General features: G+C 45.4%; 1 protein-coding gene across 5 annotated transcripts; it reads right to left on the reverse strand.

Moving 5' to 3' along the window:
- Window positions 1–8748: 8748 nt before the first annotated feature.
- LOC142902278 (multivesicular body subunit 12B-like) lies at window positions 8749–51666 on the reverse strand. 5 transcript variants are annotated; one of them, XM_076047196.1, is made up of 11 exons: window positions 51443–51658; window positions 50382–50512; window positions 45291–45396; window positions 40150–40245; window positions 38175–38265; window positions 37007–37136; window positions 36786–36887; window positions 26568–26635; window positions 14398–14453; window positions 13744–13803; window positions 8749–8937 (listed from the first exon to the last, which is right to left on the reverse strand). In XM_076047196.1, the coding sequence occupies exons 1-11, from the start codon at window positions 51491–51493 to the stop codon at window positions 8896–8898; spliced, it is 933 nt and encodes a 310-aa protein (XP_075903311.1). In that variant the 5' UTR covers window positions 51494–51658; the 3' UTR covers window positions 8749–8895. The 5 variants fall into 5 exon arrangements, with proteins under 5 accessions (XP_075903311.1, XP_075903314.1, XP_075903316.1 ...); XM_076047199.1 differs by lacking the exon at window positions 40150–40245 and having other exon boundaries at window positions 51443–51663; XM_076047201.1 differs by lacking the exon at window positions 50382–50512 and having other exon boundaries at window positions 51443–51585.
- Between the last annotated feature and the right edge of the window lie 20423 nt (window positions 51667–72089).

Genomic DNA, 72089 nt, shown 5'->3' on the forward strand with positions numbered 1-72089 from the left:
AGAGAGAGCAAGCAGCGAGCGCTCTCACTACATGACAGATCATTTTATTTATTTAATAGTTTGGATGTTCTGTCCCCGGGAATGATGGCATTTTTAACACTTTAGACGCTCCAAACTATTATTGGGTGTTTTTTTTTTTTGTAAATTAGTTGAAAAACTTCTGATATTTTCAGGGGGGTTTGTGGATTCATATGTATTTGTATGGTTTTGTGTTAATAGCTTAAGTAAAAAAAACCAAAAAAACCCTTGAAATTATAAACCAACTAATCTATAGACAATAAGAACATTTGACTAAAATACACATTCATTTAATTTAATCAATCTATTTAGTGCGCAAAAAAAAAAAATCACATTTTTAGTTTTCAATTTCCAAATCTTATAATTCCTTCACAACCTGGCCCAGTAACATTCATGCTGACCCATTTTTGACTTTAGTTACAATTCATTATTATTTCCACCCCATTCTATCCCGAGGTTTCCTCCGCTGCCTCTTTTTGTTGAGTCACGGAAACTGAAACGTTATTTAAATCTTTTGTGTTACACACTAATGAAACAAAAACACAAAACGTCCCATTAAAACCCGATGGATGTGTCTTTTTTTTACACACCATTATCCCTGAAACATTTAGAAAAGTGTTTCAAACTTGGCGCACAAACGGTAACAGATGACACATTATGAACTCCGGCGAAAAACAAAATCTTTTTAGTCCGTAATGCCGGTCTCTGCCCTTCCCTTCTGTTTTCCTTCACACACAGGCGCGGGCCAAACAAGTTGCTGAGAGCCGGAGCTGTTCCGACACATGAGGAACGACTTACTGCTTGGTCATTTTTAACTAAATGAAACCCCGGCCTCCTAAATGTCTTCAGGAGACACACACACACACACACACACACACACACACACACACACACACACACCCACGTGTGTTTGTGACTTTTTGCTGATGGGTTTCCTTGAAGAATAACTCACCAACAACGGCCATTTAAAGGTGCAGTGTGTGTGATATTTGGTCTGATTGATGATTTTATATTGGAAAAAAGCTCAACATACCGCCCATAAATACATTAATAAAAGTGTATACTCGCAGTACGGCAGCAATTTGGTTAGCCTTAGAATGCCTTAGAACGGTATACATATATATGTATATATATATGTATATATATATATATATATATATATATATATGTATATATATATATATATATATATATATATATATATATATATATATATATATATATATGTATACATAGAGAGAGAGAGAGAGAGAGAGAGAGAGAGAGAGAGAGAAATTTTTAATAAGGGTTGCTTGCTTCCAGTTAGCTAGCTAGTTAAGCTAACTAGGCCTAGGAAGCCCTCCTAACAGTGCACTAATTACAAAAAGCTCAATCAGTTGAGCTTCCTCAACAATTTTTCCCACTGGACCTTTAGAGACAAAGGGAAACAAAGTGTAGACAAACTCTTTGCGCACAAGCAGGTAAAAGACGTGTGACGGCGTCTCATGTTGACCCCCCCCCCCCGCCACATTTTAACCACGTAAGCAAGTGCCTCCCCCCCCCCTCCCCATTTGCAGCACAGTTCATCAGATGTTCGCCGTCACTCGGCGGACTTGTCTCTGCAAAAAAATAATATTTCCTTTGAATGGAGCGCACGCAGAGGGGGGAGGCCGCAGGAGGCCACGAGCATAATTTTAGGACCTGCGCCATTAACAACAAGCGTAAGCCCTCTGCTACCCGCGCGCTCACCAGAAACACATAAATTTTGTGCTTCCCATATAAGCTGCCCGCGCTGGAGAACTCTGCGGCTTAAGCATCGAAAGATATTCCAAATAAATCTACCAAAACCCGGCTCTGACGCTATCGCCCGGGACTGCGGATAGGCAGCCATGAGAACGATCCCTCACTGGCATCAGCCCGTCTTCCACAGGCGGCAGCTTGACAGGGTAGAAAAAAAAACCTAAAAAAACCAAAAGGCAGACGTTCTAAGCTATCCCTGCAATCAAACATCTGCGCAGGTGTGATTCTTCTTCTCCCCCCCCCCCGTCTGAGCGAAATTCTGCCTGCTCGTCCTGATCACCCGCCTATATGATTGTCATTAATAGGCTGCACTTCAGAGAGGAAGGTAAGGAAAAAAAAAAAAAAAAAAAAAATCCAGCAGATGTTTTGCAGCTGCTGGGATCTGACGGTGAGGAGCATCTGTCACGGGTGAACATTTCTAATCTGTCCTGAACATTAGGCAGAGAGCACTAAAAAACCCATCACAGGCCGCATGCGCCGCTCAGTTCACGGTGAGCTAACCACGAGGCTCTGCGTTTCCAAATCCACCCTCCCTCTCGCCCCCCCCCCTCCCCCCTTCCATCCTCAGGAGAGAGAGAGAGAGAGAGAGACAGACAGAGAGAGAGAGCAATATTTATCAAGCTGAGCCAAAAAGGAGCCTCTGCACTTTTCCTCCCTGGCTGGCCTCCTCTGGAACCCCTGCTCCTCGGAGCAGGGCAGAGCCCAGCCTTGGCCCGCTAAAGAAAGCAAAAAGAGCTAAAGGGTTAACTGAAGTTATTAGGGCAGAGTGCCTGAGGGCTAAAGACCGGGCCGCTTTGAACTCCAGGTCCAGCAAGAGCTTAGCGAGGTCAGGATCTGACAGCGAGCAGAGCTAGCTAGCATCACGGACATTCTCTTCAAAGAAGCTTAGCATTAGCATTCGGAAGAAACAACATGAGAGCCGCACGCTTTAAAGAATTCAACTCGTCAGTGTTGGTTGCGTTTCATTGGCGTAGAGTTCCCACTGGCGCTGCGTTCGACCGCTTTGCCAGAGCAGCCCGCAGGCCAGGCGGCTACACTTTGGAACTCCAAAAAGCTAGCAGGGCCGCGCTCGCAGGAGCAGGAACTGTGGGAATAGCTCCGAGCTGAACCTAGATGGTCTCATGATATTCCTCTTCCTGGGTTCACGCGGCCAGTTACCAGTCGGTCAACCTCGCGCCCCGGTGAACTGACCCTGTCCTCCCTCGGAGGTTTGAAAGGAAAAGAAAGGCGATCCTCCGGGGAGCGCCGGGGCTAACAAGAAAACTGCTGGCCTGGATCTCTCAGAAGTACTGTGTTTTCCCACTGGACCACTTTCAGCTTAATAAACATCTTAACTAGCCAGCGGTCTCGTGGGAGCTGCAGGGAAATCCTCTGGGCAGCCAGAGCTCAGGAGCGAGGCCTTTATTGCATCCAGGTGGCTGTTAAAAAAAAAAAAAAAAAAAAAAAAAAAATGCTGGCCGCCTCTAAATGTCCAATAAAATGCAAGTGGCACCTACAGGGGTGGACAGGGTCAGTGCACCTGTCTGTGGACCAAAGCTGCACTCGCTCCCCCTCCACCAGCCAGCTTAATGTTTTTTTTTTTTTTGCCTCGACCGACCAGTGTCAAAACACACTGCGGCTGAGTGGGGAGAGCAAGACAAAGGCCAGAGCCGAGAAGACCACCAAGAGACACCCAGGAGGCGTGAAGGAGGTACAGTATGAAGAACAGCGCCCCCCCCCCACGGAAAAGAAGCACAGAATGAAGGTGGAGAAGCAACACAACCGTGTCTGACTGTGACGATGTGCAAAACAACATTAAATAAATGAATAATAATAATGATAATAACACTGAAACAAAAGCAAAGGCAACACGTCAACCTGTGGCTGAAACATACCAAAAGTTTGGGGTCACTGATTGATTTCTGCATTGAACTCCATTATAAACCACTTCAATGAAACAATCTACTGGAATGCTCCGACAACATCACGAGTGCAAGAAAATCATGTCGCACAGAAAACTGCGACAATGCGGCCGTCATCATAGAAGTTGAACGTTTTGTTAATTACTTAAAAAAAAATTAAAAAATAAAAAGTCTTTCTAGAACAAAGCTTTGCATTAGAATCGCATTCAGCTGGGTGGGCGAAACCATAAACTAGCAAACAAAGCATTGCGGTTTATATTTTAGGCTCTTTATAACTACTCTACTTTCAGTGTGTTTTGCACTGTTGGACACTTGCAAGCATCTCAATCGAGGGGAGATCATCAGTTGTGTATTTTAGTCTCTTTTAATGAATTTTATTTATTATGCTGCCTTCTTTTATGATCCAGTATGTCAGTGCACTGAATTTTGTTGTATTTTATACAATGACAATAAATCTCTAATCTAATCACTGTAAACTAGACATTGGAAATGGATTTTCATCAAACACTGAAATATTCCACACCTTGACTGATTTCCGTGCGCTCAACGCGATCGCACGGCATTCATTCGTTCATTACTTCATAAAACTGGAGTTCAAACGCAGAATTGAGTCAGTGAGCCCAAACTTTTGAATGCTCGGGCACGCCATCATCGTCATCATCATCATCGTCGCCCCCTTTCGTTGCTCCGCTCAGCCAACCCAGCAACCCTAAAGGGGGCAAACTGAGGCCGGACGCACGTCGGAATCCCGTCGAATCACTGCGCCCCAGAGTTTGTTTACGGCCGCTTGACGCGCGTGTCTGCGCCAGCAGCGGTAGCAGCTGGCCTTCCTCCGTGCCGGCCGGGCGGCCGGCCGGGAGGACAGGATGCTTGTCCACTAATGGCCCAACAGGCTTTCCCTTCAGTGGGACCTGGACGGTGTATCGGCCCTTTGATCTGACTTGAAAGGAGTTAATTGATTTCTGTGTTCGGGGGGGGAGGGAGGGAGGAAGGGGAGGAAAATAAAAAGAGATGCTAGCCGGTCATTTGGCAACATGTGCAGGGAGGAGACGGGATGGAGAGAGAGAGAGTGAAGGAGTGAGAGAGAGAGAGAGAGAGAGAGAGATCACCTCACACCCGGCTCCATCCCTCCTCAATTACAGTAATTTGACTCACATGGGCCGGCCGCCGTGCCAGAGAGCGCGGAGAGCTGCTGCCGTGCGGGGGAGTGGAGGGGATCCCTGGCCGGGCGAGGGGAGATCACTCATCCTGCCTCTGGGCCGAGGCACCACGGGACAGGTTTGATGTGTGGCTCCCCTCGGAGCACAGCCCCGAGGTCTTGTTAAGGTGGCTGGCGCAAACGGAGGAAGACCACACGGCCGCCCCCCCTAAATCTGCGACGGCCCCCGGACGTCAGGGCGCTGGCGCTGCTACCTGTGACACCACCGCTCGCATCAATTGAAAGAAGGTCAGAAAGTGTTGTTTGGGGCTCTTTCAGCATCCAGCACGCCCGCAGATTCCCAGCTCTCCCGGAGGTTTGTTCTCCCAAAAAGCACAAAAAAAGAAAAAAAGGAGCTTACATCCCCTGTCAGTTTGATTTGCTGCATCACCTGCCTGTGAGCCTGTGAGCCTGTTCAGAGTGGGCCGGGGGTTCTGGTCTGGACCTGCTCCGACAGGCTTCCTGCCTTTCAGTCTGCTCACCTCTCCCCCGGCTCTGGTCAGCGGCGCTCGGGGGGGAAGCGGGGCTGTCAGGAGGGAGAGTGGCGGGCTAAGCCTGTCTTAACACAGCACCTCAAACCACCTCATAAATACAGGCTTCCTTTTCCAATTTCCAAGGCAGCCCCGTCCACCCTCTGTCTACACGCTCGCACGCCGCTCCGTGTCATGCGCCCGGGGGTGTGAGTTTAAAAATGACCGCGGGACATCTGGCAAAGGCTCGCCGAGGGGTGGGGCTTTGATGTTCTCGCAAGTTCGACCCCCGAGTGGAGAGCGGAGAGGCCGAGTTCCACGGACGCGGGCGGTGGCGGTGACTGAGGAGGCCCGGGTGCGTCGGGCCCGGTCGGGTCAGAGATAACAAAGATGCCTTGAAACAGAGCCACCATGTGTGGAATAATTAGACACGTGACCTGAGCTGCTGTAGCCTTTAAACGGCCCCCGCTCCAAGACGTGGAGGAGGAGGTGGGGGTGGAGGAAGAGGAGGAGGAGGAGGAGGAGGGGGGGGTGCGGGGGGGGAAGAAAAAAAAAGTCGAGTTGTTTCCGTTTTAATTTCAAAATGTGGTTTATGAAAATCATCATTATTTTCCGTAGCATAAAGTGGAGTGAAAGGAAAAGTGAAACCATGTGAGGCAGCTTTTTGATGGGCGATGCTGGGGCAGGGCGCGTGTGGGACTTGTGGTTGTGATTGCTCTGTGCCCATCTGGAGAGTTTGGCTGCGCCGCCGCTGCTGCTGCTGCCGCTGCCGCCGCTACCGCTGCTGCCGCTGCTGCTGCCGCTGCTGCTGCTGCTGCCGCCGCCTTCCCTCAACTTTAGTGGACGCAAAGCTGCTTCTTTGGTAACGCTCACGTGTGACCCGCTGGGTCGACCTGCTGCCCAGCTAGCACAACAACAACAACAACAAGGACTTATGAAAGCAAGGAGGAGTGGAGGGGTTGGGGATAGTTGGCTTTTTTTTTCTTCTTCTTTTTGTTTGTTATTTAACTATTAGATGCTTCCATTAAAAACAAACAAACAAACAAACAAACGAAAAAAAAAGCTAAGAAGAGAGCATAGTGTGTTTCCTGGGGTCACTTCCTGTTGCACTGGTGATGACTCAAATATCACTGTGGCTTTTTGTCCACGAGGAGCAAATAAAACCATGGTACTAAGAAATACACAGATGTCTTTTTTTTTTTTTTTTTATCTTATTTTTATTTTAAATAGAGCTTGTAATCCTGCTCTGTACTTTGCTCAACACGACCGACTCTAGTGTATTTCTTTGAAGAGTAAAATTGTTTTAACCTCTGTCTGTACAACGCTACATGAACTTTGGTCTCTCGAGTTCTGTTTTTTATGTTTTAAGAAACTAGTTTTTTTTTCTTCCCAAACTCTCGCATACAGAACTTAACTTTTCTACGGCTTGAGTTCTTGTCATCTCCAGGGCTTTGACTACTTGTGTGTGTGTGTGTGTGTGTGTGTGTGTGTGTGTGCCTTCAGTGCTCTCTCCTGGAAAGCTGAAAACAAACTGAAGTGGAGCATGACATTGCAGAGAAGATGTGTTCTTAAGTTTTTTAGCATAACAGGGACATACTTTAGTTGGTGTTCCGACTGAATAATAATCACTGCTGTGAAGTCAAGCTGCCTCTTGTAAGTTTGTTAAGACGAAGATAATACTAATAATATAACTTTCATTATCAATTTGGTCATCTTGGTAGCAAAATTTCATATACATAAATGTAAATTTACTAGGAAAAAAAACCCTCTTTCTCTGCTCTGCCATGATCTCCATCAGGTTTTCGAGAAACAAAAAAGCAAACAAGACCCTGAACGTTTGTGACTATTTGTGATCTAAACATTTTTTTTTGTAAACTCTCATGATTATGTAAATATTGCACTTCTCTCCCTTTCTTTTTCTTTTTTCTTGTAAACTCTTTATGTACCCCCTGGCGTAATTCTCTTTGTACTCCGAATTAAAGTTTTGAATAAAATTTCATGGAAAAAAAAAAGACGAAGATGAATCCGTCAGTCAATGCTAACAATAAAACAATTCTATTTCACAACACGGCGCCTGCCTTTATCTGTGTGGAAGCAAAAAAAACAAAAACAAAAAAACAGCTCAACCGTGGTTTCATTCCTTCGCACTGCTAAATGTACCTTCTCCATAACAAAACCCCCTTGAAACGCTAAATTATTAATTAGCATGACGGCGAATTAGCGCCTGTTTCTTCTCACGGCTCGCGCGAGAGGTATCGAAGAGAGAGAGAGAGAGAAAAAAAGACGACGCCCCGTTGTCGCAGCAGCAGCAGCACCACCTCGTGCGGTGTCCATGTGGCGTGCTGTCGACGTGCACTCTGTGCGCACCGGAGGAGGAGGAGGAGGAGGAGGAGCTCCGCTGCTGCGGCAGAACCGCCGCTGTGCTCCAGGGCACCGCTGACACGAGCGTCACCTTCCTGGAGGAGCGTGAAAGCGGTTCCCTCTGCGCGGGATTCTCCAGGCCGTCGCTCTGATTCCGGCAGCAGAACAGAGGAGTTAACCCAAAAGACCCGGAGACTGTTGTCATCTGCCGAACGCTCCATTTGACACCTGTGAATTCCAAGAGCCGTGGGAGCTTCGGTCAGGGAGAAGTGTACAACATGCACGTGTGTATAAATACATATACATATATAGATTAAAACGACAACAGACAATCAACTCACAGCGGTGCGTGTTAGCCGAGTGTGTTCAACCTCACACTCAACGGGGTGACAGTGATAATTCACCACAATCCTTTGATTGGTCTCCAGTAACAGGAACAAGTGTGTGTGATGTGTGATGTGTGATCATGGGATTAATCAGTCATGCACACACACGTGAGCATCTTTGTTTTGTTTGGCAGCTGCTTGCTAGCAGGATGTTCTTTTTCAAGACCTTATGAAATACATGGGACTCCTTTCGGTTGGAGTGAGACGACGGATTCAGTCCCTCCTAAAAGTTTGTTGCAGGTAGTTGAAATGCAAAGACATTATTCCCCCCCCCCCCCTCCCTTGCTCCACTCTGGTCTCGAAGGCCGCGTGGGAAGTGGCAGCTGATGTGGGTGGGTGGGTGTCTAGGGGGTCTTGGCGTTCCGCTCGCTCTTGTTGCTCATGACAAACCCTGTGACGAACAAACACTTGGGCGAGCCAGTAACGGGGCTGCTCTCCTGTTTGCTTTTCCCGTGAGCACCACCGGCTGTCGGTATAAGCCCTTGGTGACGACGTGAGTCGCGGCCCTCACACGACAGCGAGCGCCACGCGTGAGACAACATCAACTCCTTCTGTGACGTGACCCGGGACATTGACCTGAGTTAAAAGGGAAAAAAAAATAAATAAATAAAAAAAAAAAATCGACATAAAGACGGTTGAATGGTTACATAGGGAATTTATTGTGCTTTCATTTCATTTACAACAATAAGTAGTAAATGATAGTACTTTTTGACAAAAAAGTGATAAAAGTGAACACGTGACCAGAAGTGAGGTCAGCATGTGGAGCCTGGCTGGCTGGATGGTCACCCGACAATGCTCAGCTCTGTGCCGAAGTTGTAGCAAAACTGAAAATGGAAGACAGAACGACATACAGATGAGTTTTTTTTTTTTTTTTTTTTAAAGCACACAGCACAAAATAATCAAATGTGTACAGACTGCATATACATGTTTAAGTAGTTACAATGAAACGCAGATTGCCCTAATGCCTTTAACAACTCTCTGGATGTTGTAGTCTGATTTAAATTGAAGTAGAGATAAAGATTCAAAACTTACTAAGCCTGTAATGACCAACTGGTGGCCCGAGGGCCACATCTGGCCCAGTAAAGCTTCCTGTCCGGCCCTTGAAATATTAATCAGCTCACTGAACACACGCACTCACGTTAAGTCGCTGCAGAAGGTCATCCGTCAGACGTGCATGGGTTTGTTTGGGTCCATTTGAACCGGATCAAATGTTTTTATTAGCCATTTATGTTTAAAGAACAAGTTCTGTTTTGTAATCCTGGAATATATCTTAAAAATACATATATTACCAGCGACTATTAAAGGAATCCTGAGGCGTTGTGGATGGTGACCCCTACTGTAGAAAGGCACGACATGCAGCCTGAAGTGAAGAGTGGCCGGACAAACACTGCCCCCCTCTGGTCAAAAAGGCGTATAACACTTTTGAGCCAGCGAGTTCATAGTAGGCAGTTCTAGTGTCGAAAATGCCTATTTTACTTTAAACTTTGCAACTCATTTCAATTATTGATATATGATGTCAGAGTTTGATTTTTAATCTAGCCAAACGTAAATAGCAAAAACTAATTTTCATTACACTTTTTGGGCAAATACTGATAAAATGTAACACATTCTCATTGTTTTTTTTCTTCTTTTTTTCAGTTCTGCTGCCACATGCTTAATAGATGAACATTATTCCTATTAAAACAACAATATCACAGTTATTCTAGCAATAACCTTAGTTGAAGAAAAAACATTTTAAAATCAAGTATTATTATTATTATTATTATTATTACTATTATTATTTATTTTTTTTATTATGTTGCCAACTTTCAAAGATTATAACGTAGTTTTGATCATATGTTGAAATGAGGTTCATACATGTAATTATATACATAGTTTAAAATAAAGTATGAAAGTATATCATATCGTATCACGGACAAACTGCAACAACAGACAGTTGCACTACTGCCGTGCACCACTAAGGGGTGCTGTGCGATCACTGTAGCAGGGTTTCCGCCTCCTCGACGAGGCCCTCTCACCATCAAACTAGCAGTTTCCCTGATTCTCATCTAGTTGAGGGGAAGCTGCAACTTATGCAAAACCTGTCACATATCACAAGCCTGTTGTTAGTTTGTGTAGAAGCTCACAGTAGCGACCCACACACCCACACCCACACCCACACACACACACACACACTCACTCAGACACACAAAATAATAATACAAAAAAAAAAATCTGGCAACATCTGGCAAAGTAAATAAATAAGCGCGTGTGTGTGAGTGTGTGTGGATGATGGATGGGAGAATGGGCTGTTATCAGGGAGAGCATGTATCAATGTCTGCCAGTTTTACACACAAGGCTGACAGGACAGTGACACACTGGAACATGGGCGGCAGTCACCTAGACGGGCCCGGCTTCATTTCCTGTCCCCTGCTCCACTGCCAAAAATATGTGACATGTTGTCTTCATTAATTCCACCTCTATTTGCAGCTCTCTCTCTCTCTCTCTCTCTCACACACACACACACACACACACACACACACACACACACACACACCCCTGTACACTTATGTATCTGCATACAGTCACGTGGCAACACACACACACACACACACGCAGATGCGCGCTCACACCCACGCAACACACCTTGCGGATAAGTTTCGACAAACACCGCGAAGCCGTCACACGTAGGTGCTAATGAAAATCATGTCATGCGTTCATACGCACTTCCTCTCCTCCGCCTCGGAAAAATCATTAGCCAGCCGCCAACAACATTTTTCAGCGGAGCAAACTACATAAAGATGTCACTTTAAATCGCTTACTAATTAACACTTAAAAAGACACAAATTAGATATGCGTGGCTAAAAGCAATTATAATATCCACAAGTTTTGTGAGTCATTTGGGAAATGAAAAGAATGCCTAATTGCTGGAACCGGCATGATCGGAGACGCGGCTTAAGTGATGCCTGTTAGGAAATGGTCTTATCTGCAACTGCGGCTGTGATTACAACAGTTTTCCTCAATTACACATGCGCATGTGTGCGATTGCAGGGAGTACATCTCTCTCACAAATCTATATTCTTCTAATGGCTTTTTGGAAATTAAGCAATTACGTTCCTCACAGGGGAGCGCCTCTTGTTTTCCCCGACGCAAAAAAACGGTGAAGAGGAAGAGAACCTGCAAGCGGCAGACAGTGACCCCCTCTGGACAGAGGGGTGCAGGGAAACATTTAAGTCGGCCAACACTGATGTGTGACTCTGACCAGGTGGTGAGAGGAGTCCGGCGCTTATTTCCTTTGGCTTTTTCCACTTTTCAGTCAGAGAGAGGAGAGAGGTGCTTCTCCCAGGTCATAGGCCTTTGCCTGGGCAAACTACGGCCCCGGGGGCCATACGCGGCCCCGTTAAGCTTTTTAATCCGGCCGGCCAAACTTGGAAGAAATCATATTACTAGTCAGTAAGTCATAAAATAGCTGTATTTCATCTGCTTTTTCAGTGTTTGAAGAGTCATGGGGGGGGGGGGGGGCGTCAAAGACACTGAGGTTGTGGTAACTTTGCTTTTCCTCAGTTTCAATTGACATTAAAACACATTCTCTACATATCCCGTGATATATTCCTTCCTGGGGAGTCACCGAAACGCTCCATCCGTCTGCTGCTGCTCCGGCCCCCTCTGTCAAAATTTAGAACTCATTTTGGCCCCACGAGTCCAAAAGTTCGCCCACCCCCGTTATAGACGGCACCCCTGGCCAGGTGTTGGTCTCGACCCCTAGCACCACCTTGCTGCTGCCTTGTTTTTGCCACCTGCAAAATGTGGATGGTCCAACAAAGAATCACTTTTAACCTCAAATTAGTGTTGTTGTTTTTTATTAGAGGCTGTGAACAGAGGGATAAATGTGCAGTTTTTATTAATCCATAGATCCGTAAAGTAATTATTTCTTTGCCTGTGTTGTTACCATGTTATTGTTTAATTATTAGTTTTAATAATTCATCAATTTATTTTTGCTGCACTGCAGTCTGGGTTTATGAATAAAGAACTGAGAGATTGTAAGATATGGAATCTTTTAAAAACAGACTAGATTTTCTAAATGATTTTGTGTTTGTGCGTGTGGAATAATCGGTTACATCTGAGGCAGCCAGGGCGACTGAAAGAGAGATTGCCTAAAGCAAATAACAGATGCGGCGGCGGCGGCGGCGGCGGAGGAAAAAAAAAAAAAAAACCCTCTCACTTTCTGAAAGAAACACTTCCGCTGTCCGCAACAAATCACCGGCAGCCTCATTTCGCTGCCTTGTTCTGCTCACATCACGGCGGCGCTAATAACAAGGGGGAAGAGAAGTAAAAATAACACAATGGGGAGGGATGTTTCCACGTGGAAACTAATTATCAAGCTAAGCTGTGACTTCATCCTCATCAGCCTGGCCCCCGCCATTAATCTTGTGCTGTCGTCCACTTCACTAAATCCTGTGTGTTACACTATCTCACATTTACTTCATCAGCTCCGGCGCGGCTGTAATTAATGATTTCTCATGCCCCCCCAAACCCTCCCCCCCCTTTTTTTTTTCCCTCCCTTCGCCGGCTCAGCTCACCATGTGTCCTTCTGCTAATCACACTCTCGGAGAGGGAGAGGAGGAGCGGGCGAGCGAGCGGAGGAGAGGGAAGAAGGGAACAAGACAGGAGCACGCGGGGAGGAGCAGCCAGCCTGTCTCCACTCCGGTGGAAAAAAAAAAAGAAAAAGAAAGAAGAAAAAAACACCACACACACACACACACACACACACACACACACACACACACACACACACACACACACACACACACACACACACACACACACACACACACACATACGCGTACAGTACGTTGCCATTAATGCCTGGGCTGACAATGAGCCTCATTCAGATGACCATATGACAAGATGGCGCCTGGGTGTGATTTGGATCGTACGTGACAGAAGACAGAGGCAGAGTGCAGAACAGACACCCGGTTTGATGAGGGAGTGTTTGCTCTGTAACACATCTCAAACCCAACAGCACCTGTTCTTTTACAGTGCTCTGTCACTTCCTGGCAGTTCCGATACCGAGATACCGTGCTAATGAGAGAGAAGGGGGGTTGTCACTCTCTTTAAAGCGTTGCCGAAACGCCACACACACACACGCACACACACACACTCTCCCACAAACACCGGCTCCAAAGTGGAAGCTGCACTTTTTTCTTTTCTTTTCTTTTTTTTTACTGGGTGTCGTCAGAAACGGGGACGAGTCGCTGGCGCTCGTATCCGCTGGCGCTCGTATTCGCCCCGGCGCGATCCCTCCAACTTTCTGAACCGACCCGCCGGCTCCGACTGGGGGAACCGAAGTTAAACATGTCGAACGTGAGCTTCCGAGGACGTGCGGCGCTTGCGCGACACGCAGAGATTGAGCTGTTTGAGGGGAGAGTCGGCGGAAATAGAAGTCGAGTGTCTCTGGAAACCCGCGGCGTTTAAAAGAGAGAATGGCTGCCGAGCCGGGGCCGTGTTTTTTTCTTATTCAGCCGGGGCTTAGCGCAGCCAACAGGGCCTCGCTGTCTCACACACTTAATTACAACCCCGAGAACCCGTTTTGCTTTGCATTCCGGGCCAGCGGCGTCGGCGTCAGCCGAGCGTTGCAGCCCCCTACTCACTTCCTCCTCGATCTCTGCCAGGGATTTGATCGTAATGCCCATTAAATTGACTTGCTGCATCTGAAATCAAAAGCAGAGAGAGACGGAGTGAGAGAGGAGTGGAGGGGTTGGGGGTGGTAGGGGAGCAGAAAAACATACACAAGTAACATGGCGGTTAGGCTCATGGCTAAGTAAGCACGCTTAAAATCTTTAATCCTCTCCCTCTCCCCGGTGTCAATGCGCACGGGGGGGGGGCACAGTGACAACCGCAAGCAGCCAACCAAACGGGCCGCATTGAGCCGGCGCTGCCTGACTGCACACATTCATCACTCCGTCCGGAGAGAAGGAAGGAGGAGAGAAGGGATGGGAAGGGAAGGACTGCGAAGAAAGGGAAGGAAATGAAGCACAGGGAGGGAAGGGAAAGTGAGGGAAAGGACGGAAAGGAGAGGAACAGAGAGGGAAGATGGAATATGAAAGGAAAACTAAAGAAGTAAAAAAAAAGAAGAAGGAAGGAATTGATAGAATGAAAGAAAGGAAGGGACCAAAGTCGTACCGGCAGGAGACTGCGGCCCCTGATTTGTCCGAGAGCAGACAACAGGTTGGCAGATTGTCACGGCTCAGATCCACCACCGCTTGGGCGGCACTCAGTCAGCAGCTGATCAAAGAGGCTTTTACCTTGTGCCTGCTCTGAATGAACGTCTCAGAGATCACGAAGGGCACGTCATCCAGCGCTGCGGAGAGAAAGCAAAGTTTCAGGACCACTTGTTCTCCATCTTCGGCGCCGCAGCGCGAGACTCAACGCTATCAACAGCTATCAGACGCACCCCCCTCACGTCGACGGAGGGGGAGATGAAAGGCTTTTTTTTTTTTTTTTTTTGTTTTGTTGTGTTTTTTTTTCTCTAATTCTCCGCTGCGTTGGCGCACCTCCGCTCTCTCCTCCAGCCCGGCCCTCCAAGCCGCCTCGAGTTTAATTACTCTTGATTATTCCCGACTCCGTCTTGTCTGAGGGATGTTCACCTCCGAGACAAAGGCGACGCTCGGCGCGGAAGAGGCGGAAGGCGGCGAGACAAAAACATTCGGCAGATATCAAATTTGCATGAAAATAAGCCCGCACTGTTCAGCTGGCAAAAAAAAGTGGACTGAAATGAGGACTTGCCAAGAGCGTGGTGGTATAATTAGCATTTGACCAAACAAACGAGCTTCAACAGAGCTATAATTAAGCAGGCCTGTAATTAAGTGTATGCCCTTTATCATAATGATCGTGGTTAAAATGGTGTGATGGCTGCCAGTTGATTATTAATGTTGTAACCCCGTACTGCCTGCATCCTGCACTGGAATCAAGGTGTCACGACTGTCAGGCTAGAGAGCAGCCCTTTGTTTATAAAATACATTAGGGCCCAAATTAACACAGGGTGACAGGGGACACAAAGCCTCTCCCTTCCAGACTGAAGGGAAAACTGCAGCTGTTTGGCTTCATTAAAAAAGGGAAAAAAAAAAAAAGGGAGAAGAAAGAAAAACACCACCGCCAACCTTCAAGATCAAGAGGCGGAAAAGTTGCTGGAGTGGGGGGGCAGGGGGTGGGCGCTCGGCATGTCGAGAGGGCCCCGCCTCTGACTGGCGTTCTTTTACCCACTAGGGTTCCATCAGGAGCGCCGGCACAGGAAGTGGGACTCGTAAAGGCCCCGTTGGTTCAACAGTCGTTGTTTTCCTCTCCAAATATGTGCCACTCTGACATTTAACGCGTCTCGCTTTCACCGCTTGTTTTGCAGATGCAGATGCACAGTGTTGGTGTAGTGCAGCTGCGATCGAAAACATGACCTTCGACTTTGTGGCCACTGGAAAACTCATTCAGTTCCCCTGGTGCCAGGCGCCTCCCTCTGCAAAGAGGCGACGGCAATAGGAGGCCACAGAATGCAGTGTGCAGACTGTGTTTCAAGCTACTATCAGTAAGCTAAATTAAATGTGTGTTTGAATATTAATTGTGTACGATGTTAGCTTAAGGTGCTGTTCTCAAGGACACGTTAATACTTTGTCAATAAAGACTGAATCATACACTAAACATCAGTTAAGAAACAAGACAGACAGACCTGAACAAGGACAGACAATAATGAGTAATCATGAATTATGCTTAGTTTAATCAGGGTTCAAATTACAGAAGAATAAATCAACTGGAAGCGAAGCGGAAGTTAGAGAAACCAATCCAAAAGCAAAAACGTCTTCAAACAACATACTGACAAGTTTGCCTATTGCCATAATCCCTCTCGTCATATGAGTGGGAACATTCCCTTTAATTACCAGTGCCTGTTGTTTTGAGCCAATTATGCTGGGTTAATGACCCGTCGTGAGTCTCAACAGAAAGTTTGGGAAACACTGCTTTACGTGGACTTGATTTTTAGCGCCACCAATAATAGGCACATTTTACAGGGGCTTGATTAGACACTAGGTGCGTTTACATGGTTGCGTTTTGGTTTGATGGAATTGTTTTGAATTGAGAGATCAGACTTTATAACCCGTTCACATGAACACTAACTAGCTTGATTTATGTTATTAAGAGTTTTACTATATGTATATGCGTTAACGTGGCGGGCATGCACACAAAAGCTCAGCTCAGCAACGGGAAGCCATCCAATAATGCCATCTACGCGGACGCCACCTCTTCCCATCCGACTGAAAGTTCAATCGGCTCTGCCCAGTAGAGTGCGCTCATGGTGCAATTCCAAACCGGACGCGGTTTAATCCCAGTTCTTTCCGGTCCATCAAACCGCACCCAGTGTCACGTAAGCACCTTGTTTTATACTTGGAATGATCGCAGCCCTGACAATGCAGTGTAGGAGCGGTTGGGGTAGGTAGTTGCTATCTATGGTCTTGCTGGCCTGCGAAGCGGCCAGCCAGCGAGCTAAGAGGGCTGGTCGGCTTCACGACTTGCTTAAGATCATGAAAAAAAAAATAATAAAAGATGAGTGAATAAACACGCAGTACTGTGTCGCTTGGAGCGCCAACATCAGCCAGAGATAAGCCAGGCCAATGCATTTGAATCAATATACAGAAACGGGAAGGCGAGATTGTAGCCGCTGATGGATCTGCGAGGCGCGGACAGAATGAATGCGCGGCGGCTGAAGGCCGGAGAGTTTCTCCATTGTGCAGGGATTACATCGAGGACCAGATCTCACTTTGTATTCCTCCACCATCTGTACTGGAGGAGCCGTCGCACGGCCAGACAAATGGAGGGGGCCGGGAGACGACGTTAAGAAATGGACGCCGCCGAGAAACACAAAAGGTGCAAAAGGGCAAAAATAATGTAAATCCAATCTTCTGGCCAGGAAAGCCGCCAGCGTAGCATGTTGTAGGCCGGGGCTACACTCCATTACCTCGGCAGCGCGTGACGACGGGGCGGTTATTTGGCGTTTTCGTGGGGTGGAGGAGGGAAGGACGCGAGCGCAGCCGGATCGAAAACATCTGGCCCCCGGAATTTTTTTGGCATGGCGACGGCGACGGCAGTGAGGACGACGGCGGCCAGCGGCCGGGGTGCCGTTAAGTAAGGAGGACCCCGTGGCTTGAGCGATTGTAGCGTGAACAAACCCCTGCCCCCCCCCCCCTCCCACCCAAAAAAAAAAAAAAAAAAAAAAAAACTGGAGTCAGCACCGGGGGCCCGCGTGGATCATCGCCTTATTAATGGCTCCGTCAGGTGCGATGAGCAATGGCCGCATTGTCATCTTCAGCCCCTGGGTGCAGATGAATGGCTGTTTGAGGGCGGGAAGGGCTCCCTCGTACCGCTGGGCTGAGCACTAATCCCTCACTCTTCCATTGTTGGATGCACTGTCACCCGGGACCTCAGCGGGCGCCATACATCGCACTTCCCGAGCGTCGCTAACCGACGCGCGCGCATGCACGCCGCGGCCTGCCCGACACTGACTGATGGGGAAACACGCGTGGTTGATCGAGCGTACCCCATATTACCTGAACCGCGGCCGAACGGGGGGGGAGACACTTTTGGAATGCTGATGAACTTTTATTTTACACTTCACTAATCCGGCAGAGTCGTATTGATCTCTGTCTGCCGCGATTACCCCGGCGAATCCGTTTTTGCACTCGAATGAAGGGGGAGAGTTGAGAGCCGGGGGGGGGGGGGGGGGGCTTCGGTTTCGGGGCCACGGAAACTGTACGCGACAGGAGAGGCGGCCGCTTAAACTCAACTTTATTTTAGAGGCTGCTGCATTTCCCATCCCGCGCACAGCGAACAAGCGGCCCCTCCTCCGCTCGCGTAGCCGCGGCCAGACGCCGCCGCGCTCACCTCCCTGTCGGCGCGCGTCCTCAATTTGAGGCGGATTCCTTATGCGGACCACGGAGGATGCTATTCTGGTTGCGCGCTCTCTGTCACCAGGGTGGATAATGGTGAAGCGGGCGAACAGCGGCGCTCGGAGGAGGACCCCCCTCTTGCCCACTCACAGCCCTTAGCCCCTCTCTGACATGAGAAATAGTGCCCAGGCCTGACAGCATCTCGGAGACATATTGTAGTTTATTTTGTCGCCCGGGCACGCCATCTGTGCCATTCCAATAGAGGGTGTGTGTGTTCAGGCTGCCGCCGCCAGAGAGGGGGGCGCGAGGCTCCGGGTCCCTCAGTAGCTCTGCGGCGGCGGCAGGTCATTAGTCAAATTGCCTAATGAGAGAGAATACAAATGGCCCCCTACCCTGACAGGAGGAATTTTGGAGGTGTCAGAGCTCCTGACCCGTGCTATGAGAACAGATGATAGCGAGTTGCTATTTTCAGATTCTTTTAATGACTACGGCTCCATGAAGCCCATTCTTTTCCTTTTATCTTTCTCCTGCTTTTTCAAGCCTTCTAGACAGACGGGCGGAAAGGGGGGGCGGGGGGGGGGGGGAGGAGGAGGAGGAAGAAAAAAAAAAAAAAAACTTTTCCATGTATTAAAATAATCTCACTTGCCGAAGTAGGAGTGTAACTTTTGAATTATTTAACTGTTTACTGCGTAGTCAATTAACATTCGGAAAAAGCATTGATACTAAAATAGATTGCGCCATAAAATGATGTTGAGTGTTTCTGATGATCTATTTTTATTTGTTTCTGCCGGCTGTGCACAGCTTGTTTCCCCCGGTCTGGCTGTAATGTGCGTGCAAGCTGCTGCTGCCGCAATCCTCCTGACAGCGAGTCAGTTAGTTTATACTAAAATATTAATTTCGTCTCATCCAAGAGTTCAAAAATGTAAACAAATATAAATGTTTCTTAATGGCAAAAAGTGGCATGCATTTACATAGCGCTGGCTGAGGCTGCGGAGGGAAAAACAAGGGAGGCACCAACAGATAAACAAGGGTGTTGTTGTTGATGTTTGACTGCTTTGATGTGTGTGTAGATACATACATATATATGCTTTTTTTTTTAATTCTCAATTTTGATGTTGTTGTGAAAATATTGCTGAATGTGAATGAAAACTATAATAGTTTTAAAAAATAATTACAATCAATAGAGAGTTTAATCTCAATACTATTTCACCTTTGTTTAGAATATAGGATGTTACCTTTATTACCAAATTAAATGCATTAAGAATATGCATTTAATTTGAAGCCTTTATATGATGTGTTGCACCTATTTGTTTAAAAAAGACGGGGAAAAAAAGGCGAAATGAATATCTTCCGTCTTGGTGTGGCCAATTAAAAGGCAGTATCTGGCAGCATTTATATAGTCTCCTTTACACTAGTGGTACATGAAAAATACCAAAATGTGTGAGTCACAGCAAACAAAAATAGACCCCACAAGATACACGATAACGTTAAAGCTCACCTTGTTTAGTTTTGGGTGTTTTCTTGTTTGTTTTTTTACTGTTACCACAGGGATGCAAAAAATGGGAAGCTTATGTAGAATGACCCACTTACTTTTCCATCTGTGACAAGCAGCCCTTGAAATCTGGTTGTGGGTTGGGAGCCAGGAGGCGGTCCCAGTTGGGCGCTGCTCCATCAGTCTTCCAGAAAGTGGGCAGAGCCAGCAACACCTACGGTGAGTTGGCCGCAGACGCGTCGACTCGTGGCCACCGCTGCTCTGCCAAAGAGCGCCACAACGTCTCCCCAGCACGGCCGCTAGATGCGTTCTACATATAGGAGCTATACAATATACCGCAAGTCTGCAACAGTTCGCCGTGATCCTGAAACCTGACGGAAACGCCTCGCCACTAGGAGCCATCGTCAAGTCAAATGGGCGATCAGGCTTTAATCAGCGACACAGTGTCTTTTTAAGACATCGCCATGGCACCGGCGTCGATGCCCAGCTGTGGCTGCTGGGGGAAACGTGCCGCAGAGTGTGCGCGCAAATGGGCTACGCCTCTCTGGACAAGTGTAAAAGCTGGCAGCGGGCTGACAGTAAATTGCATGTGCCGGATGGGACGCAGCAGAAGGCACAATTACACAAATCCCCTCTTAATTAGCGGTTCTGTGGGCAAACTAACCCGTAATGATGCGAGGGATGTGGCGAGCCCCGGAATTCCTAACAAGAAAACACTCGAGCGAGCGCGGCTCCCGGAGAGAGATGAGAGGAACCGGTGACGTGCCGGTGACTCCCACGGTTCCCCTCTCTCTTGCCCCCGGGTGGCCCTCGCTGAGCGACTTGCCCTCTGGACTGTGGCTGGAGCAGCAGGCCCCTGGCTGGTTCCGGCCAGTGTTATTAAGTTCTCCTTGCTCACACCACCAGGCAATGTAAAGTGGCATCTCACACGGAGAGTAATGAACTGTGCCAGGCAGGAAGCGGGAGGGATGACAGCCAAAGAGGCCTCCTTGGCAGCCGCTAACCTGGGCATCCACCAATTTATCATCCCCCCCAGAACCAATCCACCAACGCCGCGCTGCCATTTGTCATTAATTATGCTAATAAGGACGCCATTACTCTCCTGACGAAACGGGCGACTGATACTAACGTGGTGGTCTCAGTGTTTCGCACATATGCGTCCGCTTACTGGGTTTAACTGTTCCAGGATTTTTTTTTTTTTTTTTTACAAAAAGAGGATTTGTCTAAATTGAAACTCTTTTTGAAAAAAAAAAAAGGAGCCTTGGACTTTTCCAAACGCGCTAATGACGAAGCCACGATTTCATGAAAAAAAAAATAGAAGAAAAAAAAAAAGGGCCCCGTGGATGAAATGACCCCGACGTGACTGAACTTTTTCACACCAGACATTGCGGCTCTCAGGCAAACCAGAGCTACTTAATGTAGCTTCGGGGAGCCCCAGATGCCCTTTTCCAAAACGACTTCATTCCCAGAATCTCATTGTGCTTTCTAAATCACACCACCAGTATGTATTAGAAGGTCATTAATTACAAACTTAACAAGTCAGCAGAGCCATTAAAAGATCTTTAAGGCATATTTGACCATAAATCTCCTTAAACTATATTTAATGACTGGATTTGGTGAAATATTTTTTATCAAGTTCTAATTAGATGTGCGATAACAAACCCTGCTGTACATGGGGCAAATGAGGGAGCCATGACAGGGCCATCCATTGGAGCTGTCCACTGCCGGACACCCAAACTAATGGAGCACTGCTTCTATCTCAGGGATGGATAGAACGCCATGAGGGATGAGACCTCGGAGTCCAGCCTGGCCTGCAAATGCAAAGCCATTTAAAGTCTTATTTGACTGTAATAAAGGCTCAAAAAAATACCAGAGGGCCGCGAGGCTCCGGTCCAGGAAATCCTATCAGAGCGATTCAGGATTGATCAGCATCATGCGGCAATTGTTGATGATTTGAAAATAATAGTTCAATCGGATGTTTGATCAGCAGGGCAAACAGCATCAGGATCTCATTCACGAGCTATTTTGAATCCTAGAAAGCACAGTTGCGCTTCATTTAACACTGGATATGCTCACTCGACATGGGGCCGTTTTTAAATCGTGCCAGATATTTGGTCTAAGCTTATTGCACTGGAATGAGAGCATGAGAGCTATTTCGCAAGAGTCTCACACAGAAAATAATATTGAATGAATACATAGCGAAACTTGTTGATTTCTCGAACTGTAAAAGTTCAGTTAATCTGTAATACAGTCGACCTACAGAAGTTGTGTTTGATCATCTTGTGCTGTGACATAAATAATCATCATAAATGCTCAAAATCAGCTATAAATTAAGCACAGCAGCCGCACTAAATTGAACTGTATTATAAATTGAAAAGACGCCAACCGAATTTGTGCTCATTATCGATGATATCTTGTTTAGTTTTCCCATTCTATTTTCATCAAACTCACTATGTGCAATGAATTCAGCCATCCTGATAAACAACAGTACTTCATCTAATCTCTTGTTAATAAACAAACTGTTCAAACTTTGCCAGTGTGTTGAGATCAGAATATTAAAACAAGTCCATGTTTTTGTTTTTCCTCATGTACACATAAATAAACGCGGCGACGAGGATTAAACGCCAACGCTGCCCATTCAAAACGCAGACAGTCGGCCTCCTAAAACTCCTACAAGCTTCTTGTTAATGTCTTCTTACCGGAGGTGCTTCTTCTTGCGAAATTAAATTCAAACGCCGTATAATTTACAAGCCATCCAATTATTAGGGAAGCAATTTGGCCCTCCCTGCTCGTATTACTGTAGCTGCTGAGATCTCGTGCACACGTGCGAGTATAATTTAGGTGTAAACAGCATTCACCCTGCTGAAACCCCCCCCCGTCTCCGTTTCGCCTTTTGCTGACCGGGGGAATTAAGAGGCAAAACGCTGGGGTTTTTTAAGAGCGCGCCTTTCATGTCTTGATGTAAGCCCTGGCATCACTTCAGACATCGAGATCGGTTTCATAGAAATCCCATTCCATCCAAAGTAAAAGCTCGGCAGTAAATCTGCCCCGCGCTCCCACATAACACTTCCATAAATGATTCATTCAGCTCAGTTTAGCTGATGCAAAACAGAATGCTGGTGAGTTGTGGACGGAGCTCCGGCTGCCGGCGGAGCACCGGCCCCGCCGCTCGCTTCGTTTCATCAATCTCTGGCAAGAAGGAGCGAGGGGAGGGGACGAGGAAGAGGAAGAGGAAGAGGAAGAGGAAGAGGAAGAGGAAGAGGAAGAGGAAGAGGAAGAGGAAGAGGCGGACGGCAGTCTGCTAATAATAACTTTACTGTCGCCGCCGAGAGGTTGTGTTTTTTAATCCCTCAGCCTAAAGAATCGTGTTATTCTAAAATATCACCCCGGCGTTGCGGAGGCGAGTCGAGATCCATCACCGGCGCGGAGATAAGAAGGCCCGGCAGAGTCTCCTCCCCCTTGCTGCTCGGCCTCGCCCCACGACCACGCCGCCGAGATAAGATGGAACTTTTGTTTGAAACCTGATGAGGGCCCTTTTAATGAAAGTGCGGCGCCAAAAATAATCTTTTTTCTCCGTGTTAGTCAATCAAGAAGTGGTGTGTCGTGTCGTTGGCGTGGGGGGGGTCGAGGGGGGGGGAGAGAGAGAAAGGAGAGGAGAAAAAGAAAGTAATTTTGCATAATCAGCGAGCGCCATCTGGAACAATTAACCAAATTCCACAGAACTCAGAGGATCAGTCATATTGGCTTATTAAAGATCCAGAATTATACGAGTAATAAATCCTTGGAAAAACGAAGCGTACACCCTGCCTGTCACGACTATTTTAACTTCAAATACAGTGGAATACTTGATAAGGCTGAAAAGAGGAGATTAATATATGCAAATTATGTCGAGCATTTAAAAGCCCCCCAACAACTGTCTCTCCCTCTCTCTCTCTCTCGCTCTCGCCCGCTCTCCCCCTTTTTTTTCCTTTTTTTTTTTACGCTGTCTCTTATTACAGGGCTTTATGTTTTATTCATACACCAACTCACCTGTCATTTCATAAGCTATAATATTATGAGGGTATTATTAAACAGCATAAAGTGGCGCTTTAATTGGAAAGCCCCCGTTTGCATTTCCCAATTATTTGCGGCAAATTAAATGCAGATGCATATAGTTTAATGGGAATTCTAATATTGTTTCCCGAAAAAAGAAAATCAAAAATCACTGTCATGCCGCCAAGATGTTTTGCAAACCCAAGTTAATTTTGAGCTCCTTTCATTGCCGCCGCCCCCCTCCTCTCCTCGTCGTCCTCCTCCTCTTCCTCCCCCTCCTCCTCCTCTTCCTCCCCCTCCTCCTCTGCTGAAGGATGAACTGTCTGCTGTCTGTTAATTGAAGTCCTCCTAATGGATCGGGAAATAATTGCTCTCCATATTACGTTAGATCAGGGCCAATGTCAGGATTTATTTTTGATTAATGCAGCAGATATGTAAATGTAGTGCTTTTCATGAGGTTTACCTTTTTTTGTCGGCCGGCCGGACGGACGCCTGCTGCATACAGTATGCTGCTCAGCCCGACGCTGGAGGTCTATTTTAGAGTTTCACACCTTTATATTCAACACCTGCCGTTTACTTTTATCTAACATATAACTTTTTGGGAAAAATTCCATAAACACCGGCTCATTTAATGTTAAAAATAACAGACCTTTTTTTTTTTTTTTTTTTTTTTTCGCCAGCGCATGAATAACAGATCTAATTGGCAAAAAGGATTTGGCGTGGATCAAAGCGACTTGGGTGACGGGAGAAAGGCATCGATGGGAACTTGATAACTTTTCAAATGAGCTTGAACTGTCAAGCGGAGGAGGGCTGCGAAAAAAAATAAATAAACGTGAATTAGTTTTTAATATTCTGGTAATAAATGTCAGGGCGCCTGCACATCACATCTGCACATGACATGAGTGCAGATGACAGATTTCCCCGACATGTTACCTCTCCTCCCCTCAACTCGCTCTTTTCTTTTCCTTTCCTTTTTTTTGGGGGGTGTGCACGCGCATGTGTGTGTGTGTGTGTGTGTGTGTGTGTGTGTGTGTGTGTGTGTGTTGGGCTTTTTTTTTTGTTTTGTTGGGAAGTGACGGAGGGTTTAATCAAGAAAGCAGGCAATTCATCAATCCTAAAGAAGGAGCCTGTACAACCCTGACAGAGCGCACATGGTTTCAGACCAACTTGAACCTGGCCAGCTGTCAGCCCACACACACACACACACACACACACACACACACACACACACACACACACACACACACACACACACACACACACACACACACACACAGCACTAACAATTAACACAAATAGGCTGTCTGCGACGACCTCACACTTGGTCTGCAGGCTATTGCACTGTTAATGAAGGGGAGCCGCACTCCCTCGCTGTGAGGGTGACGGCCGAAGAGCCTCCCCCCCTGCCGCCCCCCCGCACCCCCCCAAAAAAACCCTCTCAAGACTAACGCCATTATCCCCCTTTTCTTCTGTAACGTGCGACGCAGGCTGACGGCAGATGAGGGCTGGTCGGGGGAGGAGGAGGGGGAGGGAGGCGTACAGCTGCGGAGGACAGGTTCCTGCAGGTGGATGACGAGCGCTGGCACTGGCCCCCGTACAGTGTGTGCGCACGTTTGGCTTTCTCCGCTGCCACTCAACCGCCATCCCAGCGGAGGGACAGCACACGCAAATCAGCCTTTTGGGGGCACGCCGTGCACGCTTAGCTATATTAACGTGTAATAACACTGTTATTACATCACATTAATGTATTTGCCCTTTTTTAATTAGAAAAGAATAGCAGTATTTTATGCTTTTTGTCAACTGAGCTTCAAACTTTTTTTTTTTTGGACAAATGTGCAAAACAAACGTTTCATCAATTGCGGAAACTGGAAAAAAAAGGGCGGCAAGGCAGCGGCTACATCCAGCGCCTGCAGCAGCGGGGATCCTCACCACATGGTGTCTCTCTCCAGCTGGATAAAAACCTGTCTGGCTACATGCACCTCCTCGGGGTGGATCGCTGCGCTCTCGCAAAGGCGCCTCAGACTGCCTGTACGCAAACTCAGCTCCTCTCAGCAACTACAAAGGCCGTCTCTCCCGCTCCAGCCCCGGCGTCACTGCAGGACAGCTGAGTGTCTGCCTGACAAAAAGATGCGGGGGTGAATCCGTCCAGTCCGCGGTGGTGGTACACGTGTAAAGTGAGGAGCGTGATGGATCGTCTTTGACAGCTGCTAAATGTTCTTGAGAGTGTAATACTGTCACTCCTCCGGGGGCGTCACGTTTGCTCAGATAAGCAAAGGCCCTGTGCAGTGTCCGTCAGTGTGTGGAGAGAGATGCTCGCTGTACATTTGAAATGTCGGACCCTTCTTTTTTTTCCCCCACTCCAGAACAGACAAAGAATAATCCTGAACTTTTCTATTTCCGTCAAGTGATTTTATCGATAAAATGTTAAACTTCCTGACAGCCTCTTTGTATATTGATTTATTTTAACAAATGACTAAAAAAGTATGTGTTTATAACCAAAGTTTGAAACTGATAAAGTATTACAATTACAGAAAACAATATTTTTTATTTGAAATAAAATTGCAATCTGATAATTGAGCACAATCAATATCTGTAAAACATAATAATTTAACTCAGAACTGTCAAAACCTCAGCAGCACCCTGCAGTTTTTCAGATTGATTCTTTTAATTTTTCTTTAAGCTTTAGTGTTGATTGCAGGTGGATAGTGCTGCATATTTTAAGCAGTCAGAACCCAAGACCCAGTAGCCCACAAACATTGATTTTGACAAGTGTTCAAACAAGTGGAAATAAGTCACTTCCTGTTTGTCAAAATTCAAAAATTAGAGTTACGTCGGCAGGTGTCGGGCTCAGTCCCTTCACCGCTGCTTGCAGCTTTAATGTTCTTTTTTTAATTTTTCATCAGAAAATAACAGTGATACCCCCTGTCATACCAATTAACTATATGGATACTTCATGTTAGAGCTACAGAATATGACAGTCAAGACTGGTACCAATAGAGCCAACTGAGAGTGTATGAAAGTTTACCTGTCATGGTGTAAGTTCCACTGTTCTGTTGCTCGTAGTTGGGCCTGCTCAGTGACGTCTTGCTCCTCCTGCCAGGAAAACAGCGACAGTGTTCTCTCAACTGACTGTGCAATGCAAGTTCCCCTTCCAAACGCACCCAAAATCTGGCGCCAATTAAAGAGCATTTGATGTCTAGCGTTTGAAAGGAAATTTAATTGCAAAGAACACAAATCTGATCAACACCTTTGATTGGTTTACAATAAATAACACGATAAAAAGAGATCCAAATCCAAGTAAAGGGAGAATTTAAAACGAAGGATCATTGGGAGTCTTTCTTTCCACACGAGGCTCTTTTATGTGTAGAGAAGTTCAGAGCTCTGAAAAGAAAGAAAATGTGGTGGAAGTTAAAAGGTGCCTAAGCTTCCCAGAGGCCTCAGCGGACCTTCAAACGGCCGTTCGGAGCAGGATCTTGTTAATTCTGGGCTGAACCCAGAGATTCCATTATTCAAGAGAGGTCTGGGTGGAGCCTGTTTCACGGCCTTGTATTACAGAGAATCAGCCGAGAATGCACTTTGCAGGGCAGTTGAAGTTAACAAAGCATAAAAGATTGAAATCCTCATCAATCGAGCCGTCGTGAATCACACCGTGTGACTCAGCCCTGGCGGATCGATAAATCCAGTGCAAGAAGGGGGTGGGGGCCTCACAGCTATAAGAGAGCTGCATGAAGTGACATCCTCTGAAGCTGAAGAGAGCTCAGCGATGGCTTCATAAAAAGAAATAGCGAAAAACAAACGATCTTGCAACGTTAAGCAAAGCAGCTGCCGATGTCGTGTGCAGGCAGTCGGTTACAAGCCAAAAGCCCCAAACAACACGATCAGCCGTGCGTTGTGCGTTTGGCCTAAAGACGGAGCCGCACTCGCCGTTTGCGTTCCTTGCGTTCGAGGCGACATTTGCATATTTGCGCTCTTGTTTCCCGTGACTTGTGGCTTCCAGAGCCTTATCGCTAAGAGATAAATACACGCAATCATTTCCATCAAGGGCAATAAAACAGGCCTCCTGATAGGCCACGGTATTTATGAGCCGAGGCTGCAACTCAGATTTATTTGCGGCGGAAGGGGGTCGACTTTCCTTCCCCCTCATTTGCATCAGCATTTGGCCATGTTAAATCCGGGCCAATTGTGAATTTTTAAAAGGTTGGCGTCAATCTCGCAGGAACGATTGCCATATTCAAATTGTTGTACCGCTCAAAGGTTGATTCCAGAGGACGAGGCAGAAGAAGAAGAGGTGGGCATCTTACGAGGAGCAGATGCGGTCCCAGCTGATTTTGCTTCTTGAAAATTGTTTTTTTGGTCGTCCGTATGTTAATTCAGTGCACAGATGCACACGCTCAAGTACTGCAAAACCCCCTGGAAAAGTATATGAAGAAATGTAAAGGTGAAGATGAAACAGGTGAATGTGCCGTCTGAACTAAACACTTTAGCAACGTATGGGTCAAAGGTCAAGTTTCAAATCTGAAATTCCTAAAGAAATAAAGGATTCCCCATAGAATAGCAGCATGTCACAAAGCTGATCTTCCATTTTCAATTAACGTGACTCTCAGAGGTGATTTTTGCACATCAGTGGACAAAAGTGGTAGACATGTTTATTTTGGGAGCAAGTGAAAATGGATTACTGACTGCAAGAGGTCAATAAAGGTAATATCAAAAGTAAAAAAAAAAAAGTCAACTTTGACTGTTAATGTGCAAAGCTATATCCTCATTGGAGATGACCAACATTGGAGTATTTGCAACCAATATATTTAGCCGGCTTGTAATATATTTGGTATTAACATGTCCTTGTTATGCTTCCTTTATTTTCATGCCTTCATATTAAAAGGCAACGGCAAGATACTGTACAGCGTAAAAAAAAAAAATACATTTATGCAAAGTCCTGCTTCTGCCAAGCTGGTGAACTCATCACACACCAGGAACACAGTAATGGCATACAGTGAATCACGAACACAAAGCTCACTGGGATTAGGAAATGGATAGTTGAATTTAAAAAAAGAAAGAAAAAAGAAAAGAAAAAAAACTTCTGCTTTTTCTAAAATGCATTTTTTCCCCCCTCCAGACAACCTCAAGGGTTGCTTTTGACACCTGCTAAAATAAAGAAAGAAATCCAAATTGCTGATTTCTAAATGCAAATCCAGGTGCTTTGGAGAGAGTGCAGCATATGGCAAATCAATTAAAAAGCACATTCTTTTAAACAGAAACATGGCAAGTGTGCTTGCTTATCAACTGCAGCTTTTCAGCTCACATTACGTCGGCCACTGGAGTTTTGACAACAATTAATCCTCATTTCAGACAAAGAGAGCCATATTGACACACAGTCCTGTTTGAATATTCAATTATGCCGTAGTTCCTCATTAAATTACAGCAAAGCTGGGAACACGGCCTGGAGGATTTTACACAATTACAGTAGAGTTTAGGAGACTTGTGTCGACTGGCTCGGATCAGCATATTAGTGTTCACACTGCAGGTCTCACTCCTGACTTTCCCACTGAAAACTGTTTTTTGGAGCGTGTGTGTTCACATTATGGTCATTCATTCGTTCATCTTCTATACCCGCTTATTCCTATTCAGGGTCACGGGGGTCTGCTGGAGCCTATCCTAGCTGTCTCGGGGCAAAGGCAGGGTTCACATTAGAATTTGAAATGCAAATGACAGTCATGTCAATGTGCATTTTCAGGTTTAAGTTGTTATGCGATCAGAGTCGACAAAATTATGAGCACGTGATCAGAGGTGGCACGATTATTCACATTCTGTATTTAAACAAACGTACGGATACGTCTGTAAAAAAAAAAAAACACTCTAATGAAAGTTAAAACACTGATTCAACTCCTTTACTCAAGTAAAAGTAAGAAAACACAGGTTTTGTAATGTACTTTGGTATACGAAAGTAAGTATGTTTTTCCCCCATTAATGAACAATTCATTTGCTGATCATTTTGTACTCCCAATAGTATATTGTATACTTGCAACACAAACAAACTGTCATGGCTTTGACCAGTTAATCATTATTGGATGTTTACACTTCGAATAACAATGTTATTATCTATATTTTTTATTTTTCTCTGGACTGAAAACGTACTGACCAGTGACTCCAAAGCTGAGGTACTCTGAAATAATCTCCCACTAAAATACTGTCCATTTTGATATTTAACTACACAACCGCATAGTTCAGATAGCTCCACTTCAAGCAACAACAGCTATGATCAATAGTGAATTACTTTTAGTAGAATTTCTATCTATTAAAGGCAAAAGAGTCTGCTTTTCCAATATACAAATATGTGTGTAAATAACAAATGTAAAGAGTCAGAGTAATAAAAAAAAAAAAATACTTAAGTAAAGTACAGACACTCGAAAAAACTACTTAAGTACAGCAACAAAGTATTTATACTTTGTCACTTCTCACCTCTGCAAGTGATAACAATAAAAAGATCCAACTCGCCTTCCACTAAATATGCTTTAATTCATCCAAAAAAAATAAAAAAATAAAAATCAGATGTTGCTCGGACTATTATGGGAAAAAAAAAAAAAAAATCATTCGAGTTCTGGGTCAGGATTTGGGCCACTTTGTGGACGTTGCCAGAGTTCTGCAAAGTGAACAAACCCTGACACTCACCAACATGCATTAAAGTGCCACAGATTCCTTTGTCCTGGTGCTGCCTAAGCTGCATGGCACAGTAGCGGGTGAAAGGAGTGTCTGTGTATAAAAAGAAGCAGAGGGAAACAGCGGGGACAGACGAGTCAGTGATACCAGTGAGGAGCCGGTGCGGTGCCGGTGCGGTGCGGTGCGGAGCTCGTGCGTTGACACCAGCGCAGCCTCGACGGTGACAACATCCCGGCACCTTCCGCTCTGAGCGCTGCCGCTGCTGCGGGGGCTGCTTCCTCGCCCGTCATTATCCTCCCTTAAGCTCCGCGTCAGGTAGGGGGGGGGGGAAAGAAAAGAAAAAGAGGATCTCTCTCTGGGAAATACGGCGGCACAATGAGACGCCCCAGCCTGAGCTCATTGGATCTGGGCCGATCATTTCATCGGTCCTGACACCGTCTTGTGTCCCTTCTCTCCATTCCCCCTCTTACACACACACACACACACACACACACACACACACACACACACACACACACACACACACTTTTTGAAACTTTGTGAGCGCAACAAAAGTAATGAGTGATAGGCCGCGCTGGCAGTGATTGTTCTTCAGACGGCGGATGTGTCAGGGAAGACGCGCGCACGCAGCCGTCGCGTGTGCGTTTCCCGTGAGAAGCGGCGCTGTTGGGGGTGGGGGTGGGGGGGTGGGGGGGGGGGGAGTCGGTTAACCAGCGAGCAAACCAGCGCCGGTGCAGCTCTCCTGCGGAGGAGTGTCACAGGTAGGAGGCGCCGCGATCCGGAACGTATTGATACGCGTGCCAATCCTGACACTGATGACTCTCTAGGCGTCGCGGGAAAAAGCCAAAGCAAAGAGACGGCAGCGGGGGGGGGGGGGGGGGGGGGGTAAAAAAAAAGGAAAAGATAGCCGGCCTTGACATTTTCATCGCCGTACGCTTTGATTTAAAAAGCGCCCGTGTGTACAAAAGCCTATTATTCTAAGAGAAATGTCAAAAACCTTGATTCTGAGTGAAGCGGGAGAAATTGCAATATTAGGACGGGGGCTAATTTATGCCGGCAGTCACCGCAGAGGTCAGATATCAGCCGAGGCAATGACAGTTTTATCAGCAGAACAAATGGCAGCGTTGGCCGGCGGAAGAAAGGAGAGGGGGATACTTTACTGGACATATTAAAAAGGCCGAGCAGATAGCGCACGGAGGGTTTTTTTTTTCTTCTCTTTTTTTCTCTCTCCATTATAAAGTCAGAGAGCGGCTGATACGGTCTGTCCTGACAGAGAACAGGCCAGAGTGGTTGACATCAAGCTGCGGCTATGAATCAAATCGCATCGCTGTTCAAACGCTTCGGACAGAGTCGATAAAGATACATCAGACGTTGGGAAAGGTACGAGTGCATGGCGGCTGCGGTCAGAAGGCCTGCGTGTCAACACCTCCGCGGGCTCGGCACTGTGAGGCCGCCCGCTACACACTCGTGCAGGGCAACTGTAGGTAAAAGAGAGACTGCCTCCAATGGAAAACTGACTCAATACGATGTGATGTAATGTAGCTTAATCGAGCAATGCTCAGACTTTGTGTAATGCACTTCTCTCCTTGTCCCAGTTGACATGCAGCCGAGAACATCGAATTGTTCACGAGAATGTGTCCTCCTCCTGAACACTAGGGGGCGGTATCGGTCTCTTCAGCGTGTTCATTTCCGGTTGACCGGCTTTCCTCGGAAGCACAATGACAAAACCGGAGCGCGATACAGCACCGGTGTTATGTCCGTACTGGTCTTTAATTTAACGAGTTTCCTCACCAAACAGCTGCAGATGTTGCTGCGCCGCCGTCAGCGGCTTGGATGGAGAAGTGTCGGGAAAATGGATGGATGGAAAAATGAACCAACTGGTGGTGACTCATCGGTTCCCAGAGCAGCTAATACATTTGAAAAAGAGAATTAGTTGTGCCATCCTAACATTTGATTATTATTTAGCTGATTTGATTGATAATTATTTGCTTGTCCTAAACTCTGACAATGTATCGATGTGCATGTAGACTGCAGCTTACACGACTAAAATGACCAGCTACATCTATTTGAATAAACCTCTGAATTATTATTATTATTATTATTTTTTTTTTTTTATCAAAAATACAAATGAAACAATGAAAAAAATTTACTTTTTGTTTGTTTTGGAGGAGGTGTATAACATTTCTACTGCAACCACTAGGTCTTTGGCGGCCTCTGGTGTAACAGGTACAAAGTCTTGACTGAACAAATAATAAGCCATCATCATTAGGTGTCAATGTCCGGCGATGAGGTAAGTAAACAGTATAACAGCAGGATTTAATGTGTTGTTTTCCCATAAGTCACTTTAGCAGGTTACATGAGGTCAGTGCACTTTTTTGTCCTATTTGCTGTTCGCTGAACATTGGAAGTGATGACTCAGCAGCAGCACAGACTCAAAGAGGGAGAAAAAAAAGGACACAGTATTACCTAAAAAAAAGTTAATGGCAACAAAAAAAAAACAAAACTTGGCAAACCGTCCTACTCCACCATTAAGTTGACTGAACAGCAAATTCCAAATAAAACGCCTCCATAAAACTAAAATACACCTATATAGACAACGGTGTAAGAAGTCACTGTAACTAACCATTACTCTTCCATCATAGGCCACTTAGCTTGGGCACATAGACAACAAGCTATGGGCTTCTTTAGCTCACTTTTTGCAATCAGCTACCAGGTGCTATAGCCTGTACTTAGTACAACGGCATTTTAAACATAAAGATACATTTATTGTCATGCAAATGTGATCACATACATGTACATACCAAGCAGGAAAATATCACACTGCACCACAACACTCTACACACGACCTGACCATGACAAAATGACTCAAGTGTTCCGCTCCCACACAACATGTTGTGTGTCTGCTCTCACTGGAAATAAACAGCCCGCGAAATTTTACAAACGCAGGATAGGGGAAGTCCCTGTTGGAATTCTGTTGATTAAATACATTTTCTGATGCTATGGTCTTCATAATGCAGAATAAAAGGGTTTGTTTGTGGGACTGCACAGGAGTGAGTGCAGAGCACATCGCAGCCTGCAGTAGGCGAGGGACAATATGTAAACGCAAAAATTTAAACGCACAAAAAAAAAAAAAAAAAAAGGAGCAACGTGTCTTTCTGGAGCTACGGCGTGCATCCTCCAATGAATGAACCCGCTGCAGTGACTATGGGTGGGATGAGGGGGGGGGGGCGGGGGGGGTGATCTGCGGCGTGCGTCGACTCCAACGTGGCCTCTCAGCCTGAGGCCGTTTTGCATTTTTCAGAGGGGCCCTCAGAATTATAAGCCCCATGAAAAATCCCCACATTATTGACTGTATTTAAAACATCTTGTCCATTGACTGAAAAAGGAGCGCTTAAAAATTTAAGAGGCGCTATTCTCCAAAGGCTATAAAGTTGTTATAGATAGCCCCGGCAAGAGGCGCGGAGGAGCCCGTCCTCTCTTCCCCAAACCGTGGAGAGTGAGTTGCGGCGTGTGATGATGCCGCACAGACGCTTCCTGCCGCCGCCGCCGCCGCCGCTTACTCAAGTAATCAGCGCGCGTTGAAGAGCTGTTTATAAATCACGGCATCAAACTGTCTAATGTGTGACTTTAAAGAAAGCGGCGAAATATTTATAGCCGCGTGTACGCTTGTCTGCGGGGTGCATGTAACTACAGAGAAAGGGTGCCAGGGAAGAGAGTGGCGCCGTCTAAATTGCCCACAGCGCCGTCCTTACGTGTCAGCGCGTTATGGATGGAAACGCTCTGGAAGAGAAGGCTCCGCCACTGATGGCGGAATGAATTTCAATGTTAATAAAAAAAAAAAAAAAAAAAAAAAAAAAAAACAGCAGCCTGTGATCTCAGCAGGCATCGCGAGGGGGGGAGGGGAGGGAGGGCGGGGCGGCGGCGCGAGTCGCTCCGAGGTGCAATTTATTCCAACCTCTGAGCCGCGGCAACTTGAAAGTGGGCTTCAAAAGGGGGGAACGCGGACGTTGCCGGTAAGAGCGGCCACGTGCGCGCGCCCGCCCGCCCGCCCATCGCGCCCACACATCAAAGATCATTGACCGCCGGCCGCTTCCGGAACGCGGACTATTGTGCGATTCCACGGCCCCGGTTTGGAACCTGGGTTTCCTTCCTTTCCTCCTCTGTTTTCCACCATCCAGGCTTTTTCCGCTCTGGTTTTTTTTTATCCACGCAAAGCGGAACAATCCGAGCTGGCAAACCCATCAGCGCGGCCGTGCCAAGCGTCCCCTCTTCGGCGCGGGCCTGTTTATTTACAAATTTGCCGCGGAACCTCTGCCGCGTATCTCGGCGGCGATGAATAATGGAGCTGTTTGATCTGGACGCGGTACAAAGGAGAGGTTTTTTTCCTTCTCTTCGACCGCCGAGGCCTCGAGGCGGAGGAAGCCCGAGCGGCGCGAAGAGGGGCGGACGCGCAAACACAGACGACGGCGGCGGCGGAGGTGCGGGGGCGCCCTCCCCCTCCCTCTCTCTCTCTCTCTCTCTCTCCTCCCTTCCTCCGCAGCTGTCGCTCGCTCCTCAGGGCGACGTCTCCTCCTCTTTGTCTGCAGCGGCCCGCCTCTGCCACCCGGGGATTACAGTGCCCAATAGCACAGGGTTTAGCCCTCATTGAACTCCAAAGTAACTTAGGAGGGCAGCTCCTTGTCGTCATTAGACCGTCTGGTGGTCCAGACGCAGCCTTCTTAAGGCAGAGTGGCCCACAGTCATCGACCGCTTGCGTCTTCGTTGTGGCAGAAAGGGCGCAAAGGAAAACGAGAGTTGAACTTCAATAGGCCCTGCTAAGCAACATAGAATGGGAAATGGTAAATGGACTGCATTTATATATGTATATGTATATATATATATATATATAAATATATATATATATATATATACATATATATATATATATATGTTAGGGCTGTCGAAGTCAACATGTCAATAATGCGTTTTAATTGACTTAAATCCGGTTAATTTTCAAAATAAAATACCGCGATTGACAAACGCGATCATGGCTTGAGAATACCTCAAGTTTTGAAGTTTTGTTTTTGTTTTTTTTGGAAAATATCTGGACATTGTAAGTATACAGCATACTGGAGAGAGTTTTTTTTGGAATGTTCCAATGAAAATAAAAATACAGTATTTCCACAAAGGAATTATTATTACCCCATCCAATTGTCTCCTAGAGTATAAGAAACACAATAAATATCTTGTTACGTTACATATAGAGCAGGGTAAAAAAATAAATAATCGTGAGTTAACTCAGGACACTATGCGATTAATCGCGATTAAAAAATTTAATCGACATAATAATACACACTCAAAACTTCTGCATTGAACTCCGTTATAACCAGTTTTCTGAAATAATGATCTTGAATGCTCTGCGATCATTACGAGTGCACGGAAATCAGTCAACAACAAGTACAGGAACATTATAGTGTTTAATAATTAAAGACCATTTCCATCTTATTCATAGTGATTGAGAGAAGTGTGCAAAATTCAGTGTAAACACTCAAATAAGGCTAAAATATAAACCATGATGCTTTGTCAACTCTGTTATGGCTTAGTACACACACAAAAGTGTGATTATAATCCAAAGCTTTGTTTTAGAAATGTTTATATATACATATATATATATATATACATATATATATACACGCAATTTTAAAGCATTCAACACACACTTCAACACGCGCACTTGATATTCATTCTCTAAAATGGCATTCAATAGACATTCAAGGCAACAACTGTCAGTGGATAATTACATGACACTGGTTAGAATGGAGTTCAATGCCAACAAGAGTCAGTGAGCCCAAACCTTTGAACAGCAGTGTATATCAAGCTCCTGGTCTTGGTTTCAGTCAAATAAAAAATGGCGATAATGTTCAATAAAAAAATGACTTCAAAATATACACTATACATAAGTAAATGTGCATATGGCACCAGGCTAGAAAGAATAGACAGAAGTCTTAAAGCGTCAGTGGCAGCTAGTGCAAGTGGACAGTGGCCTATAGTTACAGATGAAGCTAGCCAGCCAGCGAGCTTAGCGGTTGCTATTGGAAATAGGTTGAAGTAGAGCAATAGGGACAGAATCTATATGAGGCTAATTTGCTAATATTTACTTAGCATTATTTTTGCTAGCAAACATTTGCTTAAGTCAGCAGCTGATGAGTGAAGACAGTTACTGAAAAAAATGTTGTGTTGAATGTCTAAATGGCCTCCTTACTGTAAGCTCATGACAGCTTCTGCGGTGGAACACTTGCTAACACTCATCATGCCCAAATCCAATATAAGCAACGTGTATTAAAGTTTGTAGCACGTGAATTAAAGCCTAACTCATTTGTTCATTTACTCGCTGTATGGCAGCAAACGGGGTCATTCTTTGTTCGTTAGAGGCTTTACGTATTTCATGTTCCTCCTTCTTCCAGAGGTTAATTTTAACGCACACCGTTGGCGCAGTCGAATACGGCACGAGAATTCCCACTCGACGTCATTAAAAATAGAGAAATAAATAAACAAACAACTACTAGAGGATAGTGAGAGAGACACTGCGACTACGACCCTACGACTTTACCTGATGGTGGCGGCTGACACGTCGGCTTCAGCGGACACGGCCGGAGGCTCAAGCGGTGCAACGTCTCCCATTCGATACCACAACCCCAAACTGTTGATGTCACTGCGCAGACAAAAGGGCAGCAGTCAGACAGCCGCTCCCCCCCCCAAAAAAAACTTCTCTCCGTGGTGGGAGTGAGTTGACAGAAGTGTCAAGAATGCCTACGTTCCCGCATCGCTCACCCTATAGTGGTGTAGTTAACAAGGTGGTACTTGGACTTGGCGATGAGCTGGATGTCGTGAAGCGCCGTCTCGGCAGCCGCACGTGGGCTCGTCTTCACGCACAGCCTCCTCTTCCTCATGGCAGTTTCCTCTGATTAGTCGGGCACACATGAGGGTGTCAGACAGCGGTCCGATTCTGTCATCTTTCCAGCTTTTCAAAAAAATAAAATAATAATAATAATACAAACGGAGAAAAAAAAAAGCCACGCACGTTTGGAAACCTGGAGGAGAGATCTAATATTCATACATCCCGCTGATACACGGCATTTAGTCATTAGGCGCCTCTGAATAAGCGATGAGCTAATATCAGCTCGCGGGCGGCTCGCCGCGCTCAAAGGGAAACGACTGGACGGAGGGAGGCGACAAAATCCACATGTGTTATTATCATTTTTATCATTTCAGCCGGCGAGACGACGGCGGCGGCGAGTGAATCCTCCGTCAGCTTTAGTGCACGGCGGGGATTTAAACTGGATACCCCCCCCCCCCGATGGAAACTCATACATAACGTCGCGTGTATACATTAAACATGGACTCGCGCGCGCGGTAATAAAACATTAAATTACAACATCTCCAAACAAAACATAATCTCTTCTCTTCACCCCGGTAAAAAGGAGGCAGGGCCATGCTTCTCTATATTGCGTCCGCCGCCCGCTCATTTATTTTCCCCCCCGCAACACTGGAAAGTGCAGTGTAAATGCAATGATAATAAAAATAATAAACAAGCTGTCCTCACTCCCCACACCCAAAATATTATTACATTTCCAAGGCATGGATTGGAGGGTTGGGGGTGGTGGTGGGGGGGGATGCATAGCACTCAAAAAGCACTAAAGCAATGGGGAATGCATTTCATTAATATTAGATAACCCCCATCCACTCGTCCTCTCCCAAAATAAATACATAAATAAATAAGCTGCTCATAAAGAAGAGCGCAGCTCCAGCTGAGATAAACAATGACTCATGATTCTCCTCTCGTGCACCTCCCAGGCAAAATGTTTATTTTATTCCCACAGCCTGCCATAAATTAAGCTAACCTGCACCCATAAAGCCGCTCGCTATCTCCCGCTAAGCTTTGCCTGCGGACCTCGGACCGAGGAAGAGGAGGAGGAGGAGGAGGGGGCTGTTTACTCACTGGTGTCCAGTGTTTCCTCCACAAGTGTGTAGCCCTCCGGCAGCACGTCCTTCGCCTCCATCAGCTTCATGTCCACGACCACGTTCGGCCCCTGGAAAGTTCAATCAGCAGAGTGAGGGAAGAGCGGAAAAATCAAAGTACGCAAAGTTCCGCCAAGTACGGGACAGAGAGGGCGGGAAATAAAAGGAGGGGGAAACGCAGAGATAATAGGAGTGAGTGATTTCCTAAAAGCTGGGGAAGCCTCTAAAGAGAAGGCTTTGACAAAATAGCTGGAGTAATTACACTGTAATAGCTTTTTTTCTTTTCTTTTCTTTTCTCTTCCCTCCCCACACACGGTGAGAGAAGGCATCCGTGAACTGGCCGCGTAATCACTCCTCAACCTTTCCCGGCGAGAGGCTGCGGGATGATGGGAGACAGAGTGGGCAGCCTCATCAACAGACATGGGACTGGTTAAAAACAATCAGGGACAGCGTGCTTGACATTTTCAAGCATGACTCTACCCCTGCCTCCCCATTACATTTCCATTTTTTGCCCTAATAAATTGCAATAATATACAGCGGCGGAGGAGAGTGGGGCCGAGCCAGGCGTGACTTGATGCGTCCGAAAAAACGGCGGATTTCACTGCGACTGTTGCCCGGCAGTCATTACCGTTGGAGCCATTTTTTATTCATAGTTTTTATTCTGATTTAAGGAGGAATATGGATGAATGCTATTACTATGCATGGAGCCCACCCCCCCCCCCTTTTTTTTGTGTTTAGCCGGAGAGACTTCTCCCATCAGAGCTTGACGAAAGAGGCTCTCCAACCTCCAACCTGGAGTATGATAAATCACAAACTATTTATTCCCCTACCGCCTAATCCAGGGGCTAATTTTACAGAATCTGTTTTTGTCATAGACAATTATAGCGGCCGCCCCGCTGACTGACAGACAAAATAGCCTTTGTTGATGGCTCTGTCATGTTTTATTTGTGTCAGAAATCTTTGGAACGGTGTGGACAGCACGCTTTAAGATAGCGCCCAGCGGCTAGCGGTAGCCCGTTAGTGCGCCGTTTGACCGCGCTCGGTCGAAAAGGGGGTGCGGCGGCGGCGGCGCCGGCTAATGCTAAGTCACCTTGATTTATTGGAATGCACGCGGTAAAATAAACAAGTAAATAAAGCTGCAGCTTTTGTTTACGTTATTGGCAGCAGCGCGCAGCTGCGTCCTTACGATACCAATAATAAGCGGTTCGTAGTTAGCTGCACGTGGCGAAGGTAGACCGTTTTATATAGAGAGCAGGTGTATTTCCGGCCACACGGAGCAGCTGACAGCCACGCGGCAGCACATCAGCTGGAGTCTGCGGGAAGGAACCAGCCCCCCAAAAAACAGATATAATGCGATAAATATAAACAATCATTTTGGCCACAGAGCAGTCGAAGCAGCTTAAAAATAAAAGCTCCCAATGTAGGGTGCTGAAAGTGCTTTTTGGGAGTAATTTCTTATCATAACAAATATATATATATATATTTATTTATTTTTTTCCCCCATGTACACAATTAAATTTGCATTTGCTTTCAAGCATCACAACTGCCTGGTAACCATTTTCTCTAGTGGGACGCGGCGTTGATTGAATAAATTGGAATAGTTAAAACAGCAGTCTTTGTTATTTTATAAATAAATATAAATAAAATTCTCCAGGGGATGTGTAACATGAAAAAAAAACATCTCATGAAGGTATTATTGGTCTGCGATACGCATGCAAATTATTCTCATATGCACGAGAACAAAAAAAAAAAAAAAAAAAAACAGCGCTGACAACATTGGCCCCTTTATTTTTATTTATTTATTTTTTTTAATGGGATGTTCACTGATCAAAGTGCAAGGTGCATGATGGCATTCCTGCGGTGGAGAATATCTGCTAATAACTGCTGGCAACATAAAAAAAAAAAAATAATAATAATAATAAGGTGCGGGGAGGAAGTTTACATTTCGCACTTACAGTTTTCCTGGTGAAACAGAGGTAGCGGGTGACCTTGGATTTGAATATGCCGTCCTTCCACAGGTCGGCGTCGCAGCCATCTGTTGTTTGTGCAATCTGCGTGGAGGGGGAAAAAAAGAAAGAAAGAGAGAGAGAGAGAGAGGGAAGAAAAACATGAAGGAGGTGGGGATAAAGTTAATGTATGTATGCCATGAGCATGTTGCCTTTGCCTCTTCCCCTGCACAGCCGCCTTAATTAACGCTTGCCAACACCGGCGCTCCATCTCATTAGTGCGCCGCGCGGGTAAAGGCGCCTTAGCCTCCAAAAAAAAAAAAAAGGTGGCTAAAAATATCATCCCCGGGGGCCGAGCTGATTAAAGACGCGCTGACAAGGGTCCGCTTTAATAAGGAAGCCAAACTTCAGCGCGTCTGCAGGGAGGCGTGCAGTGTATTTTTTGGCTAAATGTGAAGTTTTTTGCAAAACCAATGGCGGCGGCAGCGCTGCAACCGCGGCCGCCTTCCAGATTTACGCGCCTCGTCTTAATCGGCCCGGACGCGCGACGCGGGAGCCCGTCCTTGCGCGATGGACTCACTCTCGCAGATGTAAAACGATCAGCGGAGTCGGCGGAAAGAACAGATTGCGTCATCTTGACGGGGCCGCGACAAGTCAGGAGGCCCTCAAGGTCCAACGGCGCATTGGTATGTAAATGCGAGACAGATAAGGCGAAAAAGAAGAGCCGCCGACTGACTGGAGTCTGCCACCGGTGCGGCAAAGTCTGCCCCCCCTCACCCCCCACCGACTGGAGCGTCATGTTCCATTGACTAGCATGGGACAATCGCCTAAATAACTGCCAGACTTATTTTCTAAAAGGATCCTTTACAGGGAGGGGGTGTGGGAGTGGGGGGGGGGGGGAGAAGAGCCACTTTAATGAGGTTCATTCAAATGAAGAAGTCATAGATCTGTGCACACCCACCCAGACACACACACACACACACACACACACACACACACACACACACACACACACACACACACACACACACGTGTGCACAGACATTACCCTCTTGACAATAATGATGAATGACCTCGGTGACGGGGTGGAGGGGGAACATGGCACGGGGGGGGCTGGGGGTGGTGGTGGTTGGGGGGGGGGGGGTTGGTGAAAAACCACCACCGACGAGATGGGATGCGAGTGGAGGGGGGGGAGCAGAGATGGATAGCGGGATGAGGGAGTGGAGGAGAGAGAGAGACAGAGAGAGAGAGAGAGAGAGAGAGAGAGAGACAGAGAGAGAGGGAGAGAGAGAGGGAGAGGGAGAGAGGGAGAGAGGGATCGGGAGGTGTCGGCCAACAGCGCCAGCGCCGAGAGGTCCCAGAAGGAGCCTATACATCAGCGGCCTCCCCTCTCCTCGTACAAGACAGGCCGTCTCGGCCACTTTTTCCAGGTCAGTAGCCAGCGCATCCTGTCAGCGTAAACAAAGGGCTCGCTTTGTGAAACCCAAAGTCAAGCTGAGGAGTAACGAGGGCACGGTCCCTCCGAGGAGACACCTCAGGCATCATCCTGCCACGGGGCGACGCGGCCTGAATGCAGAAGCGCCGGAGCCGAGCCGAGCCGAGCCGAGCCGATCGACTGCAAAAGTTTGCGGCGGCTGGCGGAGAGATCGAAGCTGCCGCTCCGAAAGGCGGCGGGTGACAAGAATGCCATGTGTCTGATAAGAGGCGTCGGTCGCGGCTCTGATGTTCAAATGCGCGCTGCGCCATTTGATTCGCGACGCGCCGACAGATTCCGCTGCCACTTCCCAAAACCCAAAGCCGGCGCTGATCTGAAAGCCCACCTGCGAAACAAGTCTTCCGGGGCTGCGCAGATTCTCCTGCGAGGGATCTCTGGAGACTGACGCGCTTTGGCTGTGAAGAGCCGAGGAGTGCAGCTGCGAGTTAAAAGATGTAAAGGCATACAATCAAGCCTCTCGGGGGAGCGGGAGCAGGTGCGGGAGATACAAAAGAGATGCGCGGGGAACAAACCGGTTCTGTTCAAAGGAGAACAGCGAACCTGGAAAGCACACGAAAAAGGTAGCGAGAGTTTGACTGGCGCACGTTTCCGGAGCGGCGCTTCCTGCAGCTTAGCGGATTTTAACAGTGACAAATTTCGTCATTAAGTCGTTTTGTCGTCATTAAGACCAGAGAGGACAAGATTTGTTGTTGTTGTTGTTGTTGATGCAAGGTCTTTTATTAGTGGCCAAGAAGTTGCGTCCGTCCCCTTTTGCCGAGATTCCAAAAAGATCTCAGAAAGTCGCTTACTTTGGATTCCCAAGATTTAAGCGTTAGCACATCGGCTTCTGCTGACAATCACATCAAGGCAACAAAAACAGGTGTCATTTTTTTTTTTTCATATTTAACTATAACAACAATAACTACTACATTCAAAAATGTTTTTGGCAGATCACGCAATTCCATTGGAGTGTTAGGGTAAAATTCATTTTGAAAAAAAAGAAAGAAAAAACAAGTCATTTGACGTTCATTAGTGAGGCTCGCTAAAGTGTAGTCATGTGGTATGATGGCGCTACGTGGCTACTGGCAGAAGCAGAACTCCAGTTTACAACAATTCCTGGAAATCCTGCCAAGATTTGCAAGCAAACTGTAATAATTCTCCCAGAATCGGTTGTTTCCTTCGGAACATTTTGCACATTAGCTCTGATTTGAAAGAGGACTTAACGAGCTCAAGTCAGGGAAATGGCAGAAATTGTTTTGAATTATACTGTTTCCACGAATTGAACGATGATAGTTTTCCTAATACGCATTAAAAAAGGCTTCATGAACATTTACTCATATTTTAAGGTTGTTTTGGGATTTTTATGTTAATTTTATGCTAAGCTAATCACTATCTGGTCCGCGCAACAGACATCTACCGTTTCATTGTGTTGTTGTTCGGACCAAAGCTAGACTCCCCCCCCCACGCTCCACATTTTGACGCTCAGAAAATTCAGCAACTGGCGTTTCAAACCAAAGCTAATTGCGACGCAGCGCTTCCTCAAATCATTCTGTTCCTAACTGCTCGTATTCTCAGGTGAGTCTCAAACAGAGGCGTATCCCCGCCGCAGCCCCCATGCACGTGGCGCGCAAAGTCTAGCTCGGGCGTTTGATGTTTGGGTGGCGGCTCGCGCTTCAGCAAAGCGCTCCTGATCCCAGCGGAGCGCTGTTTGATCTGGGCCAGTGCTTCCCCTTGCTTTGGAACAACCTGCTCAGATTCAGGGATGTGAGCGTTGCCGCCGTAGCATTGAGCAAAACTGCTAATCAGCCCTTTGATCCGCGGTAGGAAGAGTATGAGGAGTCCGTTTTAAGGTTGAATTTGAAAGGAAGCGCGAGAGGGGAACTGGGGAACTGCTGCGCAGAGCCTTTTAGGTGCGCATCGTCAAAACTACACAGACATGCATTCAAAAAACAGGTCAAAGGTCTCAAGATGAACTTGTGAACTTAAATCCTTTGAATACAATGACTGTTTTTGGTTTATCTTAAATTAATGGATTTGTATCAACTTTTAATAACAATATATAGGATAAACAGATAGATTACATAGAATCTAATTAAAAAATAACACAAAGGTGGTCATGCGGGATCTTCCTTTGCTGATTATCGGTCTGACAGATACATGTAAAGCCATGCGGAGTCCTTTGTCTATACACGGTTTTGTGCTCATTAAATATTCTGTACAAAATTTAACACACATGTCGCAGAACCACAGGGGCAGCGTTGAGCAATGCAACCGCTACTTTAAAGTCGGACGAGATAAACAGAGGAGAAGACCAGACGCAATTTTTTGAGAAAGAGTTTCTGAAAAATGATCCCATTATCATGCAACCCAGAGATAAGACGGAGACTGGCTGCGACTGCACATCTCCTTGAAAGTTTCAGGGAAAGTCAACTTAAAGTTCACTTTAAGGATTCACGTATCATGAGACTTAATTGGTTCCATTATCTAATTTTTTTTTTCAGCTAAATACATTTTGATGCAACTGCGTAAACCGTAACAAAGTGCTGCGGCTCGTTTGAAGATGCAACAAACTTCACAAAAGCCAGCGACAGTTGGCTCGCTGTACACAGCGCTCCGGTCTCGCCCTGATCGTTTGCGCCGCCGCGCTTTCATTTTCATGAGGTCTGAACTATTCCGCAGCGAGAGTGTCCAGAGGGCACACAAAAAGTCTTTACAATTCACACAGCATCTGAATTATTCCAGAGATACACCAGGGCTATTAGGAGCCAGCGATGAGCGTTTAGCCCTGCAGAACATGCACAATGTTTGCACATCAACAACACAACTGCATTGGCACGCCGCGGCACCAGAGGAGGAAGTCTGCTGGGGTTTCTCTCTGTTTGTCGCCACCGCGCAGAGCGCGCGTGCCGCTTCCCTGCCAGTGGCTCCGTTCTGGTGCCAACCCGCCGTCGTCTGCCAGAGATTAAAACAAGCTGGGTGTGTAGGGTGGAGCAGGAAGGGGTGGGATACTAAGGGGATCGGGGAGAGAGCGGGAGGAAGGCTGGGTAGGAAGGAAAGAGGGGGGAGAGGAAGAGGGATCTGCCCTTGAGCTTGTTTTGCTCTGCATCGAACTCGCGCAGTCGACTCGTTTTAACCCTCTGCAGCTCGCTCACGAGAGGCGTCGGCGCTTTGCACAAGCCCGCCCGCGCTCCGGCCTCGCGCTCACGCTCTCCTACCTCAGTCTGACTGGGCTAAACGATTACAAAGGGAACTCTGAGGTGCACCTAAACGACTCTGTTGGGCATCTCCACCAGACTAAGCATCATTAAACCTTCGCCTCTGGTGTGTCTGCTATACTGGTGCTAACCAATAACACTGACAGTAAGGGAATCTTCCTAATCATCAAAGTAAACTTTATGAATAAGTCATCTAACAGCGCTGACTGAAAAAAAAAAAACACAAAAAAAAAACAAAGGGGGCTGCCAACATCCAGGCTACACAACACAGCGGTTGTATAAAAGCGCTGTTTTCTTTGTTTAGTATTTTACCCCAGCAGAAAATAACATCATGAAGAGCATCTATGCTTAATTCATGCTTACAGTCAAAGAAGCACCACAGCAATGTCTGGTAAGGTCTAGGTTGAAATGATGTGTGAATAGTATCTACATATCTACACGAGAATATTATGAATACTCACCACAAAGTAGTCATCAGGGGCCTTGCTGAGTGAACTGATGACTCCGACTGCAGAGATGGGCGCCGCGGACCGCTTGATGCTTAATTCAGTCATCTTGAAGCTGCATCTGGAAAATGGAAAAGTCCCATGGACGACTTGTAGCACCCGCTGGCTGGCTGACATTTCATCTCTGAAATCTAGAGTGATCCGGCTTGATCATTTCCAGTGTTTTTAAATTTCAATATTCTCGAACTGCTTCTTTAAGGAAAGGGGCACTAGAAGGAAGAAGCCGTGATGAGCTGTAAACAACGGCTGCTAACGTGATTTGCATGAGTGTAGCATCTTCACATTAAAAAAAATACAAAACCAAATGGAAACGGCTTCATCTGGGTCGGCTTTGGCCGAGAGTTCCACTCCACTCACCTGGTGCACGGTGGCTCGGACAGGCGCGCAATACGTTGGCAATTTGACAAACCAATGTTTTGCAAAATTCACAAGTCCCCATCCCAAATGCTTTATTTATTGGCTCTTTACCAGATTGAAGAGAAAACACTCTACCCGGTGAGCCATGTTAACATCTGAGTGCAATATTTGCAATTATGACAAGGATCACTTAAAAGCTGAAACTTCAGATTGGAATGCAAAAGCCCATTTGAAGACCAGCGCCTTTTTTTTTTTTTTTTTCTTAGCTGAAATGACCGTAATATTGACTTCTTGATGAAGCTCATTAGGGTGCAGAAGAAAAAGGAGCAACCTAATACGGGATCAAATGACAAGTGAGACGAACGACAAAACATCAGTCGGAGGCCACCCAATGACTTCACCAAATCACAAATTAGAAGGAGTGATCACATATTTTCAAGGAAGTCCCAATCAATAGCTATCTATTCCTGTCTGAGGGAATTTTCCCTTAATGGGCGCGCGAGCCTTTTACAGGGTAAGTGGCTTCGCAATGGCTCTCTTTTGCAATTATATTAGATTACGTTTAAAGCATTATTGTAGAGACTGACAAAGTTGCGGTATTCAATCTTGATGTTTACGGAATCTATCGCAATTACGCTGATTGAATTAGGGGATTTGCCCCAGAAACAGCTGTCTCTTTAACAAATGCTGGATAGCCGTACTTATTCAAATGAAGCAGGATGGCAAATTAGCTAATAGAATGAAGGATCTCTTTGTATAGCATTAATTTGTACAAAAGATCTTTGTTTTTCCAGAACAACATTAGGTCCTTGGTGGCTCATCCAGCCAGGGGCATCCGTCCAAACTTTCCGTACAAAAGTTGTCAAGTAACGCACTGCGCAGAACTTTGTGATATTCCAAACTGGGATGACGACTCCACTTTTCGCGCACCGTCAAGCACTACACACACACACATTTGAACGTCTGCAACGTAACTTGAAGAGGAATGAAGATTGCCGCTGTCAATTAATTCCGTCAGACACATTTTAAGTCAGCAGTTGTCTCAGCAAACAGCAACAACACAGCAACAGCTCCACGGCTCATCACAACACGTGCTGCACATCTATAGACATTTGTATTTAGCTCACTGAAAAATAATCCTGTATTGTGAAGACAACTCCATCAAAACAACGAACATGGTTTTTAACACCTCTCTTTGGCAACTAATGCATTAACAGCTACAAAGCCGTGAGTCAATTCATCGCGACATGCTAGCTCCTGACACGGGTTGACCTCAGTGTTTAATGTTTATGGGATCTCTGTGTTAACATAATAATACAAGTCCGTAAGCGTACAAATGACAGAAGTTACAGTAAATTCAGCGGAAAAATCCCAAGCTGTGAAAATAAAGCCGTTGCTTTGTTGTTTTGCATTTTGTTTACCTGAGTGAGAGGACTCCCGGGTGCTGTCACCTTGTCTAACATGGACTTTGCCCCCGAAAAACCCACAGGAACTCAAACACGCTTCCAGTTTGACGGAAAGAAAATGATTAACCACAATGTGCTTGACTGTCTCCCTTGTCAATGCCCCTTTATTAGGTGTTTTTATTCCTTTCAAAGCACAGATACAAAGACACAGATTGTGCACAGGTCCATTTTCTAAAATAGCGTTGTGTAATAACGTCTCTGTTGTATACATACACAGCCACATTGAATCATAGTGTATTTCTTCGTAATAACTTTTGAGATCCAATTTGCTTGCGGTAACCAAATTAAAGTTGGGCCTCACTGAACGACTATCATCGCTACACGGACGCATCAGTGGTTCGCAACTGGTAGCCGCTCTCTTTCTCGTCATCACATGTCGTTGCTGTAATCAAATGAAAGTAGGATAAAGAGAAATGTATTAGCTTAGCGGTAACATTAGGATGTACATCTCCCAGGGCACGAGCCTTCAGAGGCCTCTTTGCAAACTGTTCTGAACACCGCGTGGCGACAGACGCTGGCCGATCCTCCTCCCCCGCTTTACTACTTCTACCCCCCATCAAACCAATTGTATAAATAATTTCACTGCGGAACTATTATCCTAATTTATTCAAATCCAAGACTTGTTGCTGTGCTTCTTGACACGGTGCCATATGCCGGTGTTGTGTCTTCATTGGGGGGCACACACACATAGAAATGCATTCATGGGTTCCCATGGCATTTCTCATGTACACATATAAAATCACTGCTTTTGGCAAAAAGACAACTTTTTAAAAGCTTGAAGGTCGGATAATTACGCGGCTCTGTTCATTAGTTTATGACTTCTGCCTTAACTCAAAGTGAGGTTGCGGGAGGAGCTCTGAGTACTTAGTTCCAGTTTGCGTTTCTATACTGATGTATACAGCACATATGTGTCTTGAGTGACAATTCGCACTGATACCGATTTAGAAACGTAGACATTGTATTAAAATTTCAAGCTGCAAATTGCAATCGCCCAACCAACCCCCCCTCCTCACAACCAATCACACCCATCGTGATCGCCGCCACCCACTCCACGCATACGGTGTACGTGCACTCACGTCAAGGTGTTGACAACCCACGAAAACAGGGACCCTCATTTTACGTTGGGGGGTGGAGGAAAAAAAACGCGCAGCGCTGATGTCAATAACTTGGAATTTTAGGTGTCATCCGGGTGGGGGGGCGGGGGGGGAGACAGAGAGAAAAAAAAAACAGCAACACATGCTCCCACTGAGAAGCCGTACACCTGTGAAAGTAATGGTCTAATTATGGAATAGGTGATGAAACACCCGTCTAGAGTCTGGAGATATCAGCAACACATGCTAACTGTGAAAGCCATCAGCTATTACAGCGCCGTAATGTGCGGCACATTGCGCGCTGAGGATTGCGTGGAAAGATGAATGACGGCTGCGGCAGATTTCGGCGGTGGGGGTGGGGGGAGCAGCAGCCAGTTGTAGGATGCAAAGTGTTGCAGCTGGCATTTTGGAAGGCTTCATTAAAAGTGTGATTGCTCCGCTCGCACTTTGTTTCATGTGTACTTCATGACACGCGTCGCAGCCGAACCCATAAACACTGGATCATCATGTAAGGTGGAAAATATTGCGTATCACGCACACACACACACACACACAAACACACACACAGTGAAGTTTTTGCACTCTTGCAGTTAAGCGGTGATCAGTGGATGACAGAAGAGACCAGAAGGACCAAAATTACACCTCAGTGAACGTCTTTGAGACCAAACGCTCAAAAAAAAAAAAAATAAAACAGCCGAGCTTTTCTTTCAGTGTGTAAAGGTCATTCACTGTGTTTTGTAATTTGCTGACACTAGTCTGGGGACTGAAGATGGAGATTTCTGTGTTGCCACCATGAGAGTAATAATATCCCTATCTCAACCTGGGAAATCTACTGCGCCCCAATGTCCCCGTCACCCGCGTGAACCCATTATAGGCGGTGTAGAAATCTGCAGGTCCCATTTCATATATGACCCCGACCCCCCCTCCTCCTTTTTTTTCGTCTACACACAAAAAAAAAATCCCTGTGTCTCCTGAATAGCTTATAATAACGAGCTTTAAGAAGTCTAGCCTTAGTGCCCCCCATAGGAAACAGCCTTGCAGAGCTTTATAATATGAGGCTTTTTTTTTTTCTAATTAAAGGTCAGTGTGGTCTAGTCACATTGTTGCCTTGGCTGAAATAGCTTCTGAAACAAGGAGGCTCTGCCAAATAAGATTTAATTCTCCATTTATGCCATCTGCTACCTTGGCTTGCTGCTTATGCTGCAAATGTATACTGTCAATTAATTTCATAATTATACCTACTTTCACATGCAGGGAAGGATTTTTTTTTTGATGGGAAAGCTTCCACCTTAGACACGTCCAATGTCAACATACATTATATGACAAAATTTAATTTTTTTTTGTCTAAATTTAATTTTAGATTTTTTTTTTCTTTTAATGTTCTTGAGAAAGTTCTCAGAAAACTACCCGCCACATCACATAAACACGTTGGAGGCATGCAGTTTTGTACAGACCTGTGTTCTGAGGTTGACAGGTATAAAAATCATCTGAGATCCTCCTGGGAGAGTTGGCCCTAATTAGCAAAGGACAACTGCTGAAATGCCCTTTAAAGGTAAAAGCCTGAAGGGTCATGTGTAGACACGGACAAAAGTCACACAGAGATGTTGCTAGCAAGTCTGTGTCCGAAATCACTCATTACTCTTTATATAGTGCGGTATGGTGGACCTTTGGCTTTTAGTGACCATGTCTGAATGGTGTAATAGGAATCATTATACCCCATATAGTGAACTCATAGTATTCCACAATGCATCATTAAAAGCAGTGAAGAACTGAAGGTCTCTAGACTTAGTTCTTATAGTTCTTGTAATACATCCATGCTATAGAACCAGGTGGGCAAACTTTTTCCACTGGTGGGCCACAATGGGTTCTAAGATTTGACAGAGGGGCTGGACTAGGAGCAGATGGATGAAGCGTTTTGGTGACCTAACTAATATGAGAAAAAAAACAAATACAATATAATTTCTTTAAGTTTTGATTAAAATGCCTAACGGGCCGCATATGGCTCCCGGGCCACAGTTTGCCCATGCAAGCATTCCAAACCTAGCAAGGATGCGCGCGCAGCGTGAGGTCAGAAAATGTCAGAATATTACAGAATATGCGCTTTGTTGTCCATTAAGGGTGGCAAGGAATACCTTCGAAAATTAGTATCAGCCACTGGCGTTAGTCCTAGGGTGGCCATCCGTCCGGCTTTAGGGCGGACAGTCCGGTTTTTGAGAGCCGTGTCCGTCATCCGGCGCAGTCCCAAGCCGGACACTTCTTTGTCCTACTGATTGAATAGCAAAAACTAGCAAAAAGCAGGCAAAGGCACAAATTGGTCGAAGGCGGTGTGAATGAATCATACAATGTCATTGGTTGAAAATGGAAAAAAAGCTTCCATGTGTCGCTAGCGATGTCAGAAACGGAAAGATGTCGAAAAGAAAAACCTTGTTTCACCTGGAGTGGACAAACAAATTCAGTGCCATTAGCAAAAGCAGCAAAGGTGAAAACCATGCGCTCTATGTCCTTGTGATGTTGATGTGAGTAGCAAAGGATAGGGCGCCACTGAGAGACCTAAAAGCAGGTACATCTTCGCTTGCGTCGTTTTTTTCCACACACACACACACACACACACACACACACACACACAGGCAAAAGGCATCACTGTTCAGGTTGTTTACATTTTTGTTTATTGTTCCTTCGATGTTAAATTAATATAATGTCAAAAAGGTTAATTTTTATGTTGACTTTGCACTTTAAAAATGTTCAGTCAGGTGTCAGTTTTTAGAAAAATAAAAATACTGTCACTGAATCTACTTTCGACCTTCTCAGTAACATCCCCCCCGACACACACATTATTCCACATCATCAATAATATTGTCTTGAAGTGAAGAGAGTATTTCAGAATCACTTTATCTTGATACCATTGCTATCATGGACAAAACTGTATTGGTAACTACACTTGGTTCTTATATACTTGCAATTATACAATTTTCAGTAAATGCGACAAAGTGTCCTCCTTTTTGATGTTGTGGAAATGGCCACCCTAGTTAGACCAGCTGGTTGTCAACAAGTATGCTAGCCGGCGGCTAATAGCAAGCTAGCTACCCACGTCCGCCACAAAATAACTCTACACAGCGCGGGTTTCACACGTTGCATATGAGTCACATGCTTTTCAGTGTAATCTAACATAATGGACTGATAAATGATAACTTGCCTGAAATGAAGCGAGCACTGCAAACACGAGCCTCTTTGAGCACAGTGGCATCGTTCCAGTCTCCTCGTTTTAGTGCTTGGAGCCACACACGACGTCTATTTTGTTGAAATTGATGGGATCCTGCAGGTAATTCTGGAAAAATCTCGACGCCGCTGCTGGTTCTGTTTCTACAACAGGTGGGCATCTTACTTAAGTGTTGGACTTCGTTCGTGTACCGCCAGTGCAGCGGCACATACACGAACATTCCGATTGGATGAAATTATGATTGACAATGGTTTAGCCCTGTCAGAATCCAGGAAAGTCGTAACTTTGGTTGTTATTGTTGTTGTTGTGTTTGTTTGTTTGTTTGTTTGTTTGTTTGTTTGTTTTAAGAAACATTAATTGGAAAGTACTTGTTTTGTGTTTAGTAAAATTAGACCGCATTATTTGCCCCTCTTTTTTTATTTTCCTTGCTTGCTTTTGCGCAGAAGCCATAACTGAGGATTCTGGTAAAGCTCTGTTCAGTGGACAGGAAATATGTGCATGCAAACTAGAGCCCGACAAGATCTGACGATTCTGAATTAAAAATAATAATAATTAAAAAAAAAAACGTATACAAAGTTGATATCTTTTCTTATCTTTTCTTTTCTTTTTTAAGCTGAATTCATTGAATATGTGCCTTTATTTTGATAGGGCCACATCCTGTATTATCAACGTCTACATGTTAATTTAGCAAAGCTGTTGGACCGGACTGTTACACTATGTTCTTTCAGACTATTTTCACAATTTATTTTTATATTCCATTAAGATAAAAAGTAAAATATGTGGGGGAAAAAAGAAAAGGTGTAAAAATATAGCACCTATTGGGTTAGTAAACCACAATACATCCATATCAATTTCACAATCCTAGAAACCATAGTCATCTGGATAGTTTCTTTGGGATACATATACAGTACATACACTGTGTGTGTGTGTGTGTGTGTGTGTGTGTGTGTGTGTGTGTGTGTGTGTGTGTGTGTGTGTGTGTGTGTGCACACGCGTTCTTCATACACTGATCACTCACTAGCCTGCTCAACTCCTCCTCAAACCCGTACTCGTGCGCTCACAATGGATCCGTGCAAGCGCACCGCACGCACGTACCACCCGCGCTCACACGCGCATATACCACCCTCCGTCTGGTGGGGAGTCTGGACTGCTCCGACTGACTGCGCCTCACTGCCCTTGTGCAGTGGTGTGCCAGTTGTGCCTTCCCCCATCGCTGTGAATGCCACCATCTGGTGTGCCACGTGGACATCATAATCTCTCCTTAATTACATTAGCAGTGCAATCAGTTACTGCATTACAAGGCCGGGCGAAGAGCTTTTAAATCTTGGAGGAAATCATAAATAATTGCACTAAGTACCCGGCGCCAGATGTGCGTGCCAACTTGGCTGGCATGAGATAAATAGTAACTTCAACAACGGTGTTCAATATCGACTCTGCAAACATTTTTTGGACAGTGCGATCCCCTTGTCCTTTTTTTTCCCGTCCCGTCCTTGTCCTTTCATTTCAGATTTGCCTCCTTTTGCAGGGCGCGCGGAGACACGCGGGCACACGCGCAAGTTGGCATCCATCGGCTGTTTCGTCGGGCCACTTGTTGCATTCCCCCGCTGCAAGCGTGACTGATGGCATTTGGGAAACAGTTTGTAACAAGGTGTTTCACAGCGTCACCATTACAACGGCCCTCAGTCATTCTTCGGTCCTGTAATTAGACGTTTCTCCCGAGCTGGAGACTGAGGTTCTTTATGAGTTTCTGAAGACTTGAGAGTTTGGAGTGAGAGTGTGTGTGTGTGTGTGTTAGAGAGAGCGCGCAGGTAACAAGACATTACGCATTACGAGCGCCCATCACGTCTTTTTCTCCTTGGAGGGGTGGTGCTGCATGGTGCTTCTCACTCATCTTCCTGTCATGTCCTCGGCTCCCAGGCTCTTAAGGCTGATCGCTGACAACCATCCAAAAAAAAAAGGGCCGCTGTCAACAGGAAGTGACTAAAGATTTTGAAGATGCCCTCCGACTTGGAACTTGAGTTGGAGGCACCTGTAGATATTGTTTCATGTCTGGCGTTTTGGACACATCATAGCAGGAGAAGCACAAGTGTGTGCACGTCCTCAACTAAATCATGTGCAGTAATGTATCCATAGCCATTGTGTAACATAGAGTGACAATGGTAATGGCAACTTGTCCACTAGAGCAGGGGTCCCCAAACTACGGCCCGCGGGCCACATCCGGCCCGCTGCGTGTCTCTGTCCGGGCCGCGTGAAGGCAGTCATAATCCCCCCCGCCACGTAACTTTGCCGACACGTTAGCGTAGCGCGACAGCGATAGCGCGCTCCCGCTCCCTTTCCCCCGCTCAACAATGACGTTAGCGCTATTTCCAACCAGCACCCCCCCGTCAACGAACCGTGGCCCACCGACATGATGCAGTTCCGTCATGTGGCCCATTGCTAAAAAAGTTTGGAGACCACTGCACTAGAGTATTTTGTAGTTGTAGGATTGTGTATTTGATGAGTTTGATGATGAGCAACTTGCAGGAAGTGATTATGAAAGGGAACCTAGTGACGGCTGTTGAACTATCCTTTTAAGGTTGCCTTTATGGACGGCTAGTGGAAGAGAGCGCATGTGACTTTTGTCATTGATGAGTACTAGGTATGTCATAAGTAATGGTTGAGAATATAAAAAGAAAGTTTAATACTAATTAATTCGCGATTCTCTGTAAGATAAAGATGGCCTATTGTTGCCAACATTAGTTGTACACACACATGCACAGCCACACAGACACACACCAAGAATAAATACGCTGTGCTGAGGAATTACACATGAATGCGGAATCATTTTCATCTATTATTAGATTTTCAAAAATAATTTTTCAGCATTTTTTTTCAGTGCATTGTTTCACTGGCTGCCATACTCCCTGCTTTCCCTTTTTTGGCAATACATGTATAATATATTCTGTTGAGAAAACTAAATTGTGTTGAGTTTCTCAGTCTGAAAATGTATGAAAAATCTGGTAAAAAACGTAACCACCAACGGCAATGAAATGCCGTTCCAATGTGACTATTGCACAGCTTAATACAGAAACACCTGCAGTGTTAGCCATCCACATACACCTCCCTCACTATGTAAATAAGATATGAATTCACAAAAAGGCGCATTGACAATCTGTCTCCCGGGTTGGGACGGGATGGAAATATTGATATAAACTTGTACGGTGCCCATTTCAATTTGATCACAATCTGGCCTTCAAAGCGCTTTTTAAAAGCGCCTCTCTGACTAAATAGCAGCAAGATAAAAAACACTGCGCAGCGAAGAAGGGGGGGGAATCACAGATATTGACTAGATACGTCTTATCATTTATCATAATTTCTCCATCCACTTTGTCACGGCTTCAGCATTTAAGGAAGATAGATGATGCAAGATGTTGTCCTCTCTTTCATACTTTCCGTGCTCTGGGAAGTGTGTCCAATATGGACTTACTTCGCCTCTTTACATTTCACTCCCCACGCGTTTGTCACCATGTGCACATGCTGTGAATTTGCAAGCTTCCCCACCTCCGTATTTGCCTTGTAATTGGACATCTGGCATCTGGACCTTTAACCCGTCATTAAAGCTTGCATTTCACACAAAGCAATAGATAGTAATATACTTAGAGGGGGGGTGGGGGGGGGGGACCTGTCAAATCGCTATATACAGGCACTTTAGTCAACTAAGATCTTTTCGGCAGTGCAATGTCAGGGGCGGTGTCATTACGGAGGACTTCTTTGAAAGGTGTGACTTTTGCTAGTCCGTGTCCCAGTGGGCTGTACGCAGAGGTGGTCGCCTCGACAAGGGCGACCATTAATATCAGAGAGGAGAATATTCCCATGGCGAGGTGACTGGTTAGAGAAGGTCCTGCTCCAGCCCAGACACCTACAACGTGAAAGTTCAACAAAAAAGTGCTGAGCCGGAGCCAGGGTATACTCACGGCCATCTGCTCCGCCGTTAACTAATGCAAAAATATCCACCGCGGAGGAATCTGCGGGCGAGACGTGATCTACCGTCCAATTTTTCTCCCGAGAAGCAGCATCTAAAATTAATCAAAGCACACAAAGCATCGGACAAAATGGCAACGCAAAGAGTTATTAGTTTAATAAGATGTAGAGATAGGCTTTGGCTACCGTAACGCTCCTCTTTTCTTTTTTTTAATCTCTTGTTCTTGATACAGTGAGCGTCACATCTATTATACACGCAGGACTTTGTCACTCAGCTCTCCCGTGTGTTTGAATGTGTTGTTTGCCCTGGCGTGGTGATTTAGAGGGAGCATTTTGTCAGAGCTAGCCAAGCAGGGCTGGTCCACCAGGGAGCCAGACATTTTATAAGGGTATAAATAATCAATGACACTGCATCTGTAATGGCCTGTAATGCAGTTTGTTAAATCCTGCACTTCAGCCAAACCCACCCACCCTGAAAACCACGTTTTGTTGCTCAAACAATTAAAAAGCAACGCCACAGCTAATTAGCAAGACAAGAGGGAAGATGCCTCTGTCGTTGTCTGTCTGTCTGTCTGTCTCAATTCGTCTCATATGATGCAACAAGGTCGCAATTTGCGCCTCAGTCCAGGAAATGAAATTGTGAATGTTGTAGAATTGAAATTAAAATTAAAAAAAAAGCATGTGAATCCCTATCAGGCACCCTCATAAATATGTATCTCAACTCTATATACATAACCTGTAGAGTGCTACTGCATATCAAATATCATATGTATTAGTCTGGACCATGTTGGTACTGTATTAATGAAGAAAAAAAATCCAGTTACCAATTTACCCAAAGCTACTTTACATATTGATCCCAATCTTGTAGTGACAGTTGTGCCCACCAAGCGCAAGCAAAAACTGAATTACTTGACCTCCTTCCTTCTGCGACTAGAGTGAACCATGGAACTCAGACGGCCATTGACTTATTTGTGCCCAGTTTTATGCAACTTCTGTTTTTACTCATTCAAACCATCAGAGGTGATAATAATGTAGACCAATTGAATCATGAGGGAAAACCTTGCGCTGACCAGACAGGATGTGAATATCAATGGCCTACTACTCAACTCTCCACGCACGGCTCACCCCTCGTTCATTAAGAAGACAACACACTTTATCTGGAGTGTGCACCATTTTAGAGGGGCGCTACTATGGTGGTCTACATCCAACAATAAGCAAGGGTTGTTGTAGATGTACAGGTCTTACTAGACAAACCTTTCTCTCACTCAGCCTGAAGAGGCTGTTTTGGCTCCCTTCTCCCATCCCATGCCTGCTCCGTCCATGGCTCCTTCCCTTGTGATTGGCCAGCTGTTCACTGCTAGCTCGAGCCAGCGGGGAAGGTGGCTAGCAGCTCTCATGTATTGATACTTTTACAATAAAAAAAAAAAAAAAGAAAGGCTGCACAGGTGTTACAATGATAATCAGGTTGGCTTGTGACGTAGAAAGTCGAGCAAAATCGCAACGTCTTGTCTTACACTGTAAAAGCCAGCACAACTAGAAAAATCAAGATTGTAATTGTTCGTGGTTGGTGCGTTAGGTTGCACGGCGGTAGCACGGCGGTAGCACAAAAAGACACATTAAAGAGCCGACATTTTCAGAACAGACCATCTTTTAGGTACAGAAGAAGCTCGCTGGGTTTCGCAGCATAAATGTTACGTCACGTTCACCTCTTCTTCGACTTAAGTTCAATAGCACGATAGAGCAAAAAGACCGCTGCCAACCACAAAACAACAAACTCTTGAAAATGATTGGTAAACATGTAATGATTCCTATCGTGTTCGACATGTTCGACATGTTCCAATGCCAGCCAGCTCGGTTATTGTTATCAATAAATGATGAGAGATGGCAGAAATCTGTACAGCTGATATGTACGGTCAAGGATGTGAAGCAACAAATAGCATACACACCATGGAAAATAATCACAGATAACATATGTTTCATACAAGAATCTGCCTTTTATAAATCACAAAGCTATAAACTGTGCACTGCCATCAGCATCACATTTGTGTTTTGCAAGTCTTAAAACTAAAGACAAGACGGAGCAGAAAAAAGTGTTTTAAAGGTAACACTCCCCTCCAAATAGTGTCCTGCACGAGTGCACCCACCTCCGTACATGATACATATTTTGAGTTTTACCCCTCCCCCGGTGCTGTTACCCGTGAGCCTCTGATTTCCATTATTATTAATATCTGCCTGTTTAATTTTCAGCTCTGTCATAATGTGTCGACCTAAACTACAAGAGACAATCCCTTATTGATTACTTTCCCAGCAGCCCCGGCGCATGCCCCAGCTGATCACGCCTCTCATGCGCAGACATCTCATGCATTTCAGATAATAAGCTGCTGCTCCGGAGTTGAAACAAATTGGATGTGCAGTCAGTCACTGTCCAAGTGAATCATGTTGCAGTCTGTCAGCGGACTAGGCTTGGATTATCATCTTACCCAAGCGAGGCAAGAAAAAGGGAGAGGAAAAAAAAAAGGGGGGGGGGGGGATGCCACGAGCAACTGCCATGACGGCTGGGTGGTATACAAGAGCATGACACCCACGTTGTTTCAGAGATGTATAGAGAGACTGCTGATCACCAGGAGTGCTTTTGTGTATGTGAATGCATGTCATATATATATATATATATATATATATATATATGCACAACAAATGCACAAACACAAAGGCATGTCTAACACTTTTTGTGTAAGCATTTCCAAGACTGTCATTAAAATCTGCTCATACTTTATTTTAATTCAAATGCATCTGACAAATAAACAGATGTCATTTATAAAAGGAAAAAATAAAATAAAAATCATACTTCATTAGAGGCACACGTTCACATGGCAGACAGGCCCCCAGAGTCCAAGATGGCGGCCCATTCATTTCAATGTAGTTGCAAACCCAGCGGATACGCCGAAAAAGTTTTTGGCTTCCGCATTAATGGGCCCATAGAGCATTAGTAGTGGTCGTGTCACTTCCCATCATGCCTCTGTAACTCGCATGATTGAAGATGATTTGGCCAATCAGAACAATTCTGTAGAACGTCACTGACAGACACGTCAGGGAGCAGCCAATCAGAACGAGCTGAGACAAAGCACATACGACGTTGTGACGTCACGCTTGGAATAAACAATTTTCTGGTGATTTTCTGACCTTTATCATTTTTTTTGAAATGACTGAATGACCATAATTGAAAAATCTACAATAGAAAGATTTGAAATGAATCGTGTTTTAGGTCACAGTCGTCCTGTCAGCCGCTTTAAATGTGTTTATTTTTGTATTGCGGTCTATGGGGGAAATGCTTTTGGGGCCCATTGGATTTCTTTTTTTTGCTGCAGTACCTTGAGTGGCCACTGGGGGAAGAAAAAAAAATCGATGTGCCGCCATATTGCCAGTCCGGTATTTAGTTCTTATAATACATCCAAGATGGCAGACCTAATACGATGGAGAGAGGGAGGGATCAGTGGAGGAACCTCCTGTGTACGCAGTGTATCTTCTGGCCTGTCAACAGCAAACTCTTGAGCTTGACAGCACTTGCTAACGTGCGGCGGTTTGACGCTACACACACCGTGCACCATGTTTTCTTTTGCCCCTTACGCGGACATTCACGAGCCCAAGCCAGGAAACTTTCCGGGAGCAAACACTGCCACTATTGTTTTCACAAGCGGGGAGAAAATAAAGCATCCTGTCACCGCCGGACCAGGCTCCATTTCTATTTCAGCGCACTTTCACGTTTCGCCAAAAAAACAAAAAACAAAAAGTGATGTTTTTTGGAGAGGCGAGTTAGACGGAAAGACATGATTAATAATACATCAGGATTATGGAGCGCAGACTTGTGCTGCACTGACTTTAATAAGTCCGTGGAGAAAAAGCAAATGCAGACAGTGAAAACAACCGCAGTTGGCCTCGTGATAAACATCTGCACTTAAACACAAATAAATCTGCCCCCCCCCCTGCCCCCCCCCCAAAACAGCGCTGTTTGGTTTGTGCTACATGCTTAAATATAAAAAAAAAATCCCTAAATGCAATCGCTAGAAGTTGGTTGCTGGTTTTGCAGACGGCATGAAAAAGTAGTTCTATTTGAGAAGTACACCTGGGCTGCTGGGGTTTGCTGCGGGAACCCTGAGAAGTGGAATAATTGGCACCCCAGTGTAAGGTTCCCTCTGTTTGGTGCCAGCTGTTTAAAATATGGATGATATTGTTTTCATCGCGGGGCTTTCATTGAGTTCCACTCGGGCAGCGTGCTGTAATCCTCAGACACTGACCTTTTCTGGCATGAGGGAAAAGTAAATAAACAAGGCGCTGATGTATCTCCTTCCTTACCGGAGGAGCTGAGCTGCAGCTTTTTCGGCTGATCACGTTCAGGCGTCTGGATTCTGTGAGTGTCTGTGGGAGCGCCGCGCAACGGTGGCGAGGAGCCTTTTCTTTTTTCTTTTCTTTTTTTTTTTTTGGCTGAGGAGAAAAATGGATGGCGGCGAGGAAGAAAGGAACTTATTGACAGTTGCAACGCAGCATCTGCTCTCCATTGGCGGTTGTCCCGCGCTGCTCGCCGAGTTTGTTTGACGACGAGACGCTTCATTCGGATGGCGGGCTCTAAAAACGGAGCCGCCCGTGGAGGCCAGCGTGTTGCAAAGGAGCAAAAAAAATAAATCCAATTTGTGGCTGGAAGTCGCACGAGCAGAGGGAAGAAAACACAGTGTTTTCTTTTTGTCTGTGGCTGCGCGAGGCCAGTGTGCTACGTGGCTACCACACTAATCCCGCCCCTCATCGCATTATTCCTCTCATGGCCGTCCATTGTTAACTTGCGCATAAATACATAGATAAGAAAATGATTAAATTTAAGTTGAGTCTTTCTCATTGGACACTGTCACCTTAAATCATGCATGAATGTGATAATTACCCACACTGGGCCAAAAGGGCCCATCACTGCCACTTTAAATCCAATAAACGCCGCGACCTGATCACTATAATTGACCATCTATCAGGGTCATTGAGGAGTCCAATGTTGTTAACCGCCGCTTATAATTCCTCTTGATCGCTGCTAATTACCGAAAGTGGGAGAAACCAATATTCCACGTACTGGAGAGCAGCTGCCAACCATTCCAAAGACTGAATATTGGTGGCTTTGAGAGATGGCAATCATGTTGATTTAATCTGCGTGTGTTTTGACAAGTCCAAATTTCAAGTGTAAGTCGTGTAGTCCCTCACAAATCTGGAATTCTATCCAACATTTTCAGGACAAATTCATCCTTTACACAGAAAAGTTTTTTGGGGCACACTTAAAATTTGGCACGACGTCAGATATCATCTTGAGATGTTTGCAGAAAGTTCTTTTTGTGTTTGAGAAGGTGCGGCTGCATCATGCAGACACAAACAGCGGGAAAACATCGTGTTTTGACGTTGAATGAACTGGGTGGCGCCACCAAAAGAAATTGTGTTTACAGACAAGACATATTAGGCAATATGATACAAATGCATGGGCTGTCAACAAACTTTTTCTTTTTTTTCCCGCACCGTTTGTGCAGCTTAAAGTTTTTTGTTTCCTCCACCCAACTCAAACCAGCTTCAAACAAAAGATGGGAACAAATTGGGCGCAAAAGATGAAGGGCTGCTTCCTGTCGAGTAAACCGTAGACTTGCTAACATCGCTAGCGCTGATCATTTTCTTCGTCACGGTGAATTGATTTATTCCATTCACTGTAGAGTCAACACTTGGATAACTAAATAATGTCAGCGCTGTCCCTGTAATTTCTCCTGTTTTTACTGAAGATCAAGTCTTCCTATTTTTTCGCAAAGTCAATTGAGGCTCGTAAAATATTAATAAGCAGTTTCGTTTTAGCTTCACGTCGCAGGAGCAAAAATGGCAAATTTCATTTATTTATTTTTTTTATTTTTTTTATTTTTTTACATTAAAAACAGTTCTTTAGATTTTAGTGTGCGCGCCTGTGTGGCTCTACTTCTAAAACACCTGATTGAATTTGCCTTGTTTGACTCCAGGAGCGAATTAGATTACAAAGGCTACAAACACATTAAATTGCGGCACAGTTAGGTGGATATTACAAAGCCATGTTGATTTACTCCGGGGAGAACGGACGTCTGGCCATGAATTCTATTTAGCCCTGGAACGCTCACTCACGCAGCCAGCCCACTTTTGCACAGGTGTCACGCTTGCCGACGACCTCTGGTGACACTTAAAATAAGACCATCAAGCATATTCAATGAGAGCGCTCGGCTACCTTTGAACGGCGCTCTTTCGCCGCATTGCTCAGCGTTTGCCACCCCATTCTCCTGCCCTCCCTGCGCTAACATCAGCAGCACGGGGCAACGAGTCACAGAGAACACACACAATTTATTGAAATTTTATGTGGAGCGAGGGGGGGGGGGGGACCCTTTACCCCCTTTCACCACCGCACAATTACGTAAAAGCCATTTAGTCCTTGAGCAGCCCTTTTTTTTTTTTTTATAGTAATTCATTTATGAGTCTGGTCGCAGAGGGGATGCCTCTCCTGCCGCAAACACCCTAAACTATGTGCGGATGGCATGGGGATGGAACCCGCAGCGGGACCCAAGGGCGCAGCTTTCGACGAGACGCTCCCTTTTTCTCTTCACGAGCACGCCATAAAATATTTCATTCCTCTTTTACCATCGACTTGTTTCATTACAGAGCCGCGCGCTTCCCCCCACCCCACCCCCCTCCCCCTCCGCCCCCGCCTATTTCCAGCAGTAGGAGTGACATAACCGCCGTTCATTTGGGTATTTCAAATCGCCTCGTTCCCTCCCGTCCCGCGACAGAGAGGCTGCTATTGAGACGGCTCGTTTGACTGGGGCGGGATGGACAAACTCAGCGAGGCACGGGAACGATGGCAAAAGGGGGAATGAAAGGAGGAGATTGAGTGAGTGGCGCCGAGGCTGCTGCTCTCTCCTGAGATGAGCATGATGATTGCACCCACGTTCCACCGCAGAGCCCGGAACCCCTCAAGAGGCCTTTGGATCGTGAAAACCTACTTCTTTTCTCTTTATAGTACAACACTTAGGCAACGTACCGCTTTTTTCTCTCTCTCTCTCTCTCTCTCTCTTTGCCCCCACCCCTCCTCACGCCTACCCTGAACATTGCTCACATCGCTGTTCCCTGAAGCTTGAAAGCACAACATTTCTCAGCCAGCAACTCCCACTGGGACCGAAGCCCAGAGATGGAAATGCAAAGAATATGTTTTATTGGACAGTTGGAGACAAATAAATCTAAATATGTATTTTGGTCATGTTTGCGCGTCGACCGCGTCCCCCCGGGGGAGTTGGAAATGATTATGCGACATAAATAACAGCGCTGCAGCCTGGTATTGGGTCACATGTTTACATCGGCGGACCTAAGGTCAGGGGGAGGAAATCTCTCAGACGCTATTCCTCTTCTTTCAAGTGAGAAAGGTCCTGGTGCTGGGAGTCACACAGTCAGGTAAAATATAAAGGTGGATAAAAGTCATAGCCACGGTTGAGCCTGCCAGCAAGGCACACAAATCAACCTGTCCCGTCCGCGCATGTAAGTGCGCGGGGGGTGGGGGGGTGGACGGGTGGGTTGGGGGGTGGGGGGGGGTCACCCTGATTGAAACGGTTTGGGCTCACTGATCTGCGTGAAGGAAAGTCAATGGGAGGTGTCAATGAGAGGGCAGGCGGGGACTCCTGCAATCACATGGCCTGTGATTGACACGGGCAACCTAGGGGGCTGTGTGAGATGTCAACACACAGCGGCCCTCCCTAATGCGGCCGCGGCTGACGTCGCCTCGCAGGAGCGCCGTGAGTTATGGCCAAGGCTCCGGGTCACGTGACTCAGGAGGCATCTCGGGCCGCTTTGCAAGAAAGTCGGCAGCTGCGTCTCTTTTCTCTCTCTTTTTTTTTGTTTTCCTGTTGCAATATTTAAAACATCATTGGCTCAAAGAATCCAAGTCTGGAAGCCTGTTCGTCATTCAAGCGTTCACAGACTGCGCTGACAGTTTCTAGTCTCATTCTCATTCTTAGATATGAATTTTCTTCTTTAACTTTAATAGGAGAAATTAGATGAACCGGACATTGTGATTGTGATTTAGGCAAGGGGAGCATTTCTAAAAGATGAAATACAAAAGTCTCTAGTTTGTGTTATGACCAAGGCTGTATGATAAGAGGTCTAAGCTAGCGTACTTCTGTATTTTATTTATTTTTTTATTTTTTTAAGAGGTTTCAGCTATGGATTCTGAATCACTAGTGAAAAACATAAAACACAGACTAGATCTTTCAACAAAATGCTAATAGATTCTTCATCACACTGATTTTTTGTTACACCAATATTTTCCCCATCATTCGTGTGATTATAGCTATCATAATCAACCTGACTAGTTGTTTTTTTTTTGAGAAATAAGCGCAGCTAGCCACCATTTCATTTCATGTCCTAAAATGGTTAAACGCGAGGAATGAACCTCGGCTGGCGTACAGTTACGGCTTTATGGGGGGAAAGGCTTTCAATGTAAGTAAATTTCAAAGACAAAGATCAACATAATCTTTCACCCTCCCTCCTCGGCTCGCCGAGGTTTTCCAGCAATAACAAAGAAGAAAGGAGCGAAAAACTTCTCCAGCCCACCCTTTCCTTTGAAAGCAGAGCAAATAAAAGTGGCAGCCTATATGGCAAACTGCACATCAGAGAATCTGGCACCTCCCCCACACACTTTTTTTTCTCTCTCCCCCTTTCTGCCACATGTGACAAGTGAGCCACGCGGCGTTTTTTTTTTTTTCCTTTGCCTGGCTTACATATCTGCGTCTCTAATTATTTCTTTTTCACGTCCGTACAATAATAATAAGACTGCGACAGTTTTTTTCTTCTTCTTCTTCTCTCTGCCCCGGCTGGGACGGCGGGAGGAGGTGTGCCTACACCCACACCCGCCTAAGAAAAGAAGAAGAAGAAGAAGAAGAAGAAGAAGAAGAAGAGGGGGGGAAAAAAATCCCTCTCGTGCCTCTGACGTGCACATCTGCCTGCGCGTCAGCCCGGCAACTTTCTAGACATCTCTACGTCCCCCCCCCCCCCCCATCTTTTTTAATGAAAGAAAGAGACGTCTGAGTTCCATTGTGCAAATAGAACCCCGCTGACTTGCCTTTAATCTTGACTCATTCTGCCTTTCTTTCTTCTGACTGCGCCGAAGACAACGAGGCGCGCCACTCTCGCGTTGAGGAAGCCCTGTTAACGCCCTCTGCATTGTGCGTGTAGCTTTTTTTTTTTTTTTTAGTTCTTGTTGTTGTTGTTGACATTTTACACGAGCAAAACTTGTTGTGTTGTCGTCTGCATCTCAGGTGATTTTTATTTTATTTTATTTTATTTTTTTGTTTTGTTTTTTAGGAAGTGGACCACCACCTTTCCACTGGCGGCTCCCTTCAAGCTAGAGGCGGGCGGCCCCGTGCCTCTGCCACTGTGTGGTCACAAGGGGGTAGCATTGACACAGTTGTCTGAGCCCTTCAGCAGCAGGCGGGGACCGGCAACCAGGACTCGACTGCCTTTGATGTAATTGAGGTCTTAGACCTCTCACAAAAAGCATATATTGGCTTGAATGTGGAAATGCTCAGGGAACAATGGATTTCCATAAGTGGATGTAAAATCGTATTTGGAGCATCGCCGGCATGCTAACCACTTTCTAAACAATGAGGAAAAAAAAGGGACCGCTCCAGGATGGCACCCATAATTCCGAGGCACTTCCGAGGCTGGGAGTGTAATGGAATGTAGCATTAGGATTAAATGTGAGGCTAAAAGAGACGGACTCGACCGGTTTTGGGAGGCTTTCTGGGACGATTCATCGAGAGAATATTCTCCCTTCCATTCCAACCATGCGATGCGTCCTAATGTCGGCCAGCAGCTGGCCTTAAAAGCACATCTTTGTGTCTCTCTTTCATGGGCTCGGATTAAAAGTAGATCTTTGTCATTCTTAATAAAACATGCGATCATTTACTTTTTCTTCCAGCCGAGAGAGAGGGTGGGGGGGGGGAAGCGGGAGAATGATGAGGTCCAACCTGTGTAGATTAAGCTGTTAATTATCAATCACTCGGCAGCCACACACTATCCACCTAACGAACGCTTTTGTCCATCCATCTTATCATCCAAAGTAATACTTAAAGGCACGAGTCTGGCAGCGGCTCATAAATAAAGGTTACCTATTTACATATTCAGTTTATCATGAATATTGCATACTCTGTACATAAAAATTCAAATGCGGTGTTTATGAAATATGATCGTGCGGCAAATGTGAGGAGACGTGAAGCACAGCCCCTTCATACACAGAGGGGATTTAGAGCGTCCCCCTGTGATTAATAAAGAATGAAACAGACATTAGACCTCCAGAAATCAACTCTTGCACACAGACCTTCCCTGAAAGGCAGAATTTCATTTTTTTTAATTCACATTTCTTTCCTGTGTTTCCTTTTTTTTTTTTTTTCCCTTTAAAAAAAGAAATCTTGCAATTGCCCATGGCTCAGTTGATCATGGACAAAGCTCACACCAGGGTTATGGATGGATTAATGTCCCATTAAGCCAGTGACATCTTCAAACTCTTAGCTGTGAGTGACTCAGACAATGGCGGCTATAAAACACCTGCGCTTTAGTGACTCGTCCCTCACTGGTCATCCGCTCCCCTGCGTGTGATTTAAAAGGCACAGATAGGATGTATCGCGGCAGCCCGGCGGACGCCGCTTGCATCTTTTCTCCGATGGCTGCATTCACAGTCAAGCCATTACACTTTATTTCACTATATAATCCGTGGCTCTTTGGAAAAGTTTGTGCGCACTCGTATGGGCGCCAGTGCTCCCAAGTGTGTACGTCTGCAACATATAAACCCCTTCGAGTGCTAAAACAAATGGAACTGTCACACGCTGTTGCTTAAATTAATTAAACCGCTAATTAATTGCTCTTTAAAAACCTCTCTTCCTACACATTACCTTTGTGAAGCCCTATGGGAATGTATGTCTTAACTGTATATATATATAAATATATATATATATATATATATATATATATATATATATATATATATATATACATAAAAACTTGTTTGATGCCATCTAATTAGGTTTATTGTCTCTCCTCCAAGTTTCTAGGCCCTCTCAGCAACTCTTTTAAGAAAATTGCCAAAGCCCAAAATGAAACGACGAAATACAAATGAAGGCGGGCACCGCTTGAAGGGCGGGACTTCACCACTGACCCGCAGACGAACACACTCGGCATGCGTTGCGAGGCAGGCAGGCAGGCAGGCAGGCAGGCAGGCAGTTTGCTTTGCACTTAAAACAGATAAAAGGAATAATGGCAGAGAGGAGCAAACAGTGTGCAGCAAGTGTCTCGTCTCCTCCCGCAAACTAGTTAACCTGAGAGAATACCGGCCACAAACGCGCTTCGGCAAAAGCAAATTACCTGGGTTTTGTGGAGGGGAACTAATCTCTCCAAGCATGACACCGGACAGGAAAGGCCTCTTACTGTTATTATGATGTGTCGGCTTGTGTTAGATGGAGGGCCTTGATGGCCGCATCAGGAAGGAGCGGCGGAGCCCCTCTACCGTGACAGCGCGCTGATGGATGTACAGGTGGCGCAGGGGCAGGGAAGATGGAGGTTAGAATGCAGGAGATGAGGAGAAGATGGAGGGTGATATGAGGTGCAGCAGTGGAGATATATATATATATATGTGTGTGTGTGTGTGTGTGTGTGTGTGTGTGTATACATATGTATACACACATATATATATGTATATATATATATATATATATATATATATATATATATATATATACACATACAATAGTAAATACCTACAAATGCAGTGCATTAGCAGTAGGCGCGGCGCCTGCGGCGACATTAGCATGCGCAATAAAGCTTTCATTTGGACAGGCCCATCACTGAAGCCAAATAAAGGCTCTGCGTGGAGAATTTTCAAAGCCGATGCTTTGCGAAAATTGGCCCTCTATATGAAACAGACTGATGATAAATAAGCAATGTTTCAAAGCCATTTAGCCACGTCAAGATGTCTGTGCGTCAAAGTTGCACGCGTACAACATCAAGTTGAAGGTCCCATCACGTCAAAACTCCCTTCAGCAATGTTTTCTGATGATAAAATGTGTCTGTACAACACCTCCCTCGTCGGTTGTCTTCCCCGGGTTTAGTGGCCACACCTCAACCAGCGCGGTGCCTCACAACCCACCTTGCTTTGAAGGTTTGTTTTTGAAACCTGTGCGCCTCCTTTTTTGAGGTTTGTCCCAAAAAATAATTCCCTTTTATCCATTTGTGTACATGTGTTGGAGTAGCCGACGTCTATCTAAAGAATTGTAGTACAAAAACACAAACAGCAAAACATAAGAAACTGCATTTTCTTTTTTTCATTATATTCTCTCACAATGGAAAGTTTTGATTCTTCAACATCAATGTCAAAATAGTTCTGGGGCTTCACTAATCAAACACACACACACACACACACACACACACACACACACACACACACACACACACACACACACAGTTACAACAAGTTTATCAAGGTCTCTTGTATAATGTGTTCTGAATGCTTACATTGCTTTATAATCCATCCATGTTCTCTGACTGGCTCTGTTAATATTCTTAGAACTGACATACAACTCAAGACCTCAGACCAACCCCCTATTAATCACTGTGTACACTTTGTCGCGGAGGTGTCAACGCGTTAGAGCTGAAACCTACAGTCCTTTATGAACTTTGTTAGAAAATAAAAATATGAATATGAACTTTTTTCATATATATAAAACATTAGAAATGCATGATGTCCTCATAATACAGTATGCACTAGATCTTGGCAGAAAGTGTTAACCTAAAGTGTTTTGATGCCAATGCAAACATACACACACGAATGTATACATATATATGTATATATATATATATATATATATATATATATATATATATATATATATATATATATATATATATACATATATATATATATACATATATATATATATATATATATATATATATATATATATATATATACATATATATATATATACATATATATGGCAAAGTTCTGTAAATCTGTAATCTAGCACCTGTTTGCTGAGTTATTTTTTCCCGACTTGTGACAACGCCCACGGCCACTGCTGTCTTTGTACACAGCATTCACGGTAAAATACTAATGGCCAGTTTCCCTGCACGTCAGCATGAACTGATCTAATTTCTGGGAAGGAAATGCAGTTTTGGGGGCCCAGCCTGTGACTGAACATGGGACCCCTGGGCTCCTCCTCCTCCTCATCAAGCTCTCAGGGGACAGTGGGCCGGGGAAGAAGATGGCCCGGTAAAGACTGGGGGCTGCACACGAACGGCGAAGCAGGTGTTCCGCGCTGCACCTGGGGGGAGTCTACGGAGGGCCCCCGCTACCTGGCCGACATCCATCTCTGTACCCGGGGAGATAAATGAAAAAATGTGACCCGAACCGTCCAGCATCGCAGCCGAGGCAGAGAAGAACAATGGGGGAACGGGGAGGCTTCTCCCATATCATTACTAAAAATGAGGCTGCAATTAATTCCAGCCCTAAATGAATGTCTACTGCTCGCAGCCTCTCTGTGGCGCTAGATTAATAGTGCCGAAGAAAGCAAATAATCGTACTCTGCATCGGGCCCGCGCTGATGTAAAATGGCTTTCAATGCTGGGCTCATTTTTTGATCAACATCTTTTTGTCATCTCGCAAACCAGACTTTTTTCCAGCCTTTTATTGTATAAAATGGTGTGATCTTTCCACTGCCCTTTGTCTTGGAAGAAAAATTAATTCTCATTTGCATTACCACGTCTAAATGTCAGCCACCGATATTTTGTTAGACATTAGTAAAGCTGGCAGCGAGAGGCACTGGATAATTGCACTCAGCCTAGCGGAGGGATTTACATAATTTCAGATAGCAATTAAAGAATCCTTGGGAATTTTCCTCCTTCCACATCCCCCCCCCTCCCTGCGTCTCTCTCCCTCACTGGCTCCACTTCTACAGCAACACAAAAGAGGCATTCGTTTACATTAAGCCCCATGCTCCTTGCTGTTCATTTGCATGAAATTAAAGGTTTTTCATGATCTTGAGCAGCGGGGTAACATTTAAAATGCTGTCTTAAAGCTCTCACCTTCGAATAATGAACTGCTTCAGGTTTGTTTGTTTTTTTTTGTCCTTTTCTTTCCTTTTTTCGGAGAAGGCAGTGGGAGTTCATTGACTGGCTGAAATATTCTGCATTCACTTAAACCAATTGGTCGGAGAATAACTTTAGAGGAACTTCCTGTGATTTTCATCTCATTAGACTTCAGGAAAAACTGAAGTGAACCGGAGTGATTGCGAATTTATTGTTGAGAGAATGCATAGCTTGGGTCTGCCAGGCAGGAAACCAAAGAGGAGATGTGTGGACGCAGTGAGAGAGGACATGGAGTTTGTCCGTGTGGGAAAAGAAGATGCAGAGGACGAGGTTATGTGGAGGCGGCGCCCCTGACCGAGAGGAGACTTCCTGGTTTTGCTGTGTCGAGCTGCACTAGTTGTGACTTACACAATAGAGTGTGACGTTATGCCCTCCCACTACCACCTTCACACACACACACACACACACACACACACACACACACACACACACACACACACACACACAAACACACACACACTTACCCCACTCCAGCCCATACATTGTGTCACTAAATCAGAAATACAACAATCCCTTGAAATACAGAATTGTCCTGTATTTGACAATGAAATGCTGCGTCCCATTTCAAATCGATACAGAACGGGGTTTGTCTTGTATTTCTAAGTTGTCTTGAACATTCATTTATTGTGGATGCAAATTCACCTTGGTTTCCATAGAGTTCCATAGACTCTATGGAACTCTATGGAAACCAAGGTTCTCTATGGCATAGAGAACCGTAATCTACGTAGCTGCAGGCAATACCATTGCGCAACCCATTCACAACAACTGCGTGCTGGCTTGGCTAGCTTGTGCAAGGTAGGCTATGCATCAGGAACGGTTGTTCTTTTCAACTTTACTTATCTAATTATTGTGTAAAAGCCATCCATCCTACACTTTATTGATTGTTGTGTAAAAAACATGTTCAATTAAAAGATTTCAATCCAATTTAAACATTCAGCTCATTTCAAATGTCGACTGGTAACAAAGCAGTTCAAATTATGTGAACCATATACTTCTTTGAAACCCTATTTTAAGTAATGATTTACCACTACTGGCGAGCCACTGGTCATGGCTGCGGGAGGCTGCGGGAGGCGCCCTTTATTTTTCGGAATGAAAGTTGGCAACACTAATGCAAACATAGTAACCGACATGCTAACATAGGGCATGCTAACATGGTGGGCAGCCTTGACTTGACAATACAGAGAGACCATTCTCTCACTTGCAACATTCTGTACTTATTTCCTCACTCATCACCTTCTATTACTGTGTTCGTAGTTACGATTTGGATTTGTTAATAAGTCAGGTTGGAGGTTAACACAAAGTCAACAATGCAATGGAATGCTGTCAAGAGAAACAACTCAGGTAAGATGTCATGCAAAGCTATTATAACATATACAGATTGAGATTAATGTGTGTGAATACCGAGGCAGGTTCCTAAAAGAAAAGGAGCATCAGACAGTGTACCAGTGTGTAACTGAGTGTGTTTATACTGAGCTAAAAATTATGACAGCAATACCAGAAAATGGGAACATAGTGATAAAAAAAACAGAAGCATTTCTGATTCAGCCCCACGCTCTCCTCTGCTTTAAACACTGTAACATATCATGACGACACACTTTCCACCTGCTCTGCCTGAACGAGCCAATGTTGGAGGACATTCTTGCTGGCATTGTGAAGATAAACCTCCCCTAAACAGTCTCTTTAATTAGGTCCCAGTGGGTGCCGGTGTTATCTGCCATGCTGATTAGAATGAGCACCAACTTGCTTTGGACCTCAGTATGATAATATGTATATGTATGCGGTGACAAGAGCGGTGGAGTATTTTTTTTTTCTTTCTTTCTTTCTTTTTTTTTTTCGCTGGCAACTCGCAGGGCTCTTTTTTTTTTTTTTTAAAGCACATTTTTCCCCATGAGCTGGTCGAAACACTGCGGCAGGCGAAGCGCGCCGCCGCCAAATCCCTGGTGCCTTCTTGGTGTGGCCTGGATGACACATTTGATACGGGCATGGATCATCAGGATTAGTTAAACCAAATGCCTCCTCTTGGGAGGTGGCTCAGTAGTCCAATGTGCATAATATTACTGTAAGAACACTTGAGTTTACCAGCTCTCACTTTTGTGTTTAATCAGCGGGGGATTTTAATGAAACCACGGGAATTTCATTTCTATATATACAGTATATACATATATATGTATGTGTGTGTGTATATATGTATATATATATATATATATATATATATGTATATATGTATATATATATATATATATATATATATATATATATATATATATATATATATATATATATATATATATATATATGAAATAATATCAAAAAATAGTCCTGATGAATAGGGAAGCCGTGTTTAGACGGACAGTGCAGCTTTGTCACCGAGCTGAGGCATAAATTCAAAGCCTCGTGCGAACAATACCCTTCGCACCTCTTCCTTGATTCCCCCCCCCCCCCATCCTTT

Source organism: Nelusetta ayraudi, unplaced genomic scaffold (assembly GCF_046127955.1).
Source record: "Nelusetta ayraudi isolate G7.1 ecotype Tasmania unplaced genomic scaffold, CSIRO-AGI_Nayr_v1 ptg000092l, whole genome shotgun sequence".
In the NCBI taxonomy this organism is placed as follows: domain Eukaryota; kingdom Metazoa; phylum Chordata; class Actinopteri; order Tetraodontiformes; family Monacanthidae; genus Nelusetta; species Nelusetta ayraudi.

Coding starts and splice junctions, on each gene's coding strand:
- LOC142902278 (XM_076047196.1), bottom strand. CDS start 51,493: ATGCCACTGTGCTCAAAGAGGCTCGTGTTTGCAGTGCTCGCTTCATTT. Junction 40,246..45,290: donor CCCCTGATGACTACTTTGTG/GTGAGTATTCAT, acceptor CCCTCCACGCAG/ATTGCACAAACAACAGATGG. Junction 36,888..37,006: donor GTTAACTACACCACTATAGG/GTGAGCGATGCG, acceptor TTGTCTGCGCAG/TGACATCAACAGTTTGGGGT.